The 67,533-nt window shown below is 62.0% G+C and overlaps 3 protein-coding genes across 9 annotated transcripts in view; all 3 read left to right on the top strand.

Annotated features, from left to right (window-relative positions):
- Nucleotides 1-12,346: 12,346 nt before the first annotated feature.
- ACSF3 (acyl-CoA synthetase family member 3) lies at nt 12,347-37,138 on the top strand. 5 transcript variants are annotated; one of them, XM_045533832.1, is made up of 11 exons: nt 12,347-12,450; nt 18,378-19,036; nt 19,985-20,140; nt 22,712-22,866; nt 25,573-25,721; nt 28,501-28,613; nt 30,898-31,081; nt 34,143-34,277; nt 34,734-34,845; nt 35,047-35,204; nt 35,584-35,965. In XM_045533832.1, the coding sequence occupies exons 2-10, from the start codon at nt 18,380-18,382 to the stop codon at nt 35,180-35,182; spliced, it is 1,797 nt and encodes a 598-aa protein (XP_045389788.1). In that variant the 5' UTR covers nt 12,347-12,450; nt 18,378-18,379; the 3' UTR covers nt 35,183-35,204; nt 35,584-35,965. The 5 variants fall into 5 exon arrangements, with proteins under 5 accessions (XP_045389788.1, XP_045389789.1, XP_045389787.1 ...); XM_045533833.1 differs by lacking the exons at nt 35,047-35,204; nt 35,584-35,965 and adding an exon at nt 35,974-37,138; XM_045533831.1 differs by having other exon boundaries at nt 35,047-35,965.
- A 7,243-nt stretch (nt 37,139-44,381) lies between these two features.
- CDH15 (cadherin 15) lies at nt 44,382-57,920 on the top strand. The gene is made up of 15 exons (XM_045533315.1): nt 44,382-44,445; nt 48,626-48,784; nt 49,169-49,324; nt 49,686-49,830; nt 51,154-51,314; nt 52,151-52,279; nt 52,733-52,918; nt 53,838-54,091; nt 54,727-54,869; nt 55,019-55,258; nt 55,504-55,743; nt 56,488-56,624; nt 56,721-56,945; nt 57,343-57,483; nt 57,708-57,920. Exons 1-15 carry the CDS (start codon nt 44,404-44,406, stop codon nt 57,918-57,920), a joined length of 2,571 nt encoding a protein of 856 aa, XP_045389271.1. The 5' UTR covers nt 44,382-44,403.
- A 7,760-nt stretch (nt 57,921-65,680) lies between these two features.
- ZNF778 (zinc finger protein 778) overlaps nt 65,681-67,533 on the top strand; it is an 8,422-nt gene continuing 6,569 nt past the window's right edge. For all 3 annotated transcript variants that reach the window (XM_045533840.1, XM_045533838.1, XM_045533839.1), the window contains exon 1: nt 65,681-66,444. The gene's annotated coding sequence lies outside the window, so the exon portion shown is untranslated. The remainder of the gene's footprint in view (nt 66,445-67,533) is intronic.

Consider the following 67,533-nt stretch of genomic DNA (forward strand, 5'->3'; position numbering starts at 1 on the left):
CGTGGGGGGGCTGGGCAGGGCGGGACGTGGAAACGCTTCCCGGGGGTCCCGGGCCCTCCAGGTAGAGCCCTCCAGCCTCCCGCCCTGCCGGCACCCTTGAGAGGAAACAGAGCGACATTCAAGGACGGTTTGGGGACTTTCCAAAAACGGGGCAACAGGGACCTAGGCACGGAGCCCACGGGGCGTCTGGCAGAGACAGTGCCACCCGAGACCCCAAGGGACGGCCCCGGCACTGCAGCCCCTGAGGGCCAGGCCACTGTCCCCAGTCACCCCGCTGGCCCGACCTGGCCGTCCTGCCAGTGCTCGCTGGGGGACGCAGGCAAAGCCCCGAAAGCAGCCCCAGGGCAGTGCCGGGGAGCAGGAGGCTGGGGGTCTACCGAGCCCGCCCAGACGCCCGCCGGACACGCCCTCCCCCCCACGACACTCTGCCACGACACCCACACCCAGCCCGGCCTCCGGCACCCGCGAGCCCCGCGCTGCCTACCTGTGTCGCCGCCGTCTGCCGCCCCAGCCCCGTCCTCCGTGGCACCTCTGCCAACCGGCTGCCGCCTCCCGGCATGGACTGCAGCGGTCTGCGGCGGGTTTTGTCCATGGCGTGTGGCCCCGTGCAGCCGCTGGCACGCGTCGGTGGCAGGCGTCCATCTTCCCGGCGTGTCGCCCCCGCCCCTCCCCCTCCTGGTGCCTCCAGAGCCCCCAGCGCCAGCCTGGGGGGGACTTGGCACGACCAAGCCCGGCCAGCCTCTCGCCACTGAGCATCGCTCGCTTCTCTCTTCCTGTGTCTTACATACATGCGTCCTCCCTCACACGCACACACCAAGCCCCCACCCAGCAACACGCATCCCTTCTGTCGGGAGCAGACCCAGCCAAGAGAGCCGGAGCGGGCGGGGTGCAGGGAAGGGGCTTCGCAGAGCCGGGAACCCCAGCCCTGTGGCTCTGTCCCTCCCGTCCCCGACCCTCCCTCTTACGTAAAGCGCCAGGAAGGAAAAAAGGAAACTCAAAGTCACGTCACGTTTCGGAGCCTCCTGGCTGGATGCACCTGTCCACTGGCCTGGTCCTTCCGGCGAGCTCTGGCCCCATCCCCCACCGCGGCCACGCCCAGCCCCCCGTGTCCCTTCCCTTACGGGGCATTTCCTCATCGAGGCCAGCCCTGGCTCACGCACTGCAGATATGTGGCCTGCCCAGGGGTGGGGGTTGCTGCTGTCGTGGGCACACGCCAGGGTCCCGGGCCGAGTCAGGGGGTCCCAAGTGGCCATGAGGGTCAAGGCCGACCTCCAGCTGAGTTCAGGGGGTGGCGGGACAGGCTGGGGACTGCAGCACCCACCCAGCACTGTCTCCCCAGCTGCCAGAGCCCCACTGCGGCCAGCGCTCGCCCCCCAGAGCCGCTGGGACCCCCGAGATGCAGGTCTTGCTGGGGTGGGAGATCCAGCAGTCACAGGGCACGGCCCCCTCGGTGGCATCTGCAGCCCCGAGGACGGGTGAATCGCTGAGCCAGATGCCCCCCACCCCATGACAGCAGCCTGTGATCACCTGTGCAGCCTGACCACAAGACAGTGCCGGTCACGTGTGGGGTTCTGCACGTTTAAGACATGACCTTTGCCCCGTGAGGGGTCCCCCCGCTCTGTGGGTGGGGTCTGCTCTCCGTCTCTGTCTCAGTAAACTTGCTGTCTCCAGTCGGCTGCTCTCAGGTTCCTTCCAGCGTGACGCCGAGAAATCACCGGTGAGTCCGAGGCACCCTCCCTTCCGTGGGACCCCCACACCCCGCATCGGCGGCTCAGACAAAACTAACACAGGTGTCTCCAGAATAGGCGAATCCGCGCACACAGACGCAGATTTGCGGCTGCCGGGGGCAAAATCTACGTATCGATACACAGGCCAGCAATGTGTGTTATCATTCCTGTCACCTCAGGGTGCTTGTTTTGCTCTGTATATGTGTACATGTGTGTATACATGTTCATGTATGTGTGCATACATGTATGTGTATATATGTATGTGTGTTTGTGTGTGCATGTATGTGTGTGAGTTTGTGGCTGTGTGCATGCATGTGTGTGCAGACATGTGTGCGTAGGTGTGTGCATGTGTGTGTAGGTATGTGGCATGTATGTGTGCAAGTTTGTGGCTGTGTGTGCGTGTAGATATGTGTGCATGTGTGTGTATGTTGTGTTTGCTATTTCCTTTGTAGTCTAACTCCTGGCAGGCATATTATATTTTACTTGATTTATTTTCACTGGTTTTTTGGAAGCTATTCATCCTGTTTTAATTTCCTAGTAGTCGCCTTATTGTTAAAAACACGTCTGACCCGTCATTTCTCTGGCTGCCGGCACCGGCGTGCGCCCTCCCCACGTGAGGGGACAGCCAGCTCCACACCTGCCCCCACCCCCGCTCTATGCGCCGTACAGAGAAAATGGAGACTCAGTCGGCCAATGTCACCTGCTCCAGCACGTGACGTTTGCTTTCAGGACTGTTCACGGCGTTGGTGACCTGCTTTGAAGCCTCACTGTAGTGATCGGCTGGATTGGCGTCTCTGTTTAAATTGAATTATTTGCTCTCAGGCCCCAGCACCGCCGCTTCCTCCTCCTCACGGTTTGCCCGCATCTGTCTCGGGCTGGCGCACGGTGGCCTCGCAGAAAGCCTGGGTCAGAGTCCTTTCCTCTCTGAACTCCAAAGTTCTGCTACTTTCAGAATTTATTGTTTTAAAGAAATCTGATGGTTTCCGTGTCACATTGAAGCTTTTTTCTGCCTAGATGTTAGTGGGATTATTTCTTTATCCTTAATGTTTTAAATATTTTCCCATTAATGTCACCAGGTTCCAGATGCCCCATTTTACCTTGAGATAGGAAAGTTCTCTGGCACGGGTGGCCCACGGGCTGGAGATGCCAGACGCTTCCAATTAGAGTGAAGCCCCAGCCATGACGCGGGCAAGGGGTGCGAGGGCTGGACCCACGTCTGCCGCTCTGGGCCCTGCCCGCTCCACCAGGCTGCGTCGTCCTCCTCCTCCCTGGCTCTGCCCGCTGGGCCTGGCGCCCTGGCCTGACCCTGGCTGCCCGAAGCCGGTCGCGGCCGGCTGCTCACCGGCTGTGGGGCTGGAGGAAGGTGTCCTCTGCACCCCGGTCTCAGTCTCGCCCTCTGTGCCATGACAACGCCGGCATCTCTGAGGCTTCTGTGCTGGGGAGCCCTCCTCGCGGGAGGAGACTACTGGCTCTTGGCCCTTTGTCTTGGGGTTCTGGGGCATCCACGGAGCCCCAGAGGGAGGCTGAGGAAGGGGAGCCACGTGGCAGGGCCACGGCCCCAGTGTGGTCCAGCCAGGCCAGGCGGGAGGAAGGAGGAAGCGGGCTGGGCGGGGAAGGCCTGGCCTGGGATTTCCCAGCCACACGGGCCGGAAACGTGCGCCCTGGCCCACCCGCCGCAGGCCACGCGACCCTTGGGGCTCTGCGGCCTCCGGAGGGCAGGTGCCCAAAGGCCCCGACTCCAACCCGGGATCCCTGTTGGCTCGGAGAGGGTGTGGAGGGGCTCGTGGGAGCCTCCCCGGGACCCAGCCGGGGGCAAGGCTCTGGGCCTGGCTGCCGGGCCGCAGGAGCAGGGAGAACTGGCCGCGGTCTGTGAAGGCAGCCGGGGCTCAGGCCATCCGCCCTGCCTCCTGCAGACGTCCAGGCTGCTCTGTGGGAAGGTGCCGCCCCGGCTGCCGGGGAGTCCTGCTGGATGGGGCCCCTAGCCGTCAAGGCACAGCGCTGGGGTCCAGGTGCTGCCCACTGGCTGCCTGTGTTCCTCTCTGAACCTCAGGCTCCTCGTCGGCCTGGTGGGAACAGCTGCTAGTTCCTGTTCCTCCCCTGACCCTGTGCCGCCCTCGCGTCAGGGTGGGCGGACCTCCCTCTCTCCCCCAGGTAAGCCCTTGCTGCGGCTGTGGGGGGTTCAAAGAGATGTTCGCTGAGCGAGTGTGTCCCATGTCACCCCCACCTCCCAGCTTCACGAACCTTCACATGTGAGCAGAACGCGGGTCGTGACCTCGCTGCTAAGCACAGGCCCGTCCAGGACAGGCCACCCCACAAATCCATGGCCTCGCACCATGGAAGGCTTAGGGCCCTCCTTCCAGCACCACAGAGGGCTCAGAGGCCACAAGAATTTGCCGGAAGACCCCAGGGACAGCCAGGGCCCCTCCTGCAAAGAGCTCAGCCTCAGCCAGGCAGCTGCTTCTAGAAGTCTCCTGCCCTCCCCACCCCAGGGGCTTAAAGGTTTGCTCTGCCAGTCACCAGCCCACTGTGGCCCATGTCACAGCCCCTGGCCTGGTTCGGAGCCCCCGGGCCGGCCCCACCACCCGGCATGTCAGCACGGAGCCCACCGGCTGCTCTGAAGCTGTCCCCTGCCCCAGGGGTTGGACCCTCCGGGCTCAGCAGCAGCCCAGGCCCACAAGAACAGGGGAGCTGTCCCCAGCCGTCCCCACGTGCTGGCAGGCTGGGTCCTCTTCCGGCTCCGTGGGCTCCGAGGGGCTCAGGGTCCCAGAGGCCAGCCCAGCGCAGCTGCTTGGAGCTGAAGCATGCAGCGCGTGGGCGTCGGAATGTTCCGCCCGCAGGGCCCGGCGCCACCCAGCCCCAGGGACTGGGAAGTGAAATCAGGGGTCCGTGCCGGGTGTGGCCGTGAGGGGCAGTTGGGTCCACCGGGCAGATGGTTCACGGCCAGCCTGGGGGCTGGTCTCCGAGGCCGCCCGGGCACCTGGGCCCACGCCGCTGTCCTCAGTGGAGGAGAGAACCCACGGTCCGGCCGGAGGGGCCGGACCCCGGGGTGGGCAGAGACCCCCCCGCTGCCCGGGGCTGCCCCAGCACAGGAGGAAGCGAGTCCCTGGCCGGTGGCGGACGGGGAGGAGCCTCAAGCTCGTCCCACAGGGCGCCCGCCCACGAGCACGGCTTCCGCGTCACGGTGCCCTGAGTCCCACGTGGCGAGAGCCCCTGCTCTCAGGCCCCCGCAAGACAGCATCGTTGTTAGCCCCTCCCCCTTTCGCAGCAGAGGAAACTGAGGCGCAGAGACGGGACCTGCTAGGTGGCCAGCAGGGCCATGGAAAACGGAACCCTGAGCAGTCTGGGGAGGGCGGTGGCTGCGTCCCAGGTGGGAGGGTGACGTGGCGCAGCTGGCAGGGAGGGATGGGGGGGGGCCCTGGGCCCAGAGCTCGGCCATGTCCCCACAGCGGCCGGCGTGCTCTGCACACACAGCTCCGCGGGCCCCCCGGGGTCTCGGTGAGGCACAGAGACGGGTTTCCAGCCACGGGACTCGTCCACACGCATCTGAGCCCCGAGGTGGTGGGGGGGGCACAGCTAGTGTTTCCCAAACTGTTCCACACACAACCCTGTTTCTCGTGGACTCCCCACGGAGCTGGCAAAGTGGACGCACTTGGGGAGCGAGCGCTGGGCCAGGCCTGGGATGCCGCCAGTGGCTCACGGCTGTGCTGCCCCTGACCACAGGGGACACACAGTGTACCCAGGACACCCGTGCTGACCGGCAGGTCCCCAGCCCGCCCTCTGTCAGCCTCTGTCTGCCCACCACCAGGTGGCTGGGAGGGGACCCGGTCGGCCAGATCTGGGCCCCACCAGGCCGGAGCGGGTGAGCCCAGGCCCCGGTCTCCGAGCTGTGGCTCTGTGGCCGCCTCTCGAGGGAGCTCAGAGCTCCACGTGGACCCAGCCGGGCTTTCCCAAACTGGGTTCCCTGGGAATCCAGGGTTCTGTGGGCCCTTCTGAGGCTGCCTTGGGGGGCAGCCAGGCAGCACCCCCATCCCTCCGCCCTCCTGGGCCGCGCCCGCTGCTAGGGTCACGTGCTCCTGGCCGGTGTTTGGAACAAGTGAACACTGGCTTCCGTTTTAAAAAGACTAGGGGGAGGGAAGGATGGTTACAGAGATAGATGTGTTAAAAAATGTAAACCATGAATTTCATCCAGCCCCGTATGTCAACGTAAGGGAGACTGAGTCCCCAAGAGCAGCCGTGAGCTGCTGCACCCTGTGGAGCCTGGCTAGGTGGGTGTGAGCGGGCCTCCCCGGCAGGGTGGGGGCTCCTGTCAGCCTGGAGCTCCTCGGGTCACCCCCACACAGGGCTCCCAGCCGCGCCCTGTCTGACAGCCACATCTGCAGGTGTGTCTGCCCTGCTGAGCCCGGCACGGACCCGCCGTTTTCTCTGGGACGTTCCTCACATGGGGGCCAGCAGGGAAGGTCTGCAGACCCCCGCTGAGCCGGGGCGGGGAGGTGACGGACAGGCCAGCAGTGCCTCATCACTGCTGTCCCCAGCCCCGCTGGCCTGAGGCCAGGGGAGCAGCCAGGTGTGGACCCAGCGGTAAGAGGCCACACCCTGTGCAGAGAAAGTCACACTTTAAAAACCTAGTGGTCGTGATGGCCAAATAAAACCACCTCCACAGCCGAGTCTGGCCGGATTTGGGACTCAGGAGCCCGTGGAGACCGAGCTTCCGCTGCACGGGGGCCGCGTGCACGGCCCACCCACCAAGTCACTGCCACCGGCAAACACTTGCACAGCAGCAGTAGGCGCCTGCCCCGTGCTCTGGACAGACGCGCCAGCCCCGCCCTGCCATAGGCTTGCTGTGCGGCCTGGGAAGGCCACTCGACCTCTCTGAGCCTCAGTGTTGCCACGTGTCTAATGGGGGTAACACCGAGTGGGGAAAAGTGAGGACAGGCTGGCCCGGGGGAGGCTCATTCAGTGGGAGGCTCCCAGGAGTCTCGTGGCCGAAGCAAGACGAAGGGCAGGGAGGGGAGGGCCACAGGGGAGCCACGGGGGGCTGGGCAGGCCACACCAACAACGCCACAGCCATGCCCAAGAAACTGCAGCTGCTGTGGAGGGTACCCAACCCCCTGGGTCACATCTGTGCACAGCACACATGTCCTTGTTCTCAAGGGTCTTGTCAGGTGTGTTGCCTGAGCAGCCAGGACTCAAAACCGCAGCCATGCCCCGACCTCCCACCCAGGGCTACCGAGGGAGCTGCCCCTCCCCTGGGGCTGGAGGCTGAAGGTCAGATGGCCACTGCAGCCCTGACCCCGCTCTCCCCTAGTGGGACTGCCAGGACCCCTGCCCACGCAGACGTCCCCGGCCACACACACTGCCCAAGTGCTGGCCAGCCGCAGTGATAACCCGGTACCAGGCACCACGGAGACGCGGCGAGGGTTGAGGCTCTACTTGAGAACCGAGGTGGCTGGGGAAATCCTGGTGCCAGCACAGCCAGACCAGCCCCATCAGCACCTGGCCGAGCTCCCCAGGGACGCTGACATTCTCAGAACTGAGAGTCACCGGTGGGGACAGTTCTCACGAGCAGCCAGGCAGGGAAGGGATGTACAGCCTAGCTACAGCCCAGCCCCCTGGAGTTCTCCCAGCTCCACCACCTGCTAGCTCTGACACCTCGGCAGGATCCCTGCCTTCCCCAAGCCTCAGTTTCCCCAGCTGTGAAATAGAAATAGGACTACTTCCACCCTCCCAGGTCCTCGACAAGATCAAATGAGGTGACACTCTGTGCATACTCCTGGCACAGGGAAGGTGCCCACCCATGTGCACTGTCGTGTGATAGGCACAGGTTAGCCACTGTGACCCTCGCAGGCCCCTGGGAATGGAGGTACTGTCACCTCCGCTTACAGGAGAGACACTGAGGTGCTAAGAGGTTCAGCAGCCCCTCTGAGGCCACGAAGCCAGCAGAGACGGAGCTGGAAACCCAGCTGGGATGGGGGTGATGGTGATGTTGGTGATGAGGATGATGGTTGTGATTTCTAACACTTACAGCACTGACTGTCCCAGCCATTGTTCTTAGCAGTTTACACATACTAACTCGTTTAATTCTCACAGTAGGCCAAGGGCTACATCCATTTTGCAGACGAGGACAGTGAAGCAGAGAGAGGGAGAGAGACGAGAGAAAGAAAGACTCGTCCAAGGCTGCACGGCCAGGAAGCTGCGGAGCAGGGACTCAGAGCCGGCAGGGGCTGCACCGTCCTGGCCCACGACGAGGTGCTGCTCTCATGAAGGAAACTTGCGAAACGGGGCGCGGGGTGCTGAGTCCGGAGGAGAGAGTGTGGGACCCCTCTGTGAGCAGCGGGGTCACACCGGAGGTGCAATGGACTCAACGCTGTGTCCTCTCAACATTCATATGTTGAAATCTTGACTCCCCCGGTGACGGTGTTGGGTGGGGCCTCTGATAGGTGATTAGGTCATGACGGTGGAGCCCTCATGCCTGGGATACTGACTTGTAACAGGGACCCCAGGAGCCGGCCAGCCCTCTTCTTGACGCGTGTGGACACAGGGAGAAGCTGGCCGTCCCCAGAACCCAACCACGCGGCACCCTGGCCTTGGACTTCCAGCCTCCAGAACTGCGAGATGCAAATTTCTGCTGTTTTAAGCCACCCAGTCTGTGGTCCGTTGTGGCAGCAGCCCACGTCCTCGTACGCACCCTGTCGCCACGAGCAGGGTCCACTCACACTCCGCGAGGGACACCGTGGGCCCTGCCTTCTGGGAGGGGACAGTGTGGCAAGATGTAGAAAAGCAGTGAACATTGTCACACACTTCAGTCTGGCAGCTCCACTGTTGGGAATTCATTTATCCTGAGGAAATATTAATGTCGTAGTTGAGTGACGTTGTGCGAATATGACTTACAATACTGAGACCGGGAAGCACCTCACTTGCCCACGTCTGGGGTCGGCAGGAGGCTGGAGACTCTACTCGGCCTTAAAAATGTGGCTGTAGGTGCCATATTGGAACATCCAGATTTCACGATATACCAAGCAGGAAGGTGAGTTATAACACGAATTGCTCTACGACTCAAGTTACGTTTATAAAAGGCGCATGTGGCTGTAGAAAAACAGCATAGACACACTTCAAAATGTTAACAGATTCCTGGCTAGTGTCACGCACGGCTGCCCATGCCAGCGCTCTGTCCTGCTGGGCCTGCCCCATGTCGTGCCAGCATCCACCACGGGGCCCCAGCACTCAGCTCTGCTCGCTTGAGCCTTCTGGGGGAAGTCGGCCACAAGGCTGGGTGCCCAAGGCTCGTGCCCATGGCTCTAGGAACCTGCAGAAGCGTGTGGTCAGGCCCCTGCAGGCCCCTGCAAACCCCGAGGCCGTGCCCAGGACTGTCAGAACTCCTCTGCAGGGTTGGCTGGGGCTGCAGGAGCTGCTTGGATGGCGGCTCCCCACACGGCGGTGGGCAGGACCCTCCTCGGGGCTGCCAGAGCGTCCTCAGGACAAGGTGCTGGCTTCCCCCCGGGTGTGACCTGAGAGAGAGTGGGTCTGCGCTCACGGGCACGGACCCAGAGGCAGGGCCCAGTGGGGCCACCTCAGAGGTCAGCAGGGCCAGAACCCTGGTCTTCCCTGACTCCATTGCCGGCCCCAAACCTCTGCCCTGAGTCGCTGCTGAGCAAATCGGACCCAAGCGCTGGCGGGGCTGACCCCTTCCTAGCAAACAGCCCTGAGAGCTTAGCAGCTGCCACGAGAAGGGGTGATGTGTTCACAGTTGGCAGAGGTTCCCCTTGTGCGCAAACGGCTGCCAGCCAGATCTGTGTGGCTTTAATCGAGTGAAAAGGTGTGACCCAGACACCCCAGCAGTTTGGGCCCATTGAGTGGCGGTGAGAGGGAGCTGGCAGCGGTTCCCCCTCCCCACATTCCCAGACACTCCAGCCGGGAGAATTTCCTCTGGGAAAGGCTGGGCAGGTGCGGGGACACCTCGGGGGGCCTGAGCCCAACGTGGGGACAAAGACTGCCCTGAGCTACACCCAAATTGTAGAGTGAGGAGACGCGGCAGGTGGCTCAGCGGCAGCAAACGCTGTTGTCAGGCTACCGGAGGGACCACCCGGTGACTCCCCATCTGCTTGCTGACCACCTGTTCTGGGTCTCTGGGCAGCTGGCGATAAAGATGCTATGACAACAGGGAAAGGTAGCAGCAGTCGTGTTTATTAACAGCCTTACCTGGCCGGGCTCCTTAATCTTCACAGCAGCCCTTGGAGGTAGAACGGTTACACACTTGGACTTGAGGGCCGTCCGGGGCTCATCCCACTCAAGTTTGCAAGGAGCTCCTGGCTGGAGGCGCCCGCGGAGTTTCACCCCATGTGGCCCCGGCCACCCGAGAGACAGCTTATCAAGGCCCCTCTCCTCGGAGAGTCACAGCCCGAGTGCACTCGGGCTCGGGACACGCTGGGGACAGGCGGGAGGGGCCTGTGGAGCTCTAGGAGCAGCAGAGCTCGGCCTCCCCGGGACACAGACCTCAGCTCTGAGCCACTGAGGCACAGCCCTTCACGACCAGGGCCAGTTCCCGCGAAAGCAGCCAGGGTGCAAGGCTGGGCACAGGGCAGGAGTTCTCCCTGGGGGGTAGCCCCGTCCAGCCATGCGTCTTGCAGACCTCGTCCTGCACGGTTGGGAATCCTAGTGTACAACTTTGTGCTCTGATTTTCAAATTTCTTTTTAAGAAGCTATTTTTATGCTTTGGGTTTTTTTTTTTTTTTTTTTTGAGACAGAGTCTCACTCTGTTGACTGGGCTAGAGTGCACTGGCGTCAGCCTAGCTCACAGCAACCTCAAACTCCTGGGCTCAAGCAATCCTCCTGCCTCAGCCTCCCGAGTAGCTGGGACCACAGGTGCACGCCACCACACCCGGTTACTTTTTCTATTTTTAGTAGAGACAGGGGTCTCGCTCTTGCTCAGGCTGGTCTCAAACTCCTGACCTCAAGTGATCCTCCCACCTTGGCCTCCCAGAGTGCTAGGATTACAGGCGTGAGCCACCGCGCTGGCCAATCCTCACAGTCTAAAGAGCCCTGTCCCCTTTCTGCTCACCAGAGGTGACAACTGTGGCCTGATTCTCCCAGCGTTTACCTCCACGGCCATCACTGGGCTTCCCGTTGGCCACACCCCACACCTTGCCACCCCACATCCCTCCCCACAGAGCCAGTGGGAAACTTGCTTAGGTCAACCTCAGTGTTTGCACGTTAGTTAATGTTTAGGTTATAAATGTTTACATTATTGTAGTTTTGCAAATGCTACTGACAACCAAGCCCCCTAGTACAACACAACAACTTGGCTTTTGCTAGGAAACACGTCTTTCTGTTTTCCCAGTGTTTAATCATTGCCTTATTTTCTTGATTAGTTTTCTATCCCTCATCTATCCCCAAACTGTCCTTGCACTGCTCCAGCCTCCTCAGTGTCGCCAACACACAAGGCCCCTTATCAGTCTGGTCTTCCTGGAGATGACCTGCCCGACCTGCCAGGCTGGGGTCCCCCGGGTCGGAAACAAGGCCAGAGAGGAGGGAGCTGGCCCACGGCAGGGCCCTGTGGGCGGCTGCAGGGCTTTGGCAGGACCCGTGACGGTGCTGAGCAGGTTCTGACTGGGCCACTGCAGCTGCCTTGGGGACCACCAAGGGGCCGGTGCAGCAGGGGGTACCAGGAGGAGGCCCGGCAGGAGTCCAGGTGGGAGCAAGGGGCCCCTGGGTCTGGGTGGTCACAGTGGAGATGATGGACCTGGTGGGGTCAGTTTTCGGAAGAATCTGCAGAAGCCAATAGGACTGGACGTGGGGCGGGAAGGAAGGACGCAAGGGGAGGACTGAGCCCCAGGAACAAAGGGACATGGGAAGTCTGGGGTGTGGCAGCTGCTGGGCAGGGCTGGGTGTCCCCGGGCACCCCAGTGCGATGCCAGCGGGCACTTAGGGCCCTCTCTGCCCGGGTTCTGACATGTCTCGACGACGTCTGCCTGGCTGCTGTGGCCTCACCTCACTCCCTGCGCTGGGCACTCTGGCCCTAAGTGCCGCTAATTTTCCTGAATTTCTCTGATGCTTGACTCTTCCCCTCCCCTCTGCTCTCCCTTCCTGAAAATCCGGTATTTTGCACATTGGACCTCCTGATCCGGCCCACTGACTTTCTTATCTTTCCTCTCCTGCTCTGCATCTCTTGGTCTTTTTGTTCCACTGCTGGGAGATCTCCCGAACTGTATTTTCCAGCACTTCCACCGAGGTTTGTACTTGGACTGACGTAGTCGTAATCCCCACGACGTCCTGTGTTACTGGAATGTTCTTTCTTGGGGTGTGTTGTTGTTACTCGAGGGGCGAGGCTGTTCCCTGCTGCGGGAGGACGTTAGCGGGCTGTTTCCGAGTCCTCGCTCCGACAGGCCCGGCCCTGCGCTTGCTCTGCTGGTCGTTTCGGCCACATCTCGTGTGACAGGCTGCTCGCGACGCGGAGCTCGGGTCTGGAGCCGGAGCCAGCGCGCCCGGCCAGGTTAGCGCGGCCACAACGGCGCGGTCGCCGCGGGACCGAGGGCCCGGCCGGCCCGGAACCCGCCGCCGCGGCGCCGCGCCCGGAGGGACGCACTTGGGCGCCGGACGCTTCGCGCGGGGGACGCTGTTGGGCGCCGGACGCAGTTCCGGCCCGACCCGGCCTGACCCCGGCCTGACCCCTGCCCGACCCCGGTGAGCGCGCAGCGGCGGCGGAGGACGAGAAGCACCAGCCGGCGAGGTAGAGCGCGCGCCCGGCCTCCACGCGCGCCCCCGGCCCCACGCGCGCCCCCGCCCGCAGGCGCCCCGGCCCCACGCGCGCCCCCGGCCTCCACGCGCGCCCCCGGCCTCCACGCGCGCCCCCGCCCGCAGGCGCCCCCGGCCCCACGCGCGCCCCCGGCCTCCACGCGCGCCCCCGCCCGCAGGCGCCCCCGGCCTCCACGCGCGCCCCCCGGCCCCACGCGCGCCCCCGGCCCCACGCGCGCCCCCGCCCGCAGGCGCCCGGCCCGGCCCGGGCCGTCGGGGGCGGCGCCTCCTGATCCCCCACCCAGGCCGGGCACGCGGGGTCTGGGCCGCGGTCGTCGCTACGTCCCGCGGGGGCCCCCCTGGCGGGGACGCTGGCCCAGGCAGCCTCCAGAGGAAACGTTTTCTGTTGTGTCTAAACTAAGCTCCTTCCGTTTCCCGCGGGGCCCGCCCCGCGCCGCCTGCTCCCCCCGGGGCCCCGCGGCGGGCCGAGGTTCGCAGCCCCGGGGCGGGTCTCCTGGGGACGAGCAGTGGCGAACGTCAGAGCCGGGTGGTCCGGAGCCCGGGCCGCAGCCGCTCCCTGGACAGGGGGTGGCCTCAAAGAGGAGGTGGCATTTAGGCTGGGCCTGGAGGGATGATGGGGAATTTGCCAGAAAGGGAGAGAGTGAGTGTCAGCGGAGGAACAAGAACTGTGTGTTGGGGGCATTGGTGATTTCTCCGCCCAGGAGCGGGGACGTTTGCGACAGGGGCCCAAGGCCGAGACCTGGTGTGTGGGGCGGGAGCTCAGTGCCGGGCGCTGGGAGGGCTGTGGCAGGGGAGCGACCCGGTTGGGGTGACACGTGGCAGAGCCCAGCGTTCTGTGACGGCCGTAGGGCCAGGCCTCCCTTCTCTTCAAGACAGAACTGGTGGATGAAACTGTGGCTTTGGGATAGCTGTGGCACCCTTCTGGATTATATTTTTAAAATAGTACTTTTTTTCCTAAAGTGGACAAGTTTTTCAAGTGTGTTTTTCCTCCCCTTTTTTTTTTTTTACTTGAAGGCGCTGCTCAGAAATGCAATGTGAATGTCTGTTACTTAAAACTATGATTTTGGAAACAACCCCCCAAACCACCATGTTGAGCTGCGGACCCTGCACGGCAGGGAGAGGCCACTGCCCCTCACCCCGGTCAAGGTCGCAGGCAAGAGGAAGTGCTGGCGTCCTCTTTGCTCACAGATTCTGAGGGTGGCTGGGTCAGGTGTGGGGGGTAGACCAGGTGCCATTTTATTCATTTCGAAACCAGCCCCCTTCATTTGAATGCAAGTATCGTTCTTATCAAGCAATTTTCGTCTCAGGCTCAGTGGTGAGCGCCCTGCAGTGATGGCGGCCGTTTGTTTTCCACTCGGCGTGCGCCCCGGCATCATTCCCTGTGAACTCTGTGAGGCAGGTCTCGTGCTCATCCCGCCTTGTAGACGGGAAGTCAAGGCTTAGGTGAAAAAACTAGATGAAAAGAATGACCGTTCAGGTCCAGGTCTGCGTTGACTCTAAACTCTGCTCTTAGCAGTGTCCTGGCTGAGACAGAAAAGACGCACTGCTCTGGGGTGGGACGTGTGATCCGGAGAGGTCCCATGTCTTGCTCTGCTCTGAGAATCTGGTGGTTACAGCACTCAGGGGCCTCTGCCCATGGCTCCGACTGGGGTCTTGCCTCCCTCCGGGGGGAATCGGAGAGCAGCTGTGTTCCCAAATCCTAGAGGACATCATGTCTTTAAAGACCAAGAAGAGGCCGTCCAGGCTCACACACTCAGGGGGCTCAGCGTGCTAAGTGACAGGTGCATGAAGCCGGTTGATTAAGGAGGAGCCCCCTGACTGCATTGCCTTTGGTGGGCAGTGCCACTCCAAGCTGTGCTGCTGGTGGTGAGGGGAGCCCCGCGATCGAAGGGGGGGGTCTCTGCGGGAGCTGTGGGTCTCTCTGGACCTGAGGTGTTCACAGCCGTCTGCCCTGGGTAGATTTTTTTGCTTGTTCAAGGCAGGGCTCTGATCCAGATGACCTTGAAGACTTGAGCTCCGTACTGAAAGGATTTATGATTGGGTGGCTCAGGGTCTCATACCTGAGAGATTAAAGGCTGGTTTCATGGGGCTGCCCGTTTCCCACACGCTTGGTGGGAGAGTAAATCAGGGCCTCTTTGGAAGGGACTTTGGCAACATTTACCAAAACTGATGGGGGCCCAGCAACGCCACTTCCTGGCATCTGTCCCACACACACCCCCGTGTGAGCACAGCGTTAGACGGGAGGACTTTCCTCATCCCTGTCATCGGTGCCAAGATGACGCTGGCTTGCCTGCTCCTCACCCCTCTGGTCCAGGCTTTACTGTCCCTCCCGCCCCGGGTGTCTCCTGGCACCACGTGGGCTCCCTGGGAACCGGGACTGTCTCACACAGAGCCCACACGTCGCGCCACCTCGAGGATGCCCAGCAATTCAGGGCTCGGGATTCTGCCCAGGGGACCTGCACTTTGAGGGCTTTGCCCGGCCCGGCCTGGCCCGTCACTTGGGCAGGTCCACTGAGCTCTGAGCTTGTGGACAGTCCACTCCTGCTCTTCTGCCACCAGCAACCGGTCAGCCACGTTGGCTCTGGCCCCACGTCGCAGGGCGAGGGGGGGACCCGTGTCTTGGCAGCGAGCTGGGCGTGCACTTGAACTCACCTTGTCAGAACTTGGTTCCTCGTGGTCTGCGTGGCTCCGCCGAGCCCTTTAACTAGAGGAAGCTGGTGTCTCACCTGCATTTGTCTGTCGTTTTGAGAGCAACAGCTGTAGATAATTATTAATACAAACACCTTGTACATCCACTTTCCATAACAAATAGTTTCTTGGTCTTTTTTGTGTGAAAGAAATACTAATGTTGGAGTTGGAGCATCTTCATTTTTTAAAAATAAATGACATTTGTTATACTTTCTTTTTCTGATTACAAAAGTCATCCATGCTTATGGTGGAGAGATTGGACAAAATTGGGAAGTGCTAAGAAGAAAACAAAAATTACCCAGCATTCTTGTTATGTTGTGAATTTGGGTGCTCCCCCCCCAAGTCTTTTTTTTTTTTAATTATGAGTATATCTTCCCTCAGTAATGTTGCAAGAAGCCTTTCCCATCAATACAGTACATGCCGCTCCGCAGTTGGGGTTAGTGGCTGCCTGACACCCCGTGCGTGTGCGTGTGCACGAGTGTGCGTGTACCAGCGTGTGCACAGCGTGATTTCCCTGGGCTTCTCCAGGGCCGCTTGGTTTAGTTCCGGTTTTTCAATATCGTAAGGAAGTGAATTCACTGGACTGAACATCCGCATGTGTGTCTGTATGTGCATCTCTGTTTCCTTAGCGTGAGTTTTTTAAATACAGCCATAGGAACAAAGGGTTTACGTTGCCCATTTTCAGAGTTTTTGCCCCATTTCGAGGTGGGGAAGCGGCCTCCCCCATTGCTGAGCGAGGTCTAGGGGCCTGCGATGTGGCCCTGGGGCCGCCAGGTGCCTCTTGTGTTTTGTGGCCTTGGGCAAGTTTCTTAACCTCTCCCAGGTGGGCTCACCATGTCCTTCCCCAGTCTTGTTGTGAATTTAGGGTTTATGACAACACTGTTAATTTTGGGGTTGTGCTAAAGACACAAGCAAGGTTTCCTGTCTCTGAATTTGCTGGTGTCAAGTCAGGCGGTGAGTCGCCATCCCGGGTCGTGCGAAGTCCCTCTGAGGCCGACAAGCCCTCTCCCCCCTTAGCAGAAGCCCTGGCGGGGGAGGGAGGGTCCTCCCTGTGCTCCTTTTCCCTCTGCTGACTGTCCCCTTCCCACTTCGTAATGTACGGCTCCCTGTGGTGGCCGGAGCTCCCGAAGCCTGGGCGGGAGGCGGCAGGTGCCTGTTCCCTGGGACCCCAGAGGTGCCCGGGCCCCTGCCTGGGTGATCCGGGGCCTGTGTGGTCGGGGGCGGCTGAGTTGTGGCTGCGTTCAGTCAGCCCTCCTCCCGCGCCTCCCAGGGAGTCTCCGCACAAGACGTAATTTGGTTCTGACAGTCTTCATTGTTGTGGAGTTTGTTTGTTTTGTTAGATAATTATAAAGTGTTGTGTATAATCTGTTTTTTAAATTAAGAGCAGAGAGCAAAACTGTTTAGTATGTACAACAAACAATAACACGTTAGTTTTCCCCTGGCAAGTTAACAAAAGAAGGAAAAGTGAGGATTTCTCAGGGAAAGAACATTCTGAACGTGGAGCAGCAGTCCTGCACAGAGACTCAGCGTGGGGCTGGGGCTGGGGCTGGGGGTCGTCCCTGCCCTGTGGTGTTGCAGGAGAGATTCTCAGCCTTGTCACAATGTTGTCCTTAGTTTGCAGTCGAACATCCTCCCCTCCCCTGTGTAACACTATTCAGAATTTACCTGAAGTATATTGAATCTATTTGGTTCCCCTTGGTTTTACCTAGTTTATTTCATTGTTTTTAGACCTTGTGTGGTTTTGAAATCCTTCAACTAATGAGGTTAAATAAAAAGCTGGGATGTTGGACATTTGGATTTCAAAGGTATTACGTTATGTAAGTGTAAGCATCTCACGTGTGAGGATGTCACCTTACGGCTGACGCTTGGGCAGACGCCATCTGTTTGGGAATTTGGGGTGTTAAGTATGAAATGTCCGATTTCCTTAACTACCGAGGCAGTTGATGTATCCGACATTTCACTTTGACACTTCTTGGTTTATTTTAATTGTGAGGGTACATCAGTCTTTCAGATGCACAGTTTGGCTTGTGATTATCTTTCAAATTTTTGTAAAACCACAGATAAGTCAAAAATTCGTGTTATTTTTGAATATAAGTTCCGTTGTGGAACCAGTGCAGCGCAGACAGTTCGAAATATCAGAGAAGTGTTTGGTAAGGAGGTGGCTGATGAACACACAGTGCATCGATGGTTTGAGAAGTTCCATTCTGGTGATTTTAATCTTGAAAATGAGCCACGTGGGTGACCTGAGACCAAGGTGGATAATGATGAGCTGAAGGCTGGAGTGGAAGCGAATCCATCTCAACCTACACGTGAATTAACAGCAAGTTTGACATCACTATTCCAACAATATTGGACCATTTGAAACACATGGGCAAGGTATGGAAGCTGAATAGATGGTTCCACATGAATTAAACCAGCATCAGAAGAGAAATCATCTGGAAGCTTGCCTTTCTTTGCTGTCACGCCATAAAGGCGAGCCATTTCTACACTGTTATGTGTAGATGAAAGCCATTGTTATGTGTGATGAAAAACGGATTCTTTTTGACAATTGCAGGTGTTTGGTGCAATGGTTGGATAAAGATTAAGTGCCAAAACACAGTCCAAAATTGAATATTTATCAAAAAAAGGCTAATGGTGTCTGCTTGGTGGTCCAGCGCTGGTGTTACCCACTGCAGCGTCATGAAACCTGGTCAGTTGATGACAGCAGACGTCTCCTGCAACCAGCTGGACGAAATAATGAGGACACTTGCAATCAAGCAGCTAAGATTGGTCAATAGAGACAGGCCAGTCCTCTTGCAAGACGATGCTTGACCACATGTCGTACAAACAACGCTGCTCAAACTGCAGAGGCTGCACTTGGACACTCTGTCATCCACCGTATTCACCAGACCTTGCACCAACTGACTCCCACTTCTTCCGGGCTCTGGACCACTTCTTGTAAGGAAAAATATTCAGTTCTGAACAAGCTGTGGGAAACGCCTTTCACGATTTCATCCCCACTTACGCTCCAGGCTTTGCTGCTGGCACAAACAAGCTGCTGTTAAGATGGCCAGGCTGTGTCAATAGTTAGTGCAGACTTTGATTCATTGTACTGCTTCTTGTTTGAGATAGTAAACCACACTTTCGATTTGAACTCGGACATTTCATATTTAACGACCTGACATGAGGGACGGGCTCAGGTGGGTGCTAACGTGTGTGCTCTCTCTTCTCCAGCCATGGCCCCCCACGTGGCGCTGTCCCTCCGGCGCCTGGCGTGTGCCTTGGCCTCCTGCCGGGCTCCAGTGAGACACGGGGGACAGGTGCACACAGCCCCGGCGCTCTGCACAGACAGGGCTGCGCCGGTGTTCGCCCGAGCACTGGCCTTTGGGGACAGAGTCGCCGTTGTTGACCAGCATGGCAGCCACACGTACAGGGACCTGTACCACCGCAGCCTGCACCTGTCCCGGGAGATCTGCAGGCTCCGCGGCTGTGCCGGCGGGGACCTCGGCGAGGAGAGGGTGGCCTTCCTGTGCTCCAACGACGTCTCCTACGTGGTCGCCCAGTGGGCCTCGTGGATGAGCGGCGGCATAGCGGTTCCCCTCTACAGGAAGCACCCCGAGCCCCAGCTGGAGTACTTCATCCAGGACTCCCAGAGCTCCGTGGTCCTGGCCGGCCCGGAGCACGTGGGGCGTCTGAGCCCAGTGGTCAGGAGGCTGGGGGTCCCGCTGCTGCCCCTCACACCCGCCGTCTACCAGGGGGTGGCAGGGGAGCCGGCGGAGGGGCAGGTGCAGGAGCAGGAGTGGAGCGACCGCGGCGCCATGCTCGTCTACACCAGCGGGAGCACCGGCAGGCCCAAGGGCGTGCTGACCACCCACCGCAACATCCGGGCCGTGGTGAGTGTCGGGCGGGCGGGGTCTGCTGTGTCCCCCACACACCGCGATGGCGTCAGTCTGGGCTGGGTCTCAAGGCCAGAAGCGCTTTCCTGTTCATCTTTCTCTGCAGGGCTGTTTGCGGCGGTCACCGCCCTACAACCCTGTGTGGGTTGCCTGGCAACAGCTGGTTGTAGGGCGTGGCCACCAGCCGGACACAGGAAGCAGGGGTCGGGGTGGGCACCAGGTATAGAGGGACGCGGGGTCCCCTGGGTGGCGTGTTCAGGTCAGAAGGGACGGCTGTGTTTGATGGGGGTACTCAGCATATGGGATTAGGACCCAAAACCAGGATTTATTTGGGCAGCCTGAAAGCAGATCATGTTTGTGAACAGCCGCGCTCCCGTGTCCTCCCTTCCCGGAGGGGCTTGTCTGGAGAGACGGACTCCTCCCTCCCGCGGAGAGTGGGGATCCCACTTGCTGCCCCAGGGGGTGTCCTCAGTCTGACTGCACAGGGGACTCAGACGGGCCGTCTCACACGCTCCTCAGTAGAGCCGAGGGGGTGCCCAGGCCCTGCCTCCAGGGCAGAGTCAGCGGGAGCCCCGCAGGGTCAGATGCTGGGCCCCTCGGGGTGGCTGGGGCTGGGCCCCGAGCCCCAGGGCCTGGGCAGTGCAGAAATCACACCTCTGCCCGCCTGGGTGCTTGCAACGTCCATTCTGCCGCCCCCTGAGCTCGCGGGAGCCTCAACGTGTGGCTCTGTTGGGCGTCCCTGGGGCACACAGGCCGCCCGGCAGGTCTTGGGCATCCACCGTCGTCCCCCTTCAGACTCTGGCAGGAGGAACAGCAAAGAGCCGCTGTCTGCTCTTCCTCCCCTCGGCTGGGAGCGAGCAGCACCCACGTGTGAGGCGGGTCTGCGTGGGGTGCGGCGGCAGCGGCCTCGCGCTCCTGCTCCAGTCTGTGCTGTTGTCCCCGCAGGTGACCGGGCTGGTCCACAAGTGGGCGTGGACGAAGGACGACGTGATCCTCCACGTGCTCCCACTGCACCACGTCCACGGTGTGGTCAACAAGCTGCTCTGCCCGCTCTGGGTGGGCGCGACCTGCGTGATGCTGCCCGAGTTCAGTGCCCAGCGGGTGAGTCAGGGACGGGCCCCCCACGTCCCCTCGGGCCAGACGCCTTGTCCCCCTTATCCACAGGGGAGACCTTCCGGGACCCCCGGTGGGTGCTTGGAGCCAGGGATGGTACTGAGCCCTGTCACACTGCTTTCTCCTGTACCTACCTAGGGTGAGGTTTAGTTTATAAACAGGCACGGTAAGCGACTGACAACTGATAATACAACAGAGCAATTGTAACAGGGTGAGAGTTGTGACCCCACCATGCGCAGACGGAGGGCCGCCCTTCCCGGCCCTGAGCCCCAGGAAATCCGGATCAGGAGCCCAGACAGGCCAGCCTGAGGGATCTGCCCCCTTCCAACCCAGACCCCTCCCGCCAGGCCCACCGCCAGCACGGGGTCAGTTTGCATATGAGCTTTGAGGGGCCAAGTGTCCGAGCCACTGCATGCAGGGTTCCGAGCTTACAGTCCCCGCAGGCCCGACGGTGTGGGGTGTCACGGAGGGAGATGGCTGCTCTCGGCTCTCAGCGCTTCGCGTTTGGGCAGCAGGTGCCCTCGGTGGTCACTGAGGTCCATTCCAGGAATGGCAAGATCCTCTCAGCTGGGACTGGTTCCCGGAGCAGCAGCTGGGAGTCAGGTGTTGTGTGTGACGATGGGGACAGGTCAGCGTCCTTCATCCGCCAGTGCGTGTGCTCTCTGTCACTGCGCTGTGACTGCGTGTGCTCTGACCCTCCGTAGCTCCAGGGGACTCGCGGGGCCACGTGAGTGCTTGCTCGAGGAGGCCTGGCTGAGACGCCCAGTCCTCGGGTGCAGGGACGGCTTCCTGGGCCGTCCTCCCTTGTGTGCTACCTGCAAGGCCTGTGAGGAAAGGAGCCTCCGCTCTCGGGCCTGGGACTGGTCCGGTCCGTGCCTGCGCCGCTCTGCTTCCCTCTTGCGAGTGCTCGTGCTAGAACGAGCCCTTGGTGGGCAGAAGGAAGAACCAGCGAGTGAAAGTGCCCCTGACCCGGGAGCCGCCCCTCCCCAGCGGGCCCTGCTGTGTGCGGATGGCGGCACTGCACCACGGGCTGTTGCGAGGGGCCCAGGCGCTGGGGGGTGACGCTGAGCTTGGGAGATGGTGTCACTGTCACGTGTGATGGTGCCAGGCCATGCAGGGTGCCACCAGGACCCCTAAGGAAGCAGTTTCATCCCGCAGCTCTGCAAGCAGGGTCAGCCGCACCGGACACACAGACCGGACGCTGCTCAGCGTTGAGGCTCTGGGCGAGGGGCCGGCGCTGCGCTCTGCAAGGCTGCTGGCTGGAGTGGCCAGAGCTCCCAGCGTGGTGCATGTTCCATGTTCCCGCCAGCACAGTGTGGGGTCCCGGCTACCCCGTCCTGACCCACACGCCGTGTTGCCCCTCGTGCTGCCTTGGCCTCGGTGGCGGGTGTGTCTGGGGTGTGTGTTTTCATTTCCCTTTACTCGGGCGTTGTGACGTGGAGTCCCTGGAGCTGACGCGCCGCTGGAGTGTGTTGGTGGCTCGGCTGTGCCAGCCCTGCCAGGGCATGACACTGTCCTCGCCCGCGACGCTCCTTTGCGGCTGCCCCAGTCAGCGACCCCGCCATGACGGCCCGGCCTTCTGACGTTTGTTGCCTTATTACCGTGAGCTGGTTTCCTCTCTTGGCCTTCGTTTAAACAGAATCGTAGAGTTTGCATCTCACTTGTTTCTCTGACATGTTTTTACGATTTATCCAAAATCTCAAAATTTATCCAGAACTGTACCAAATGCACGTGTCAGAGGTCAGTCCCTTCTCTTCCCGAGTCCCGCGGTGGCGCCTCTGCTCCACTGTCGGTGGAGGTTTGGACGTTTCCAGCTCGTGGGTTTCCGGATAAAGCTGCTGGAACATTCTCACACAAGTCTCTTTGCAGACGGGCGGTTTCGTGTCGTCTGGGTAAACACCAGGGTCACGTCGCGGGGTCATGGTCAGCGTCGTCTAACTTTGTGGGGAGCAGCCAAACCAGGTGCCGTCCCTGTCTCAGTCCCGTGGGCAGCGTGTGAGAGCAGCTGTCGCTGCACACGTGTGTCTGAGCGTGGTCCCGCTGGTGGGTGCATGACGCTGTCTCACTGTCGTTGTAAAATCTGCGTTTCTCTGACGAGCGATGATGTCGGACGCTTCATGTGCTCATTGGTCATTATGTGTCCTTTCATGACGTGCCTCTTCAAGGCTTGTGCCCACGTTTCGGTTGGATTGCCCATTGCTAACCCGTAGGTGTCCTTCAGGGACTCCGAGCAAGGCTCTTGTCAGAAACACACACGTGAGTCTCCCCCCAGGCTCGGCTTGCCGTTTCACTTTTCTGTGACGGTCTTGACAAAGGGAGTTTTAGCTTGAATCACTCTAATCTGGGACCATCAAGTTGCTGCCCCTCCCCACGGGCCAGGCATGGTGTCCCTCACAGGATGGGCCCCGGGGACGGGTCCGTGGCCTGGGGCAGCCCTTTCAGCTGGGGCCGTGTGGACTTGTCAATGTCACGGTTAAGAACATGGCCAGGGACCGGGAAACACCTGGCACCGCGTTGGCTTCCTCTTCTCTGACTGGACACTTCCTTTTTTCGCTTTAGGTTTGGGAAAAGTTCTTAAGTTCTGAAACTCCACGGATCAATGTATTTATGGCAGTGCCTACGATATACGCCAAGCTGATGGATTACTATGACAAACATTTCACCCAGCCACACGTCCAAGATTTCGTGCGTGCAGTTTGTGAAGAAAAAATTAGGTAAATAAAAAGAGCTCACTTTCCCGCTCAGAAAGTCTTGAGGATCAGCTTGTACAACTTACTTCTAGTGTCTCAGTTCTCGGTTTTAGGAAGCTGTTTTTCATCCCCTCTAAATGATGTATCCATACACCTCTCTCTGTCCATCGCTGTGTGTGTCTATATTCTGTCTGTATTCTGTCTCTACCTCCGTCTGTCTGTATTCTGTCTCTACCTCCGTCTGTCCGTATTCTCTCTCTACCTCCGTCTGTCCGTATTCTCTCTCTACCCCCGTCTGTCCGTATTCTCTCTCTACCCCCGTCTGTCCGTATTCTCTCTCTACCCCCGTCTGTCCGTATTCTGCCTCTACCCCCGTCTGTCCGTATTCTGTCTCTACCCCCGTCTGTCCGTATTCTGTCTCTACCCCCGTCTGTCCGTATTCTGTCTCTACCCCCGTCTGGCCGTATTCTGTCTCTACCCCCGTCTGGCCGTATTCTGTCTCTACCCCCGTCTGTCCGTATTCTGTCTCTACCCCCGTCTGTCCGTATTCTCTCTCTACCCCCGTCTGTCCGTATTCTGTCTCTACCCCCGTCTGGCCGTATTCTGTCTCTACCCCCGTCTGTCCGTATTCTCTCTCTACCCCCGTCTGTCCGTATTCTCTCTCTACCCCCGTCTGGCTGTATTCTGTCTCTACCCCCGTCTGGCCGTATTCTGTCTCTACCCCCGTCTGGCCGTATTCTGTCTCTACCCCCGTCTGGCCGTATTCTCTCTCTACCCCCGTCTGTCCATATTCTGTCTCTACCCCCGTCTGTCCGTATTCTCTCTCTACCCCCGTCTGGCTGTATTCTGTCTCTACCCCGTCTGGCCGTATTCTGTCTCTACCCCCGTCTGTCCGTATTCTCTCTCTACCCCCGTCTGTCCGTATTCTCTCTCTACCCCCGTCTGGCCGTATTCTCTCTCTACCCCCGTCTGTCCATATTCTGTCTCTACCTCCGTCTGTCTGTATTCTGTCTCTAACCCCGTCTGTCTGTATTCTGTCTCTGCCTCCCTGTCTGTATTCTGTCTCTACCTCCGTCTGTCCATGTTCTGTCTGTATCTCTCTCCCTCCGTCTGTCTTGTTTGTCTGCATCTGTCTGTGTCTCTCCCTCTCCATCCACCTCCTGTCTGTCTCTCTGGCTTCCATGTCTCTGTCTCTCTACCTTGCCATCTGTCTGTGTCTCTGTCTGTCTCTGCCTCTACCTGCACTATGGTAGGACCAGGGTAGGGACAGGGAACGACTGACCAACCCGCCCTCGTCCCTGGCTCCCGCCTGCTGTGTGTCCCTCTCCCCGACGGGCACGTGCCGCTCCTGCCCTGGCTCCTGGGTAGACACCTGTCCTCGCGGAGCTGAGCCGGGTCTCTGGGGTCACTCGGTGGCGCAGTTTGCTCTGCGTCCCCGATGAACCTGCAGACTCGGTGGGTTTCTCCTCCCTCTCTTAACCGACGTGCGACTCGCTAACTGGGAAGCGCAGGCGTGAGCGTGTAGCTCGCTGAATCCCCACACACCTGACGGACCCATGTTACCAGCAGAGGCCCGGGTGGGATGTTCTTCCTCTTCTGCAAGCGGGACAGGTGACGGGGCAGCGCCCAGCAGGAAGTGAACAGGCTCCTGCTGGACGGCAGGGACCTTGAGTCCAGTTCAGATGCGCTTTGTGCGTCGCTCTGCTCCCTGTCTGCAGAGACGTCCCGCGGGCACTCGGCCCATGCTCTGCCCTGGCCGCTCTGGCCACCCCCCGAGAGTCCAGGGAGGGACCCACCCCCTGTGGATACGCCAGGGGCCGGGCAGGGCCGACAGGGCATCCAGGGCTCAGTAGTACGTTTTGCCACATCTAAGAACCAAAGCAGGAGCGAGGCAGTGAGGGAGCGTCGGGGGGTTCCGGTGACAGGTGAGGAGACCGGTCAGCTGGTCTGGCTGTCGGGGGGGCACCCCACAGAGAGACACAGTGGCGGCCACCACTCGGCTCAGACTGCAGAGAAGGGGGTCTTCCCTTCTGCACGTGGCAGCTCAGTGAGGTGCTGATGGAGAGGAGGCAGGAGCTCGCAGACGCGACATGAACGTCCTGTCCTCGCTGTGGCCCGCAAGCGTCCCCAAGCGTCGTCTGGCTCTGTGGCACTCAGCTCCTTGGGGTGCATCTGGCTCCCGGCTCCTCAACGTGGGAGCATTTTACCCACAAACTGAGGGCATTGTCGTCTTCGTTAGTGCCATTATCACTGTTTTTTAGGATTGTTTGTGAACAGCATATTAATTATTTGCAAAGAGTGCTACCAAAGACACTCAAAATATTTTTTTGTCTTGATTAACCATTCATCCTTTTTGAAGACCTATTTTCATTCTAAAATATACATAACAAATTAGTTTCCCAAAAATGAAGTTAAGTTTTAGTACACTACAGTTTTTATCAAGAATTTAAAAATATATTGGCCGGGCGCGGTGGCTCACGCATGTAATCCCAGCACTCTGGGAGGCTGAGGCGGGAGGATCGCTTGAGCTCAGCAGTTCAAGACCAGCCTGGGCAAGAGCGAGACCTCTGTCTCCAGTTTAAAAAAAAGTAAAAGCGTAGTGATGCTGAGTGAAGGACGCTTCACGTGGGGTGTGTTTTATTGTATCGATACATGCACAGAAGCGTCGTCTTTGCATGCGAGGGCCCTGCCCTCCCGGAAGCTGAGGCTGCCTGTGGTTGTGCCGCGTAGGTTGATGGTCTCGGGCTCGGCCGCCCTGCCCCTCCCCGTGCTGGAGAAGTGGAAGGACATCACAGGGCACACCCTGCTGGAGAGGTACGGGATGACAGAGGTCGGCATGGCCCTGTCTGGTCCCCTGAGCGCCGCCAGTCGCCTGCCAGGTAGGAGCCCTGCCCGCAGCGGTGCCCCTCCCCCACTTTGCCCTGAGCCCTCAGGTGGGCCAGTCTCGGCCCCCGGGACAGGCCAGCAGGCCAGGAGAGCCCTCTGGGGCCCTCGCCACCTGCTACGACCCGTCCCCTCTGGGCAGGTGTCCAGGGCAGGGTGGCAGGGACGGTGCCCTTCATACAGGCGCCCGCGTGCATTACCTGGGGGGCCCCCCGGGACACAGGTGCGGGCCCGTGTTCTCAGGCAGAATGTTTCCAGGGCCACTGCCCACTCCAGACACAGCTGTGGCGGGGCCTCCTCCCGTGGGCATCGAGTCCAGGTGCCACGCTGTGCCCGTGGTGGGGGGAGACATGGTGGGTGTGGTGGGCAGGGGCGTTGAGTCCACTCCGGTTAGTCCAGGGCAGAGGCAGTGTGGTTGCGAAGTGAGAGTGAAGGGAGCCCGAGCCTGTCTCCGCGTCCACATGGCCACCTGCTCACACGCAGCGCGGCGCCCGGCCCTGGGGGAGCAGCTCGGTGGGACTAAAAAGCTCCGTCACACCCAGGCAGCGAGGCAGAGCGCCCCTCAGAGGCCTGTTAGCAGCCTCCCGAGCAGCGTTTCTGGAGCAGTAGGGTCGAAGCGGGGTTTTCCCCACCTTCCGGGCTCTGGTCTAGTTCCCAGTCCCTGCTGGCTCTGCCTGGGACGGTCTTGACCTCTGAGTCTGCAGGTTTGTTTCCAGCTGAAGGCGCTGGGCTGGCAGTAGGGCCAGAGAGAGAGAGAGAAGCCGCGTGAGGGTGAACGGTGCGTGGGTTGCCGTGTCTGCCTCCCTGCGTCCCCGAGACGAGGGGGCGTGCGTGTGCTCCCCCTGCCCGGAGCTGAGGTCAGAGGCAGAGCGTGGCAGGGACTCCTGGCCTGTCGGCTGCTTCCCTCCTCTGGGACCAGACGCCAGGGCGGAGGCCGCGGCCAGTTAGCTGTCTGGGGAGAGCTCACAGCCCAGCTAAGAGTGACGGCTGTCACGAGAATGACGGTGCCGTCCCCACTGCGGCGACAGGCGGCCGCTCCCTCCGGCTCTCGCGGCAGCATCGCTGCGCCTGCTTCTTGCTGCGTCCAGACACTGTCCAGAACCTTCTCAGCCGCGGCAGAGGGTCCGGGCAGTGTGGGATGGCCACGTGCCTTCCCCACCCGAGGCTCCCGTTGGTCCCACGTCCCCCTTGTGTTCCAGGGCCAAGGGGCAGCTTGCGGCCAGTGGCCCGGCCTGCTGGGGCGGGAGCCCGGGCACAGCTCGAGGCCTGAGTAGGTCTCTCGCTGCTGACAGGGGCTCGGAGGGAGCAGGAGCCGGGGCAGGTGTCCGTGTCTGAGGGACGGTGCATCCCGCCTGAGATTCTGAACTCCGGTTGGAGAGGAGCTCCCTGGTGGAGCCATGGCGTCTGCTCGTCGGCGGGAGTCACGCTCAGGGAGCTCTCTGTCTCGGGGCGCTTCAGGAAGCCCTGCCGCAGTCTCGCGGGTGATCAGTCGGTTGTCGTGTGTGGGTGTTTCCTAGAGCTCAGGCTGCGTGCCTCCCAGCACTGCACCCCGACCTCGTGCCCACGGCGGGAGCAGAGCGACCCAGGCCCTGGCCGGCTCGCGGTCAGCTCTCCCACCCGCCCACGCAGCCTCGCTCCTCCTCCCACTTACGTGCTCCGCTAACGCTGTGTCCTGGGCCGTTCACACACAGGCAGGTTGTAGGTGACCACAGGCTGCGGTCACAGGAGCTGAAGCCACGGTCTGCCTGCCACAGCCGGGCCATGAGACGGGGCAGCAGGAAGCCCATGGACCGCGCCCTGGTGTCCAGCCGTCAGAGCGGCGGCCCTGGCCGGGGCTGTGGGCAAGTCGGCGCCACATTCTCACCAGCCGGGCGGGAGCGGCGAGCCGAGGCGTCTGGGGAACAGGAGCGAAGCCGCAGCACGAGGGAGGGCTCCGAAAGGAGGGGCCGTTTAACCGAGAAAGACAGGCCCCTGCGGTGGGGACGCCGAGCACCACACTCGGGATGCTCCGCGCGCAGCCGGGAAGCCGCTCGAGGTCGGAGGACTGGACTGGGCTGCCCCGCTCACGGGCGGCTGCGTGTTCCTCACCCCGCCAGAGCTGGGGCCCCCGCTCAGCCGCGCTGCGTGTCCCACAACATGTGTGTCCAATGCCACGCGTGTCCCGTAACATGTGTGTCCAGTGCCACGCATGTCCCCTGCCATGTGTGTCCCCTGCCATGTGTCTCTCGCAATAGCTGGGTGACAGTGAGTCCTGCCCCAGCACCTGGTGTCACACGACCAGGTCACTGCCTGAAAGCAGCCTCCACTGTCCCACCAGGGGCCCAGGCCCCGGCCCTCATGTGTGCCGGGCAGGGCCTCACCTTTCCAGGTGTGAGGTGTGACTGTGGCCACACTGGGACGGCCCAGGTGGGTGGATGCACTGAGCAGACCCCGGCTGCCTGGTAAGTGAGGCCCAGTGCAGGACAAGGTCCCCCTGCCACGTGGAGTTGGGCCGTGGGCAGGTGCTGCTCCAGCCTGCTCCGTCCCTGGCCCCCGTCAGTCCCTCACAGATGGCCCTGGGCTCATCCGGGTGCGGTGCCGGCGCCCCCCGGCCAGGCAGGTGTAGCAAACACGGAGCTGACACTAGAGGCTTCTGGAATCACTTGGGAAGTGATGTGTGAAGCGTTCGGAGCCTGCCCGGCGCACGGCGAACACACAGGAGCCCACCAGGGTGCACGTGCCGTGTGCGGGTCTATCCTCCAAACCCCTTTAGCCCCACCTTCTTCCTTCCTGCAGGTTCTGTGGGGACCCCGCTGCCCGGGGTGGAGGTGCGCATCGTCTCTGAGACCCCACAGAAGGAAGGCTGCCCCTATGCCATCCATGCTGAGGGGAACGAGCGGGAGACCAAGGTAGGCCACTCCTGTCTCAGCTGGCGGGGTGGGCGGCCCCCTGCTGCAGGGCTAGAAGCCCACCCGGTGCGGTCGCACACGCCGTCTCTTTCCCGAGTCCTCACCAGCAGGCCCGGCCCTCCCGGGTGGCGGAGACCCGGGCTGGTTGCTGAGGGCACTGGCTCCTGTCCCGTCCTTGCTCCGCCGTGTCCCCTGCCTGCTCACACCGTCCCCAGGCGTGGCCCACCCGGCCCCTCCCAGCAGCGCTGTCTGTTGGGGAAGCTCTGACATGGCCACTGCAGCCTTGGCCAAGGGGCAGCCCAGGACAGAAGAGCCGGGTCCTTGGGGACGGGCGTCCCGCTGACAGTACTGACCTAGCACAGCCACACCCAGCCCCAGCAGGCACTGACCCCTGACCCCCAGGGCAGCTGTGGCGGATTCGCCGAGCTGCAGGAGCTCCCAGACACACTTCTGTAGACATCGGTGGTGGCTCCGAGCTGTGCGTCCGTCACTGAGGGTGATGCTGGTGTGAGACGGTGTCTTGTCTCGGCGAGGGTTCCGGCAGCCGAGGGGTCTGCTCGTTGGGAGTGAACGCAAGCCACGGAGAAAAGTTTAGGGATTATTGGGAAATGGAATTTTGATTTAAAAGGAAATTATTGGCCGGGCGCGGTGGCTCATGCCTGTTATCCCAGCACTCTGGGAGGCCGAGGCGGGCGGATCGTTTGAGCTCAGGAGTTTGAGACCAGCCTGAGCAAGAGCGAGACCCCGTCTCTACTAAAAGTAGAAAGAAATTATATGGAGAGTTAAAAATATATAGAGGAAAAATTAGCCGGACCTGATGGCGCATGCCTGTAGTCTCAGCTACTCGGGAGGCTGAGGCAGGAGGATCGCTTGAGCCCAGGAATTTGAGGTTGCTGTGAGCTAGGCTGATGCCACGGCACTCTAGCCTGGGCAACAGAGCGAGACTCTGTCTCACAAAAAAAAAAAAAAAAGGAAATTATTCTCTCTGAAGCCACCATCCACAGTAGACACCACATATACTCGATGACATCACCCTGAGAAGGTTTTGGAAGATCAAGGAGTCGCGAGTCCTCATCTCAGCTGCTCCTTGTATGTGGCTGGCTCGGCCGCCAGTCTCTCCCGAGGATTCCGAGGCCCCACTGTCAGTGCGGGCCCCTCGGGCAGCACTGGACGCCGTGGCTGGAGGGACGGCTGTGGCTGGACGCCGTGGCTGGAGCACACCAGCGGGCTGTGCAGCTCTGAAAGGCTGGGGTGGCGTCGGGAAGCAGGCGTTTTGTTCACCCACGGAAACGTCAGTCCCGGGCCCCACAGCTGGCCGCACCCCGTGTGGAGGTGCCTCCTTCAGGAAGTCCCTGGTTTTTCAAAATGAGGACAAGTCCTCCCTCTGAGGCAGGACATTCCAGATGGCGGGCGATGGGCCTCAGTGAGCTCATGGGTACCAGCCTCCCGGGTCACCGTCAGCCGCTGTCGCAGTTGAGCACAGCGGCCCCACCCCCCTTACCTGTGGGCAGAGGGCTCAGCTGGTGTCTTTGCAGGACCTGCCCCATCAGGCCTCCCCTGGCTCACGGTCCCCTCCTGGGATGGCAGGAAGCCCCAGCTCCGTGTCACGTAAGGCCTCGCTCCCACGCGCCGTGGTCACAGTGGAGGAGTCCTGGGATTCCGTGTCTCCTGCGACCATGTCAGGTCCCGGGTGTTGAACAGGAACCTCTGGTCATTCTTGAACACTCGGGCCTCACCTGGCCTCACCACGGAACGTTCCCTCTTTTCCATGACGCCACGCCAAGCAGTAAGTGGCAGACGGCCCTGGGCCGATGCTGCCAGCCGTGAGCTGCCGCAGTCCCTGTGGGCAAGGCCGTGGGCAGCTGCTCTCTGTGCTCTGTGGTCTGAGAAACGCCCTGAAGATGGGCCTTGGGCACAGCGTTTAGAAGGGGCCAATGGCTTATGTCCAGCCCGGGGCCCTGAGCTCCGAGGCCTGGGCCAGTGACATCTTTGGGTCTGGAGGACACAGTGAAAGGACCTGCTTTTCACGGCTGCTTTCAGAGCAGTGAGGTGACAGACAGCTCCCAGCGCCAAGGACAGCGGGGGGACCCGAGCCCTGGTGTGACCGGGTTCTGCCTGGGGAAGGCTGCGTTTCTGAGCCGTTTCCAGTGTCGACTTCAGAAAGCGTGTGGCCCTCGTGGGCGGACAGCGGCCTGCGCGGGCCCGTGTGGGGCACGGGGTGCAGGTGGAGACCCGGCCGTGGGAGGCGGGCGGCCAGCTCTGACGGCTCGTCTCTCTCCCACAGGTGACCCCAGGGTTCGAGGAGAAGGAAGGGGAGCTGCTGGTCAGGGGCCCCTCCGTGTTCCGAGAGTACTGGGATAAACCGGAAGAAACTAGATCCGCGTTCACCTCGGACGGCTGGTTCAAAACAGGTTGGATCCAGCTCCACGGAGGTGGAGGGGGCAGAGCAAGAGTGACTCGGATCCCAGGTTAAGTCTGTGCTGGTGTCCCCGAGCTGCAGGGGGCGGGGGGTGGGGACCAAGCCCAGTCCCCGCTGAGCGCCCGGCCTCCCGCCAGCCGCTGGAAGGAGGCTCCGCAGGCCCACGTCCCTCCGGAGCCAGGAGCCCCCCTGCCTGCAAGGAGGCTCCCACGCACCTGGCTGCCCAGGGGACAGGGCCCCCACCTCCTAGGTGCACCCCGACTAGACCAAAGCCCCTCGTCTCACCCCCCCACCACCTGGCCCGCCTCGCTTTGTAAACCTTCCCCTCCCCCCACCCGGGGTCAGAAGTCATCTTGCTGTGACATGAGCCGTTGTGGTCGGTCACCCCCAGGTTCGTGCGCTGTCTCTGCGTGGCACCCCAAACGGGCCAGTGGGGAGTGAGCCTGTGGGCCAGACCCAGGGAGCCCGGCCGTGTTGGGGTCAGGGAAGGCGCTGGCGTCCCTGAGCGCTGGCGGGACCCGCCTGCCGCCCTCGCGCTCCCTCCCCAGTCACGAGCCCAGGGCCTGCCCTGACCCACGTCCCCTGAAAAGCTGGCAGGACGCGGCCGTGCGGCAGAGACGGGAAACGTGTAGGTGCAGCTGCGCTTGCCGGCTGGGGGTGTGTCTGGAAGGACGCGCCCGGGACGCCGCTCCTGACGGGTGGGGTTCGGATGCTTCCTTTTCTTCTCCTCTCTCTGTTTTTTGGGGGTTTTTTTTGCCTTTCTGTAAATTTTTGTGTTGAACGTGCATTATTTTATAATAATCTTAAGGTAATATTTTGCAAAAAGAAAGGTCTGTTTCCACGTCTGAATACGCTCCAGCCCAGGGTGGGAAACGCGGCTGCTCCCTGCTCTCCTGTGGGGCACAGAGCTCAGGAGGCTGCGGCAGATGGGACGGCCCCGTGAGGGTCCCGAGCGCATCTGAGGAGAGGCCGTGCTCTGGGGAACGGGGCAGGGGCCTGTGGCCCCGAGAGGCTTCAAAGCTGTGCTGTGAGGCTGGTGCCCGTGGGCGTGTGGCCACCTGAGCCGCCTCCCCCAGGGAATCTGGGGCCGCGTGGAGACCCCTGCAGCCTTAGGGTCAGGGGGACCCAGATGCCCAGAACTTTGTGAGCCCCGTGGAGTGGGGGCCTTGGGGAGAAGGCCAGAGGGAGGGTCCTCTGCTGAGAGGTGGGGGCACCGAGCGGCTCCTTCTGCCTCCCCTGCCGGCCACACCCCACCTGCAACCCCAGAGCCCTCGTGGGAGTGCGTCTTCCTCCCACTCCCCGTCTGCAGCTGTGGTCAGCAGCGTGCAGTCCCGTGGGCGGCCGTGGTTGGCAGCATGCAGTCCCGTGGGTGGCTGTGGTCAGAAGCGTGCAGTCCCGTGGCAGGGGGGCAGAAGCATGAAGTCCCGTGGGCGGCCGTGGGCGGCAGTGCACAGTCCCGTGGGCAGCCGTGGTCAGAAGTACACAGTCCCGTGGGCAGCCGTGGTCAGAAGTGCGCAGTCCCGTGGGCAGCTGTGGTCAGAAGCGTGCAGTCCTGTGGGCAGGGGGGTGGAAGCAGTGGCAGGTGTGGCCTCCAAGGTGCCCTGGTCACTCTCACCAGGCAGGTGCGTGGGGCGTCCCGGAGGTTTGCAGGGCGAGCGATGCCTGAGCCCCCAGAACAGGCCAGTGCCCAGAAATGCACGTCTGTGGGGTGGGGGACGGGTGGGGATGGGTGGGGGCTTCAAGCCCAGGGGACCTGCTCCTGCCCCGTCTGCTGCCGGGTGTGGCCAGCGTGCAGCACACCTGCCCGGGGCCTCCTAGCATCCCACGAACGCAAGTGGATCCTGCCACGACCGTCCCAGGAACGCAGGATCGAGGGAATCCTGATTCCCGCGCTGGTCTTGCTCTCGCCCAGCCCCCGGCACCCTCAGGGTGGTCCTGCCGGGGAAGCCTGACCTGCTTTGCCACTCTCTTATTTTTAAACTCAGATGAAAAGCTGCAGGTTTTTTCTCTTTGCAAGCTCAGGAGCCAAAACCCCAGGGATCTTGCCGGCAGCAGGGCTCCCTGGGCCGCCGGGGGCCGCGGTGCGGAGTGTGGGGCAGTCGGCTGATGAATATTTCAGCTGCGAAGGAATAGCACGCATTAATTATTGTAAAGAGATGTCTTTAGGAGAAAGCGATTTTGAAATTCAGTTTAATTTCATTGTAATGTGCTGCGAACAGGAAGGGAGTGTGTGTGTTTAATTGGCTCTCGGGGGCAGGGCCTGGGAGCCGCACGCCTTTGTCACAGGCCATTAGCGACACAGGCTGCATAATGAGAGCCGCAATCAGCTCACAGCTGCCGGCTCCTGCGGGGAGAGCATGATATTAAATAGAAATCAGGATAAATTAAACTTAACCCTTCCCCGGCCAGCCCCTCCTGCCACGCGGATCCCGCCGTGAGCTGCCGGCGGGCACCGAGGAGGCCGAGTGCGGGCTGGGTGAGGCGAGGTCGCCGGCGGTGACAACGCCGCCCCCTCCGGCACGCTCTGCCTCCTTGCGGGGCCCATGGGGGCCCTCGCACCGCTCCCTGACAGGCAGAGTGACGTTTGCAGCCTCTGACCTCCCCGGCCCCGCTGGAGCGCCTGGCTCACCTGCTGCCCATGGTGGGTGGACGGCGCTTCCGGGGGCCCAGCGTCCTGGGGGTTCAGCGGACCCCGTGTTCCGGCCTCTGCTGGGCAGGTGCTGTGAGCAAACAGCGGCCCTTCTGGGGGCTGGCTTGGGGGCAGTGGGCCAGGAGAGGGGCTGGGGGCCTTAGAAAGCAGCAGGGAGGAAGCCCCACGACGTGGCCCCTCAGAGAGCAGCCCCGGGTCCCAGAGGACCCCGGGAGCCCACGGGCGTGGGCAGGAAAGGAGAACCCGCGGCTGAGAAGCCGCCCGGGGAGCGAGGACACTGCAGCCCGTCCCCAGCTGAGCGTCAGCCCTGCCGTCCCGAGGGCACATTGAGGACAAGACACAGGCCACCGGGCCCAGGCCTAGCCGGGGCTCCACGCCCAGTGGGCTGGACATCCTCACACCCCACACCCCTGCTGGGCCCATGGCTTCCCTTGTGATCACACGCGCACGGTTTCCTCAGGTGACACTGCCGTGTTCAGGGACGGCGTGTACTGGATCCGTGGCCGGACCTCGGTGGACATCATCAAGAGTGGGGGCTACAAAGTCAGCGCCCTGGAGGTCGAGCGGCACCTGCTGGGCCATCCCAGCATCACAGGTGAGCGGCCCAGCCGTCTGCTCGCTTGAGTCGGGGACAAGGCCACCCTTTCCTACCTGCCCAGGGACCCCCTGCCCTGGCCACAGCACGCGGGGCTCTGCCGGAACCGTGGGGGCGCCACTGCCACCATGCCCACAGCCGGATCCAGCCCTGAGCGGGACGCAAGTCCCGTCTGCACAATCCACTCGCCTGTGGCTGGCGGGCGTGTGCGAGGCGGCGTGGCCCGGCACAGACAGCTGAGTGGCGGGAAGGCTGAGCGCCAGAATGCCCAGCCCCCGAGGGGCGCTTGGGCACCGCCCTCACCCCTCCCTGCAGGACCCGCCAGCCCCACGCGGGGCGACGCAGCGGCCTGACCGCGGTTAGATGCCACCCACCGCTCCCGGCGCGGTCTGGGTGCTTCCAGCACGCAGCGGCCACCCAGGTCCCCAAGGCCCCGTCCTGTTCCTCTGTCCTCAGATGTGGCTGTGATCGGAGTTCCAGATATGACCTGGGGCCAGAGGGTCACGGCTGTGGTGACCCTCCGAGAAGGACACTCACTGTCCCACAGGGAGCTCAAGGAGTGGGCAAGGTAGGGCACCCACGGGGCACCCACGGGGCCAGGCGAGGGGCGTCCCGGCCGGGCAGCCCCTCCTGGAGGTGGAGGTGAGGAGGCGGGAAGGGTTGGCCACGTGGACCCCGGGGGACGCAGCCTCTGCCCCCACGAGGCGCAGCTCTGGAGACCCAGTCTCGTGCCGGGTGGGACGGAGCACGCTGGGCCTCCCCGCCCCAGAGTCCCCTCACAGGCGACCTCTGAGGTGGCAGAAGCTCGTGCCCCTGGGCTCTCTGTGGCCCGTGGGAAGGTCTGTCCCGGTGTCGAGAGAAATCCCCGCTCGGGGCAGGACACGCTGTGGTCGACCTGCAGCTGAGCCTGAGCCGCGGCGGCGCTGGGTGAGCAGGTGCAGGGCCCCCCTCCACCCCACCTGTGCACCCTCGTGCCTGCACGGCCTCTCCCCTCCCGCCCTCTGGGGGGACCGTCCCTGCCTCAGTCCTGGCTCTTCCTGTCCCAGAGCCCCTGGCGCTCGAGGCCAGCACCCTCCACTGTCCCTCCGCTCGGCCCCGCCAGGCCCCCCCTGCGAGACGCACCCCAAACCCCCCAGGGCCTTTCTCCACCTGCCCTGGTGGTGCCAGGTCGGGTCCCGGCTGAGCCTGAGCAAGTCCCGGGTCTGGCAAGACCCAGCTCGGAAAGGAAGCTTTTAGCGTCACCTGGAATTTTCTCCTCCTGTTCCCTCCCCCACCTCCCTGCCTCCCCCGCTTGCTGCCTCCTCAGCGCGAAGATATTTTTGGCTTGTCCGACATGATTTCGCAAACAGTAGGAATCCTTGTTTCATCAAGGGTAGCGCAGCTGGGTGATTACGGATCCCCGGGACTTGCAGAACCACAGTCGGTGTTAAACCCTGCGGTCTAACAAAGGCAGGGAGGAGTCTAGTCGGCCGGTCGCTGCTTTCATTAAACAATTACTTTGTCGAAAAAAAAAAAAATAGGTATCCCGTGCCGAGAGTTTCAGGGTCTGAGCGGCAGGAGCTGGAGTCCAGCTGCTCCGTGGCCTTAGCGTCCTCAGACGGGGACTGCTGTGCCCGGGACGCCCGGCCAGGTGCGCCCAGCTCTGTGCTCGCGGCAGCGGAGGTGAGACTCACTCGGGCCCCGCCTGTCTCCGCAGAGGCGTCCTGGCCCCCTACGCCGTGCCCGCCGAGCTCCTGCTGGTGGCGGAGATCCCCCGGAACCAGATGGGCAAGGTCAACAAGCGGGACCTGGCCCAGCAGCTCTACCCCGCCTGACGGCCGCAGGCCCAGCAAGGACCCGCTCACAGCAGACGCGCCCTTGGCACCCGGCGCCTGCGGGGGCCTGGCAGGGGCCAGAGCCCCCAGATCAAGAACTGCCCGCCTGGGCTGGAGTCCCGGCCCTAGGCTGACTGTCACATGGCGAGGTGGCCCCGGCCACCCCCACAGCTGCTTGGGCACCCCCCCTCCCCCGAGTGCCCTGAGGTTACCGGGTTCTCTCCACGGCAGGTCCCGGGAGGGTCCCAGAGGTGTCACCCAAGAAAGGGAATGAAATAAAGACTCCGTGGGCGGAAACACACACGTGTCCCGTGCTGTCTGCCCACCCGGAGCACACACCCTCCCTCAGCCGAGCGGCCCACGCTGCCCGGTCAGAGCAGGAGCAGGTGCCTGGGGCTGGGCCAGGCCCCCTGTGTGGCCTGGGGCAGGCGGGGTCGGTTTGTGGACAGAGCTGGCTCTGACCCCAGCCAGGCCTCTGGGAAGCCCAGCCTGTCACAGGCCTGAGGAATGGCAGCAGGAGCCCCGATGACCGGCTTGTCCCCAAGGCCACAGCTGCAGTGCAGCCCCTCGAATCTTGGCTGCCCCCTCGTTGGTGGCCAGGGTGAAGTCCCCTCTGCCTCCCCGTTACCTGCAGCTTCACGCTGTGGGGACGTTCCCGCCTGGCAGTGGTAGTCCAGCAACCACCTTTCTCCCAGGCGCCCAAGCCCAACACCCAGAAGGCCTGAGCCCTCTCTGCCTCAGTTTCCCTACCCTGTGAGCTGAGGCTCTCTTGGGGCAGCCGTCTGGGCCCTGACCAGACCCCCCACCCCAAACAGCGCGTCACCAGCAAGTCGCGGCCGGGACCCCGAGGACGCCTCGCAGACCCACGTTTCTGTGACGGCAGATCGACCTCCCTGGCCTGACCTCGGGCGCTGCTGGCCACGGACGGCTGTTTGAACACGTGACACGACCACTGCCCCAGGGTCCCCTCCTGCTCGGGGAAGGACCCTGCCCTGTCTGTGGGGCGGGATCTTTGTCTCCGACTCAATAAACTTCCTTCGCTAGTGGGCTGCGCCCGGATTCTTCCAGCGTGAAGCCAAGAACTCACCCGGTGAGTGCAGGGGTCCCTCCCTAACATGGACCCCCAGCTCCGTGTCACTTCCTCACAGGGGACAGGCACCCCAGGCCCCACCACACCCTCGGCCCTGCCTTGGCCTCTGAGGGCGCCCACCCCCCCAGCTCACTGCTCCCTGCCCCCACCTCCCCGCACTGGGACACGGGGGCATTTGTGTGTGAGACCGCGTGTCAGTGGGGTGCACGTGCAGGCCTGGGACTGTACGAGGGGCGCCTGCCTCCCTCTGCACGCGTGTGCGCTGGTGGCTGGCCCTGCCCCGCCCCGGGTCCTCTCCCTGGAGCTGGAGCTGGTGCCCACCCTGCATCCCTCTTGCGGGTGGCTTGCCGGGCACGTCCCCGTCAGCAGTCTGGTCACACGTGAGCATCCAGCCACTCCGCAGTGGCTCCAGGACGTTAAGGCGTCGGTCTGCTTCGTCACGGCCCCCACCCTCCCCCCGTGCAGAGAAGACGATTAACACAACACGAGGACAGGCAGCGCGTTTAACGCACCAGAGACATTCCCTTAGTACCGGCTCCGGTGGGGAACAGCCATTTCTCAGCTAGAAAAAGAGGACACGCCATACCCGCTGCCTGCTGCACACACATGCACACACAGACACGTTTACACAGACATGTATACACATGCACACAGACACATATGCACACGCACACACACACCCAAGTGTCTGCAGACAACACAGATCTGGTCTCAGAAACCACCTTCCAGCTGCCCCGGGACCAGCTGCCCCGGGACCCCCAGTGTCCAGCAATGACCCGAGCAGGACAGGGGAGGCCTGGCGACACTCCGGGGTGCGGCAGCCTCGGCTGCAGGGTGGCGAGGGAGGTGGGGTCCCGGGCCCCGCACTTCCCCATCAGCAGGGGTTCCACCCGGCACCCCTGCGCGGAAGCCCAGGTAGGCCCCCAACTCGAGCAGTCCTCGCCCAGAACAGGGATGCCTGGCAACATTTTAAACGATGAGGACAGGGATCGTGTGTGTCCTCACCAGAGTTTATCCGGCCTGAGCCTCCAGCCTCTTAAAGAAGTAAGGCCGTGCAGGCGCCGCGGCTCACACCCGTAATCCCAGCACTTGGGGAGGCCGAGGCAGGACCACTTGAGCCGAGGGGGTCAAGACCAGAACTGGGCAGCAGAGCAAGACCCCATTTCTACAAAGTTAAAAAGAAATTAGCTGGGCGTGGTGGTGCCTGTAGTCCCAGCTACTGGGCGGCTGAGGCGGAGGACGGCTTGAAGGCTGTGGTGAGCTGTGATGACGCCACTGCACTCAAGCCCAGGCCACAGTGAGACCCCGTCTCAAAAAAAAAAAACAAAAAAGACAGTTGGGCGTCCAGCGTCCTCAGCCCCGCAGGGACGCCCCCCTGGCTGCCTCAGTGATCTGTGGGTTCGGTTCTCAGTGCTGAGACGTGGAGCTCATATTATTCTGTAACTTGCTTTTGTGGCTCCTGCTCCCATCTGCTGTCTATCGGTTGACAGATTCGCTCTGACTGTGCCCCACGGAGGCCACGCCAGCCCTGCCCCACCTTCGTGGGCGAGGCCGCGTGCTGTGAACGCAGCTGCTTTTGCACAAGTGGAAGAATTTCTCCAGAAAATATACCTGGGAGTGGAATGACTGTGTGAACTAAAATAAAATCCCCAGCACCCCCCGCTGACTGAATGGACCCCTCTTGGCCCCGGGGACCCCAGAAATACCCCAACGCTGAGTTGCTGCCATGAGCAGGGAGGTCAGACAGCCTCGTCACGCCCCTCCCTTCCTGGAGAGTCCTCTGTGTTAACAACTCACTAACAGGCTAAGCCCGTTACGTGGGCAGAGCCCACCCCACACCTGCCGCCGCCACTCACTCCGCAGACGGCTGGAGTTTGGGCAAAGTCCGCGGCTGGTCTCTACTCACAGACTTCGGTATCTGCGCACTCCCAGCCTTGAGACAAGGCTCCGTGTCTTTGACCGATTCCAAACCGGAGAACTTTTCAATCCACCTGTAACCCGTAAGACCCGCTTTGGGATGTCCTGCCCTTTCCGGCAAAACCAATGTGCCCCTTCCTCGTGTTGACCCGGGGACTTATGCACGAATGTGTAAAACCAAACTGTGGCCCTGAGACCACCATCCTCTCAGGACCTCTTGGGGCCACGTGCCCCGGGCCAGTCACACATGTCCGGTTCAGAACGAACTTCTTTAAACTATGTGACAGAGTTCGGAGTTTTCCCGTTACCAGCCGGGGCGGAGGCTCAGGCGTGTTCACGTGACTGGAGATGGCCCGGTGCCGTCCAGAGAAGCCCGGAGACGCCTCCCCGCCTCCCGCTCTGCCCCTGCCCCGAGGCCCACGCACACTCACGCCCCAGCGCAGTCCAGGCCGTTGCTGCCCCGGTTCTCCCCCCTCAATTTCAAGAGCAGTTCAGTGTTCCTCTCAAAGAACCTCCTCGGAGTCCCTGTTGGAGTTGATCGAATTTATGGATCAGTTTGGTGAGAGGTGACATCTTCACAAGTCACGACCTCCAGGCCTTCGTGGTTTGCGCTTTCCTCTAATAACCACACGTGTCTTTTGGAAGGTTTAGTCCCAGACACTTAGCGCTTCTTGGAACCGTGAGTGGGGTTTTTAATTTTGTTTTCGGGTTGGTTTCCGCAAGGCTGTGGGTTTGTGTGGGTCTCCGTCCCGCGCTCCCTGGGGTGCAGCCCCTCCCCGGGGTCCCCTGGCCCAAGTCCTCCAGCTGGAGAAGGAGGAGGACGCTGTGGCCGTGGCCTCCGAGGCCCGAGGCCCCGCTGCCCGCAGGCGGGTGATGCCACAGAGCGCGGCCTGCCGGGGAGAGACCCTCACGGAGCCGGCGGCTGGGACTGCAGGAGGGTCTGCCCTGCAGCAACTCAATTGATTCTACGCGGCGACTGATTTAATCTGAACAGTCATTAATGTGATTTATGTGGCTGCTTGGGATTCTTTGCTCCCAAATCTGTCACCAGCCCATGGATAAGACTGAAAGACAGTGGGGGGGCAGGGAGGGGCGGGGCTGCTGGGCTTACTCAGGCCCCCCCAGCCCCCAGCGCGGCGGTGCCAGTGCAGCTGTGCAGTGAGCGCGGGGGGCACGGGAGGGGACCCGGCACCCACAGTGGCACCTGGCCTCTGCCCTGCCCCAGCCCCCAGCCAGGAAGGACCTGCCCCCACGGTATGACCCTCGACAGGTGAGCGACCGTGTGAAACAGACACCGAGTGGAGGAGCAAACGGACAGACGTCCCAGTCAGGGCAGAGGTGGCCCCAGCTCCTGGGTGTGGTTTGCCGGGAGTGGGGAATGTGGGGTGGGGACTCTCCCAGGCTCCCAGCTCTGTGGGCTGGGGCAGGATGGGCCACGCGTGTCCCCTGCCTTCCTGGGGCTCCGCCAAACACGCCCACGACTCACAGGTCGGCTTGGGGCTCAGGCGCTTCCCCAAGGGCAGCCTGGCCTCCCCATGCGGCCCTCCAGGGTCCCCGGCTGCCCGGGGTCTCGGGGTGTGGGGGCTGCTCCCGTCTCAGCCAAGTGTTTACTACAGTGGATTTTGCTTCAAAACCAAGCCTGGTGGTGGCTGTCAATGACTTCTAAATTGCTCTAAAGACTCAGCCATTTGGAGAGAACCTGGGCGAACTCTGCCCTCCAGCCCCCTGTGACCCCATGGTGCCCTCCCGTCCGTGGCCAGCTGCCCTCTGACCCTCACCCTGGCTGGGGGCCGGGCTGACCCAGGAGCCCCCACTGGCCGGGCCCCAGCCCACGTGAGTCAGCCTGGGGGAGACGTCGGGTGGGGCTGACCTGTGCTACCCCTTCTCCTCTGCCCGTCCGGGGGGTGCTGCGAGAGCGGGCGGGCGGCCAAGGGGACGGTCCCCACGCTGGGCTGTAGAGCTGGCCAGCCAGGCCAGGCGTGGGGGACCGTGTCTGCAGGGCGTGTTGGTGGCGGGTGTGGCCAGGCGGGGGAGGGCTGCAGGAAAGGACCCCCACCCACACCAAGCTCGGTCCTCAAGCCCCTCTGGCAAGTGGCCACCTCCCCCTCCCGCGCCCGCCGGGCGTCCCTGGAGCCACAGCGCCGCCTGCTGGCGCCAGGGGCTGTGACAGGCCGGGGCGTCCCTCCAGGCTGAGCACCCACCCGTGCCCCGGCCGCACAGGTCGAGTGATGATCTGGGAGACTGGCCCTGGCCGGGCCCAGCGAGGGGCACACAGGAAACCGGGTGGGCTCCCAGGGCTGGACCTGGGCCTGGCCAGATCCTCCGTCCCGTGGCTGGAGGGACATCAGGCCGCATCAGGGCGGCTGGGCAGGACAGGACCCCCCAGCATCTCAGGGGCAGCCCCGCCCAGACAGAGCCAGCTTCCCCGGGACCCCCCCCCCCGCCTCCCTGTAGGACTCTGTCTGGCTCAGGCCAGCCCCCACGCTCTGGAGGGGACAGAGGACGGCTTGCCAGACCCTTAGTGGCTGGTGTGTGTGTGTATTTGTGCGTAACTCTACATAAACCTGCACAATTTTATATCTAATCATTATTATGTCACCGTACGATTACCGTATTGTTCTAAAGCAGGTGGCATCACTCCTGTGCTGAAAGCCATCAGTCTCCCGCTCCCGTTTTTTCATGAGAAATTTGAAAATGCCCCAACACCCATGCTGAGCACAGCGCTGGTCCCTGCCCACCTGGGCCTCCCTCCCACAGAGCCTGCGGGTGCGGGGCAGGCGGGACCTCAAGTACATCCAGGGCTGCAGGGGTGCTGAGGGTCCCGGGCTCCTCCTTGTCCCCCAAGTCCTCATCTGCTGGGGAGAGGCAAGAGGCGGGCGGCCAAGGGGAGGGTCCCCACACTGGGCTGGAGTGGGGTGGGAGCGGCGGGGTGGGTGAGGGAGAGGGCGTGAGCAAGGGGGTGACCGCCCGGCATGGCCAAGGCTGCAGAGTTGGGAAAAAGGAGGGGAGGCCCAAAGTAGGGTGACTGCCAGAGGTTTGGGGTACAGGAGGGTCAGGTGTCCCCAAGTCAGCCGGGAAAGAGGGGGCTCTTCTGGAGGTGGTGGTCCTGCAGCCTGAAGTGGACCCTCACCCGACTGACCTCCAGACTCATGGAGCCCAGCTGCTGCCTGTCCCCTCCTTTGACATAAGAGGAAACTGAGGCCGGAGCTAGGACTGGCCTCAGGGCTTCCCCTCTGCCCTGGGCACCTTGTGGGGCACAGACCCTCACTGGAAGGCTGGCAGTCCAGCTGGGACCACCCCTCCCCCAGAGCCTGGGCACTTGGGGCTCACCCAGGACCCTGCCAGCTTATCCTGCCCCTTCAAGACCCCCACAGCCCTGGAGGAAGGGTTTCTCTCGCCCCCCAGGTGGGTGGGAGGCAGATGGTCAAAAGCAAGGTGGAGGCAGAGCGAAAAATGGGGAGGGGTCCCCAGGGTAGTTTCCCCCAAGCCTCTTTCTGGGCAGGGGGCACTCCCTTCTACCCCAGCCCTAATCCCTACACTAGCAGGGAGGTGAGGCAGAAACCCAAGAGCATTCAGAGGGCTTCTGCACCCCCAGTTTTGGGGTCCCTAGCCTCAGAGACAGGAGGGTGGTCTCCAAAGGGCTACTCCCCTAGCCCTGGGGGCCTCCAAGCCTGGAGATGGAGGGGCCCTCTGCCCTCCTGCATCTTGGAGCCACGAGTGCCAGGGACAGTCCTGGCTGGAGCCTCCTCTGGACAGCCTGGCTCCGTCCAAGCAGGCCAAGGGCACAGATGGCCCCGCACCTGCACAGCCACCCCCAGTCTGGAGCGGGGAGCAGAGCCTGAGCCTGCCACTGCTGCCGACCCCACACCCCCACACCACCTGCCCCAAAGAAAGCAGCACATCGGTCCACCCTCCCTCCAGGGCTCCCGTGCTGTGCACTGGCCCTGCGGGAGCAGGTGTTGAGGTGCACGCACATGCACACGCATGCACACACGTGTGCACACGCACTCCCAGGGTGCAGGGCCTTGAGGACAGCAGGTACAATATGTAACCAAATCACTGCCACACCCACCGGGAGGCCAGAGGAGGAGGGAGGGCGCTGGCTGCAGCGGGGAGGGGGCTCCGGGAGGGGGGGCGGCCTGAACCGGGCACCGAGGGGTGCGTCCAGCCCGTAGGCGACTGTGGGGAGGAGGGTGTTCCAGGCCGTGGGCGTCAGGGGACAAGGCGTCGGAGGAGGCGAGTGGACCAGGGGAGTTTGGGGAGCACTGGCAGTCGTGGGGGGGCCGGGAGGTGGCTGACCCATGGGGCGAGGAGGGTGAACGTCATGGAGGTGTCCAATGGCCTCAGCTGAGACACCAATTTTGGAGTCCCCAGTTCATGGTGGCATTTAAAGCTGTGGGACGGGTGGGAGCCCCGGGCCCTCCAGCATTCCCGGGCGGCTGCGGGCGCTCACCGTGCTTACTGCAGCCTGGGAGGGCCTGCACCTTGCCCTGCACCCACGGCCCGCGTCCGGGTGCCGCCCAGTGCAGGGGATAGCAAGCAGACCCGGAAGAGACAGGCTTCGGAGGAGCTCGCGAGACAAAACCCCGAAGGCACGAGGGAGCCGCCTCCGGGACAGCCCAGGCAGCGCCGGGAGGAGCAGCCCGTGCAAAGGCCCTGAGGTCAGAGCGGGCCGGGGAGTTCCGGGAACAGCGCAGCGAATGGGGAACGATTCCTCTCGCGTCCCCGGCCCGACCACCTTCACCCCCGCCTTCTCCAGCAGGCCTCGTCCCCGCTGTCGGCTCCGCTAGCCCCGCACCGCCGCCAGCCCGCGCACCTGTCCTGTCACTCAGCCCTCGGCCCCGCCCCACCAGAGGCCCCGCCCAGCTTGCGCACGTGCTGCCGCACGGCCCCGCCAGAGGCCTCCGACGTGTGTCACTCAGCCCCGGCCCCGCCCCACGCACAAGCCGTCCGGCCCCGCCCCAGCACTCGCGCTGTCACTCATCTCTAGGCCACGCCCATATCCCGCCCCCCGCCCCGCCAGAGGCCTCCCACTGGCTGTCACTCAGCCCCGGCCCCGCCCCGCACATAAGCCGTCCGGCCCCGCCCCAGCACTCGCGCTGTCACTCATCTCTCGGCCACGCCCATGTCCCGCCCCCCGCCCCGCCAGAGGCCTCCCACGGGCTGTCACTCAGCCCCGGCCCCGCCCCGCGCACATGCTGCCGGCCCCCGCCCGCGCACTCGCGCTGTCACTCAGCCGCTCGCCGGGTCCGCTCCGGGCGGGAGGTTGGAGCCGCTGCCCGCGCCCCGCACCGCCGCCGGCCGCATGGGCGCCGCGCTGCTCCTCGCCCTCGGGCTGCTGGCCCAGGTAAGGCATCGGCGCCCGCGGGGTCCCCGCCTTCGGCCCGCGTCTCCCCAGGACCGTCCCGAGCGCCCCGGGGCTGCGGGCTGAGGGTCCGGGTGGGAGCTGGACTGGGGCCCCAGGCACTGCGGGGCGGGGTGCCCGCGCCCAGGTGGGCTCCAAAGGGAGTGTAACCCGCCTCCGCCTGGACAGAGTTTGGGGGACTCGCCCCAGGACTGGGAAGTCCAGGCGGGGACAGCAGGAGACCACCTAACAGGCCGCCCTCCCTTGGGGGACGGGGCAGAGCCTCCCCCAACCCTGCCCGGCCTGGGGGTGGCCAGGCCTATGGTGGGGGCAGGGAGAGAGGGTGGCAGGGGACCCCCGAGCTGGGGGAGCTGGGGGGCTATTTAGAGAATCCTTGCCTGTGGCCCGAGTTCACTCTGACCCTTGTGGTTTTGGGTGGTTTCCGGGCCCCCGCCCCCACCGTGTCCCCGGCCAGCAGGGCAGCTGCGGGCTCTGCCGTCCACGAAGGCCCCACGCTCTGAAGTCTCCTCTGTGGGAGCGGCTGTGGGAGCCGGGGACCCCACGCACCCCGCAGTGGCACGTCCCAGCCTTTGTGTTCACCTGCAGACTGCAGCAGCCGCCCCCACAAATGTCTGGACCCCTGGTACCCTGGTCTTCGCAATGTGGGCACAGACACGGGGGGAGGAGGCACAGGCTCTGACCCCCACCCCCACCACGGGCACTCGCTGGATAGGGCCACGTCTCTTCAGGCCCTGGGGACCTGGGGGTGGAGGATGTGGCCTCCGTGGCCCCTGCCACAGGGTCTGGGCTGAGCCAAGGGCAGGGCCTGGCCGTGGCTGGGATTTCCTCACGTGTCACAGGACAGCCCCTGGCCTCCTGGTTTAACAGACAATGAGCTTAAACAGCCACCACTGGGCATCGTGGCTCTAGGGGGGTCAGGCAGCGCTGGACCCTGGCGAGGGGTTGAGTCCCTTCCCAGCTCCCACCGAAGCGGGCTCCTGAGCCCCCCTAATTCCCACGGGCCTCCCAGCTCTGCCAGCCAGACCCCCCCAGTAGCGGCCCCCCAGGGCACCCTCGGCTCCAGCCACTTCCACCCCTGGCTTTGGGCATCCACGGCCCCCGCTTGGCAACAGTGGCCCTGCCATCACGGCTGCCCACAGGCTGCACCCCTCCGGCCCTGTGCAGTGGGCAATCGCCACCCCCTGTGCAGGGCCCGGACCCCTCGCTCCCGGGACCCACTTGCCCCAGGGACAGCATGTCTTCCCTAGCCCTGCCCTGGGCCCGCCGGGGGCTGGCACTGTGGAAACATTCCTGGAGACCCTGCTTCTCTGGGTTTGGGGGTGTCTACCTCTCAACAGGCCCCGGGTGGACTCTCCTTGGGGGGGCCAGATCTCTCCCAGGTTCCCTTTCCTCCCAGAGGGCGCCCCTCCCCCGACTTCCCTCCCCAGGGCTGTCCCACAGTACCCCTCCCCCCAGACAGCTGGAGGCTGGGGGTCGGTCGGGGCTGCCGTGGCTCAAATTAGCTCGGACCACTGAAATATGTCAGTTAGAACCTTGCCACCCCTCCCCCACCTGTCCAGGCTGTCAGACTTTTGTCCCCTGTCCAGGCACACGGTTCTGTTGTCACCTGGGCACTCCTTCCTCACCTCCGAGGGCCCCCAGGCAGCGGCCTGGCCCAGCAGGGCTGTCTCGGGCGGCCCCAGGCGGGAGCTCTGTCCCCGTCCACGGCTTGCACCGCGGCCTTGGCTGAGGCTCCGGCCTCTCCTGCCCGCTCACCTCCGACGCCCACTGGGCCCCAGAACGTGGGCAGCGGGGTGAGGACTGTGCCTTCCCAGCGGGCCCCGGACAGCCCCACCACCCCTGGCCACTGGTCTGACCCCTGGGACCCACCCCAGCAGGGGGATGGCTCAGAGGGGCCCCCAGTGGGCTGGGAAGGGCCCCCACGCCTGCGTCTGGGCTTCGGGGAGCCACCTGGTCTCTGCGGAGAAGACAGGGCCTCCACAGCACCAGGGCCTTGCAGGCAAGGACATCCCATGGGGTGCGCCCGCTCCTCCAGGGCCGGGCCAGCGGGGTCTGTGACAGGAGGGCACAGCTGCCCCATCCCTCCCCTCCCCCACCCCTGCTCACCAGCCCCCCCCAGCCCACAGCAGCTGGAGAAGGCGGGGCCCGCAGGGGAGATGCTGGGGCCACACGGGGCCTGGCCGACAGCTGGGTCCATTCCTGACATGCCGTCCAGAGCGGTGGCCTCGGATTCCAGCCTAGGGAGGGGTTCAGGCCTGAGAAGCTTGGGGGGCGTCCAGGCTGAGGGCTTCTTGCCCCCTCCCAACCAAGCCCCTCCCACGCTCCCACCAGGCACGTTCCTGGATTCTGGAAATGTCTTTCTTTGGAAAGTGGGTGGAGCGCAAGTGCGAGGCAGCCCCAGGACCCCTCCCCAAGCCTGACACGCACATGGGGGAAAACTCTCCCTCCCTTGAGCCGGGCGGGGGCTGCACCAGGGGGTCGTTGGGGGGCAGGGGCGGGGGTGGGGGTGGTGGGGCAAGCTCTGGCACTCAGCCTCCACCGCGGGTTGGCGGAGCCCAGCGGAGCCACTAGCTCTGTCCACATCACAGAGAGGGACCAGGGCCTTGGTGCCAACGCGGGAGACCTGGTCTCAGTGTCAATCCCGCCACCCGGGAGACCCGCACTGCTACCCGGGCTCAGGCCCAGCCTGCGGTGGCAAAGCACCTGTCGCTGTGCAGGCTGCGGGGTGGGGAGTTCAGTCCCAGAGCTTGGCTTCCAGATGGTTCTCTCAGAGTCCCTGGTTAAGGGTGGGGGTCAAGGATGAACTTGGAGGTGTCATTGGGCCTCCCCTTTGGGGAGGGGGGTCGGTGGTCGGGCCTAGCTCGGGGGGCACAGGGAGGAGGTGTGCCCCCCAGAACCCACATCCACGAGGTCGACCCTCCAAGTCTTGTGCGGCAGCCCAGCGTGGGGGTCTGTGTGAGCTGGCAGTGTCGGGGTGGCCTTGTCCCGGGCACTGGATGTCCTGGCCTCCCCGGGGCGGCCCCCAGGCCTTCCCTCCAGCTGCCACGTCTTCTGGGAGGGGGAGGGCTGGGAGGACAGAGAACCAGCTTCGCAAACGCCCCCGAGAGCCGCTCGGCTGTGGCCCACCCCGCCCGCCCACATCCTCTGATGTGGGCGACGGGGCCCTGCCAAGGCTCTGTGGCCTCCACTGACCTCGTGAACTTGGGCTGTGGACAGGCCGGGGACCCAGATTCCCAGGGTCTGCCATGACGGCGTCGGCCCAGAGCCAACCCAGTGGGCGCCGTGCGAGACCCCTGGCAGGGGGCAGGGGAGAGGGGCCGGCCCAGGTTTGGCAGCAGCTGGACAGGGGAGAGGGTGGAAGCCTCTGCCCCGGCTGGGGTGGTCCGTTCTCCCTCGGCTACATGGGGTTCACAACGCCCGAGGTCCCCCGCCCTCCACCCAGGCCTGGCCCGGGGCAGGGGCGGGCTCTGCGTGTCTGGGGGTTCAGGGCCTGGCTTAGGGCGCAGACCCGGAGCCGACCCTGGCTCTGCCCGTGTGGCTCTGAGCAGACCCTCAGCCTGACCGACCCTCTCTCGGAGCTGTGCGAGGAGGACCCCGGGAGGCGGAGGGAGAGGGAGGCGGGCCCAGGCCCAGACAGAGCGGCCCGGCCGTGTGCTGGACGCGGACCCTGTGCTGCGGGCTGCATGCCGGGCAGGCAGGTTTCCACTTGGCAGGAGCTCGCCCTGCCCTGGACGTGGCTTCTGCTTCGCTGGTGCAGAGGCCAGCGCTGCCATCTGTCGCCGGTGGGGACACTGGCATGGGCGGCTGGGAGCCTGGGGACCCTGCCCCGTCCTCTCCCCACTTCCTGTCTACAAATGGTCTGCCGCTCTGCACCCTGGGGCTCTGGGGGAGAACAGGGGGTGCTTCGGGGGCAGACCCTTGGGACTGTGGCTTTGGGCCCCCTGGGGCCTCCAGCTCAGGGCTCTGACGGGGCTGGGCCCACGCGCCCTGGGTGCAGCGTGGTGGTGGGAACCGCGACTCCTGACTCCATGGTGTGCTAACCCATAGCCCAGGGCAAGGGCTTCACCCTCGGGAGGGCCTCAGGGGTCCACGGCTCCCAGCACCTGCCTGCACGCGGGGCTCTCGGACATCGTGCCTCTGACTGCGTTTCTCTCTGTTGCAGAGCCTGGGCCTGTCTGTGGGCAGCCCCGGGCCGAGGAGGCCCAGCACCCTGTACCCCTGGCGCCGGGTGCCAACGCTGGGCCGCGTGCGGAGGGCTTGGGTCATCCCCCCGATCAGCGTCTCCGAGAACCACAAGCGCCTCCCCTACCCGCTGGTGCAGGTGAGGGGCAGGCCCGAGTCACCCCAGGTCCCCATTCCCAGAAGGTCTCCCGGGAGCTGCAGGGCCAGAGCCCCGGTTTCTCGTCTGGGCCTGAAGTGTAGCCCCCGGGGCCACACGCACACCGAGCTCCCTCCAGGCTGCAAGCCCTGCGGCAGTGACTTTTCACTTTGATTTTATTCTCCGGACACGGAGCAGACGTTAGCTGGACCTGTGTGTACCAGCACAGGCTTTTGGCACACTTGAAATGTGTCCCAGGACACCCAGGAGCTGTGCCTGCGAGACACCCTCGGGGCTCCAGACTGGGGAAGGGCCTGAGGGGCTGCAGAGGGGCAGGGACGCCCCTCCCCTGGGACCCCTTCCCCAGCCCCGTCTCCTGCCCCACAGATCAAGTCCGACAAGCAGCCACTGGGCAGCGTCATCTACAGCATCCAGGGGCCGGGCGTGGACGAGGAGCCCCGGGGCATCTTCTCCATCGACCGGCTCACGGGGAAGGTGTTCCTCAACACCGTGCTGGACCGAGAGAGGACGGACCGCTTCAGGGTGGGGGCCTGCCCGGTCGGCCTTTCCCCCCGGGGGGCCCCTCCTCCACCCAGGCTTCCGCCCCAGGGTGGCGTCCTTCAGGCCAAACCGCTGCTCCTGCCAGATCCGGGCACCCCGGTGGGGGGTGGGGCCAGGGATTTGGGACCCAGGACCTGCAGCCGGAGGAGGCAGATGTCGGGGAGCACACGCCCATTTAACAGCCGGGCAGATGGAGGCGGGGCTTGGTTCTGCCTGGGGAGGAGCCGGTCTGCCGCAGGCTGGGGGGCTTAACCACACCCAGCTCTCCATGCCCTGGTCCCGTTTGGGGGTGGGGTGTCACACGGGGTCCCAAGGCAGAGCAACCCTCGCTCTGTTTGCACAGCTCCGAGCCTTCGCCCTGGACCTGGGAGGCTCTACCCTGGAGGACCCCACAGAGCTGGAGATCGTGGTCGTGGATCAGAACGACAACCGGCCGGCCTTCCTGCAGGAGGCGTTCGTGGGCCGCGTGCTGGAGGGCGCCGTCCCAGGTGAGGTGGGGCCAGCACCAGCCCGCTGTGGTGAGGGGTCAGGGGTCCTTGGTGCAACTGTCCCCTCTTTCCTCGTCCACTGGTGGTTCGTGGTTGCGACCAGTGGTTGTTATTAACACGGTGACAAAAGGTGGCGTTTGAGTTCCATCTTCCTCCTCCACCTGCTACGTGGCGGGACGTCCCTCTCCCCGCGTGGTGGGTCTGTGTGCGTTCCACACGTGCACGTCTGTGTGGGCCGGTGGCCGGTCCCCAGTGTCACTTCGTGGTACTCACGTTGGCCCACGTTAGACAGTGGAGCCACCCGGCCCGCTGCGGTCTGGGCCCTTTCAGCAGACACAGCCGGGGAATGTGCACGTGCAGACACGCGTGTGGGTGCGTGCTCATGTGTTTGTGTGAGTGCCCACGTGCACGTATGTGCATGTGTGTATGAACACGGCAGCGTGCACATTCATGTGTATACGTGTGCACACGTGCACCCCTGTGTTTACATGCATGTGCAGGTATGTTCAGACGTCTGTCTTCCTCACAACTCGCCCGTTCTCAGGGCCACCCCCACGTCCAAGCCCACTGCAGGGGGTCTCTCTCTCCCCCCCACATGGCTCTTCTCTGACGGGAGAAACCTGGCGTCTGGCCTCTGCGGAACAGAAGCCGGCTCACAGCTTTCCATCCCCCGCTGGCCTGGCGGATTCACCTGGTGGCAGCTCAATCTCGTGGGCCCTTAACCCTCCCAGCGCTGGGCCAGGGCTGACACTTTCAGTCCCTGATGCGCCGAGGCCCGAGACGCTCACGAAGGACCTGCTGGCCCAGAGCTGCTCCGCCGGGAGCCCCCGAAGCCCGTCCTCCCGCCCCGCCCGGTTCAATGTTCATACGCCGGAGCCAGGGGTGGGTCAGGCCTAAATCTCATCAGAGGGAAAGCGGGTGACAGGCAGGCAGCCCCTGCCCTCGTGTGTGGCCTCAGTGTACGTACACGCGTCCTCCGTCACCCTGGGGGCTGGGGCTGCCCTGCACTCCGGGTGGGTCCTGGCTGAACACAGTGTCGGATGCCCTGGCCTTGATGCCCCGGCCTCGATGCCCCGACAGCAGATGCCCAGCAAAGGCCTCCGCGTCCGAGTTCACACAGGACAAACGAGGTCGGGACACAGCGCAGCGGGCTGTGGCGGGCGGGGAGAAGCGTGTGGACCGAGGGGTTGGAGGGTGCTGGTGGCCTCAGGAGGGGGACGAGACCCGGCTGCCCCAGCCGTGCCGGGCGAGTCAGACCCCGGGGGCTTGTGCACACGGAGCACCCCCACCACAGTGGCCCACACGCCTCCCTGCCCTTCCCAGGCACCTTCGTGACCAGGGCCGAGGCCACGGATGCCGACGACCCGGAGACGGACAACGCGGCGCTCCGCTACTCCATCCTGCAGCAGGGCGGCCCCGAGCTCTTCAGCATCGACGAGCTCACCGGGGAGATCCGCACGGTGCAAGTCGGGCTGGACCGGGAGGTGAGGGGGTGCATGGGACGCCGGCCGGGCACCAGCTAATGCTGGGGTGTGCAGGGCCGGGCAGGGATGACTCACGTGGGGCGAAGCCACTGACCGGCAGAGACAATAACTGTACCCCCTGCGGGGCAGGGTGGGCTGGGTCGCAGCAGGGTGCCGGAGGCCTTGACCAGCCCTCAGTGTGGTTTCCCGTCCCACCACGCAGAGAACCTCCCAGCCCCCCAGCCTGCAGAGCGGAGTGCCCGGCTCTGGGCAGGGCCTTTCCAAGTGGCCCCCCGCCCTGGCCTCTGAGCAACTGCTCCGGCTGCTCCCTCGAGCCCTGGGGTCTCTGACTTCTGTCCGCCCTTGGCACGCAATTCCTGTGTCAGGCCCCGCTGCCCCACCGCCAGCCTCATGGCCCCTGAAGCCCCACCTTGCGTCAGCACCTCTGGGAAGCCCTCTCTGGTTTCCCCACAGCCACCTGCGCTGGGCTCTGTAGGCCACACGCTGTGTCACGTGGCCTTTGTCCGCTGTGTCTTCGTCCCTGCCTCTAACCATGGCCACCAGGCAGGGGTCCCCTTTTGTCCAGTATGCAGTAGGTGCTCTGCAAATGCTGATCCAACACCATCACTGACCTCTTGCCCGCTCACAGGCTGGGGCAGAGTCTGTGGTTAACAACGATGTCATCGGGCCCCGTGTGCTTGGAAGCAGGACAGGGTTCTCCGAGCTGCGTGTGGCCTCCTGACACCCAGTGGCACCCGCGGGGGCCAAGCCCACCAAAGGGGCCGGGCTCCCAGCCCTGCCCAGCCTCGCCCCACCTGGGCACCTCATCCTCTGCCCCCGTGTCCTGGTGTCCACAGGTGGTTGCCGTGTACAACCTGACCCTGCAGGTGGCCGACATGTCCGGAGACGGCCTCACTGCCACCGCCTCAGCCATCATCTCTGTGGACGACATCAATGACAACGCCCCGGAGTTCGCCAGGGACGAGGTGCCGCCTCTGCCCCCCGCACCAGCCCTGCTCAGGGCCACCCCCCTTGGGCTCCTGGTGAGGGTGGGGGCTCCATGTGGGGCCGGGGGCTCCATGTGGGGCCGGGGGCTGCTTGGGAAGGACCTTTGCATAGTAGCTACAAGCCCAAGCCGGCCACGCGTGAGCGTGTAATGAGTCGGGAGCTGGGGGAGGCCCAGGGCCCCCCAGGAGGACAAGACGGCACATGCCTCAGTGCCCGGCATGAACTGAGCCCACGGGGGGGGGGGAGCAGGGTCCCTGGGGGCAGCAACTCATGAAACAGACCAATCTGGAGGACCCCCGGTGGGGGGCAGCCACGCTGGGTGGGAGGGAGGGGTTGCCATGGTCAGGGCGCTGTGGTGAGGGCTGGGGCCGCGTGCCTCAGGGGCCCCCATGCTTCCCCACCCTGCTGCTGACGGGGGCTGGGCTCCCCAGTTCTTCATGGAGGCCCCAGAGGCTGTCAGCGGAGTGGACGTGGGGCGGCTCGAGGTGGAGGACAGGGACCTGCCGGGCTCCCCGAACTGGGTGGCCAGATTCAGCATCCTGGGAGGTGACCCCGACGGGCAGTTCACTATCCGCACGGACCCCAAGACCAACGAGGGCGTGCTGTCCGTGGTGAAGGTGAGCGGCTCCCTGGCGCACACCGCTCCCCTGCCCGGGTCTGGTGCACCCCACGCCAGCCGTGTCCCGCACCCCCTGGCTCCTTCCCCCAGGGCGGCCTCCCCTGACCTCGGGATGGCGAGAGGGCACAGAGGGGGGTGTGGGAGCCCCAGCCCCGGGACTGGGCAGGCTGGCACTGCAGGTCCCAGGCCACACTAGCCACAGGGCAAGAGAGCCAGCGGTGGGAGGGAGGGACACCCTACACAGTGGCCGAGATTTATAGCGCTTGACTTCTTTATATACGTAATTCACACGTAAAAATACGGCTGCACACTGGTGTCAGAGCCAGTGGGGATACGTGTGTGCATATATACGTAGATATTGACATATTAAGAGATTTATTGCCAGGGATTGGCTCGTGCAGTTGTGGGGTCTGGCTGGGCAGGTCTCAAATCCTGGGGGCAGCTGGAACCCCAGGCAGGACCCTGCTGCAGTCTGCAGGTGGAAGTGCTTCTTCCTCAGAGCACCACAGTTGCTCTTAAAGCCTTCACCTGAGTGCATGAGGCCCACCCACGTTACCCAGAATAATCTCCCTCATCTAAACCCTGCTGGCTACAGAGCCTGGCCACGCCTCCCCCGTGCCTCCTCAGCCACACCCGGGCGGGTTCTGCCCGACCCATGGGGCTGTCCCCAGCCACGGACACTTACCGCCGCCCACCACCCCTGCAAATTCATTGTGAGTGATGGGTACTTATTTTACTATCTCACATTATTCTTTGTGCCTTTTTGTCCTGCATAATTTTTATTTTTTTAAGGTTAAAAAGGGGAAGGAGGGAAGGAGGGCTCTCAGGACAGACCCGAGGCCTGGCTCCCCCACAGGGACTGTCTCTGGGCGCCCAGACCTAAGCCTGAGCGGTGACCAGCCCTGCCCCTCCCACAGCCCCTGGACTACGAGAGCCGTGAGCTCTACCAGCTCACAGTGTCGGTGCAGAACGAGGCCCCCCTGCAGGCGGCTGCCCCCAGGGCCAAGCGGGGCCAGGCCAGGGTCACCGTGCACGTGCGGGACGTCAACGAGGCCCCCGTGTTCCAGGAGAACCCGCTTCGGACCAGCCTGGCTGAGGGGGCACCCCCAGGAACCCCCGTGGCCACCTTCTCTGCCCAGGACCCCGACACGCAGCAGCTGCAGAGGCTCAGGTGGGGCAGAGGGCGGCCGGCAGCCCCACTCCTGCGGGGGTTACCCTGGGCTCTGGGGTTGGAGGGTGGAGGCGCTGTCTGTCTCTGGGTTTCTGAGGGTCTGGGGCTGTCAAGTCCCACACCTGCCTGTGCGTGCGTGTCAGGGTGGCTTTGCCCATAGGCGGGGCTGGGCAGCGGGTGCACACTGACACGCCCCCATCTGTCCCTCCGGCCTGAGTGTCCAGCCGTGTCCAGCAGGCCCTGGTCCCCGGGGGCTGGCTGCCATCGTCTTAATCTCACCCTCGTCTGGCCTGGGTCTGTCTCCGCGTCGCACACGTGGGCGCAGTGCCGACTGGGGGTCAATCTGGGCCGTCACCCAGTTGCCACAGCACCCTGGCAGCTCACCTACCCTCCCCGAGCCTCAGTTTCCTCATCTGTCAGTTGGGACAGGGGAGGTCTTGCCTCAAAGACTCAATAAAAGGTGCCGGGTGACTGCAGCAGAGCCACATGGGCTGTGTGTGGTGTGTGTGTGCATGTGCGTGTGAGGTGTATGTGTAGTGTGTGCAAGCGGTGTGGCTGTGCCCGTGTGGCCACACTTCTGGGGGACCCGGCCTGAGCTCAGGACGCCTGTCCCACCCCTCCGTTCCCCGCAACAGCTACTCCAAGGACTATGACCCCGAGGACTGGCTGCACGTGGATAGGGCCACGGGCCGCGTGCAGACGCAGCGGGTGCTCAGCCCTGTCTCCCCGTTCCTCAAGGATGGCTGGTACAGGGCCATCATCCTGGTCCTGGACGACGGTGAGCCGCCAGCCCACCCCTGGCTTCGGGGCTCTCTGACCTGGCCTCGCCCTGCCCACGCCCTGGGGCTCAGAGCTGTGCCCCCTCTGAGCAGACGGGCAGGGTGGGCCTGGGCGTGGACGCTGAGCCCACCGCCCCTCCGCCCGCAGCCTCCCCGCCCCGCACAGCCACGGGTACCCTGTCTGTGGAGATCCTGGAGGTGAACGACCACGCGCCCGTGCTGGCGCCGCCGCCACCAGGCAGCCTGTGCAGCGAGCCGCACCAGGGCGCCGGCCTCCTCCTGGGCGCCACGGACGAGGACCTGCCCCCCCACGGGGCCCCCTTCCACTTCCAGCTGAGCCCCCGGCTCCCCGAGCTTGGCCGGAACTGGAGCCTGAGCCCGGTCAACGGTGCGCTCCCCCCCTCCGCCTACGCCGGCTGGCCGGGGACCTGGGGGGTCGCGGCTCCGGGGTCCTGCCGCGTGTGCGCCCCCGGCTGCACCCTGGGCGGGGCGGGCTTGCTTACGTGCCCAGTGGACTGATGGGAAACTGAGGCCCGGGGTCTCCGGATGCCCACCCCGTCCAGGCGCGAGGGGGGCGGGCGAGGCGGGGGGCGGCCTGGGAAGGCCCTGGCTCACCGCGGGCGCCCTCCTCAGTGAGCCACGCGCGCCTGCGGCTGCGGCACCAGCTCCCCGAGGGCCTGCACCGGCTCAGCCTGCTGCTCCGGGACTCCGGGCAGCCGCCCCAGCAGCGCGAGCAGCCGCTGAACGTGACCGTGTGCCGCTGTGGCCAGGACGGCGCCTGCCTGCCGGGGGCCGCGGCGCTGCGCGCGGGTGGCGCGGGCGTCAGCTTGGGCGCCCTGGTCATCATGCTGGCCAGCGCCCTGCTGCTGCTGCGTGAGTGCCCCGCGCTCGGCCCCCGCACCGCCCGGCGCCCGGCGCCCTCGCCTCCCCGGCTCCGCCCCCGCCCCGCGCCCTCGGCCTCCCGGCCCCGCCCCCCGCACCGCCCCCTCGGCCTCCCGGCTCCGCCCTCCCACACCGCCCCCCGCCCTCGGCCTCCCGGCCCCGCCCTCCCACACCGCCCCCCGCCCTCGGCCTCCCGGCTCCGCCCCCGCACGGCCTCCCCGGCTCCGCCCTCCCACACCGCCCCCAGCCCTCGGCCTCCCGGCCCCGCCCCCCGCACCGCCCCCTCGGCTTCCCGGCCCCGCCCTCCGCACCGCCCCCTCGGCCTCCCCGGCTCCGCCCTCCCACACAGCCCCTCCGCCCTCGGCCTCCCGGCTCCGCCCCCTCGGCCTCCCCGGCTCCGCCCTCCCACACCGCCCCCCGCCCTCGGCCTCCCGGCTCCGCCCCCTCGGCCTCCCCGGCTCCGCCCTCCCACACCGCCCCCAGCCCTCGGCCTCCCGGCCCCGCCCCCCGCACCGCCCCCTCGGCCTCCCGGCCCCGCCCCCCGCACCGCCCCCTCGGCCTCCCCGGCTCCGCCCTCCCACACAGCCCCCCCGCCCTCGGCCTCCCGGCCCCGCCCCCCGCGCTCTCCAACCCCGCGGACCTCTCCCTGGACCTCGCCACGGGCCCCGCGGACGCCCACCGAACCCGGGACCCCCGCCACCCCCGCCGGCCCCAGCTTCTGTCCTGTGTCCCCAGTGCTGGTCCTGCCCGTGGCGCTCCGAGCGCGGATGCGGCGTCGTTCGCGGGGCAAGGGACTGCTGCTCGGGCCCCAGGACGACCTTCGGGACAACATCCTCAACTACGACGAGCAGGGAGGCGGGGAGGAGGACCAGGTGGGGGCGGGGCTCCTCCAGGTGGCCCGGGTGAGGAGGGGCAGTGGGGCGGCAACCCCAGCGGCCGGCGCTGAGCTCCACCTCACCTGCCCGCAGGACGCCTACGACATTGCCCAGCTGCGCCACCCTGCAGAGCTGAGCGCGCTGGGCGTCCCTCTGGGCCGGCCGCCGCTGCGCCGCGATGCCCCCTACGGCCGCGTGCCCCCCCAGGCCTCGAAAGCGATGCCCACCAGCCCCGCCGACATCGCGGACTTCATCCATGATGTGGGTGCTCCGGGGACAGACAAGTACACTCATGGGCACCGGTGCTCGCGCGTGCAAGCACAGACATGTGCATGTATACATGTGTGTACATGTAAACACGTGCACATACGAGCGTGGCACGTACATTCAGATGGCCACAAACATGCTAAGCTTTTCCAGAGACGCTGTGTTCTGTCAGGTTCTAGTGGGTGAGTTCACCAGAGGGACCCCTGAGGACAGGCAGGGCCCCCCAGCCTTGGGGGCGCGCAGGCTGGAGGCAGCTCTCTACCTGGCTTTGCAAGCAGGTGGCGTGTCCACCCCCACGGGAGCCATTGGGGTGTCCCCAGGGCTTTGTCGCTCTGTGTTAATGACACAGTAGATGCCAACGTGTGAAATCCACTGGGGAGGGGGCAGCAGGAGAGCGGCACACAGGTAACCTTCCACTACACCTGCCTGCAGCCCAGCACTCTTGTAGGAGAAAGCCCCCAGCACACGCACGGGCCACCTGGGGAGTGGCAGGCACAAGGTCTGGTTGGGAGCATGTGTCCCCACAGCTGAGAGAACAGAGGTGGAGACAAAACCCCGGAAGGCAGACCCGCTGGTCCGGTGGATGAGGGTGCCCAGGGGGCCTCATTTCTGAAGGAGACAAGGGCACAGTGGCAGGGACAGCACAGAGTCCCTGGGGGAAGGGCTGGTCCTAACCCCCAGGACGGAGAGCTCAGGCCTCCGCCTCCCTCCTGTGCAGGTGCCTCGGGCCACCGTGCCCTGGGCTGTGGCCGGGTGGGGGACGGTGCCTGCTGGCCCCTGTGTGGTCCTGAGCTCTCTGGAACCTCTTCACAGGGCTTGGAGGCTGCGGACAGCGACCCCAGCGTGCCGCCCTATGACACGGCTCTCATCTATGACTACGAGGGGGACGGCTCCGTGGCCGGGACTCTGAGCTCCATCCTGTCCAGCCTGGGCGACCAGGACCAAGATTATGACTACCTCAGGGACTGGGGCCCCCGCTTCGCCCGGCTGGCGGACATGTACGGACACCCGTGGGGGTCGGACTAACGGCCTGGGCTTGGGTCTCCATGTGGCCACTGGGCCAGGGAGGGAGGCCTTCTCCTGGGTGCACCTCCCTGACCGTGGGGGCCGTCTGGACACACCAGCCTCAGGCCAAGTGGCAGAGGTGGCCTCCGCCGGGCAGCCTGAGGGCACCTGGCCCTACCCCGTGCCCGGGCGGCCTCCTCCGGCAAGACCCAAGTCGAGGGCACAGGACTCAGGGTGCGGAAGGGGCGGCTGGGGGAGGCGCCCTCCTGCCTGTGTAGCAAGAGATGCCCTGAGTCGCCCGACTGGGGCCACAGCCCCCACTCCCACCTGTGCCTCCCGTGAGCGCGAAGGCGAGCAGCCCCTGGGTAAATCTGAATGGGAAACGCGCTGTCTCTGCGGGGCGGGGGCGCTGGGCGGTGGAGGGCTGCGGGGCGGGGCCTGGGCGCTCAGGTGCGCGGGGGCGGGGCCTGGGCGCTCAGGTGCGCACGTTGCGCCCGGTGCGCTGGGGTCCTGGCTGCGTCCTCCGTGGCGGCCTCCGCTGTGAGCTCCGGGACCCGGGGCCCGGCCTGGGGAGCCCGAGCAGCCCTGAGGCCGGGGCCGGAGCCGCTTCCACAGGTGAGCGGCACCGGGCGGTCGGGGCCTTGGGCGTCCCTGTCCCGGGCGGTGCCGGGGGGCCGGGAGGGCTGCAGGGGTCGGGGTCGGGGCCGCTGCGCCTTCCTCTGCGTCTCAGCACTTTGCAGGTTACCAGAGGATTCTTCTGCGACGTCCTCTTCCCGGTCGCTTTATCACGTTCTGAATCCGTCTCTGTGAATTTTCGGGCAATGGTATCGCATTCCTGCTTTCCGTAGGGAGAGCGGAGCCTCCGACGCCGGCGGAGTCTCCCATTCCGAGAACAAGGAAGGTCGGGTGGGATTTTTTTGTTTGTTTTGATTCTTTGATTTGGTTGGGTTTTTTTTTGTTTGTTTTTTTGTTTTTGAGACAGAGTCTCGCTCTTTTTGCCCGGGCTAGAGTGAGTGCCGTGGCGTCAGCCTAGCTCACAGCAACCTCAGACTCCTGGACTCAAGCGATCCTCCTGCCTCAGCCTCCCGAGTAGCTGGGACTACAGGCATGCGCCACCATGCAGCGCTAAGTTTTTTTCTATATATATTTTTAGCTGTCCAGATAATTTCTATTTTTAGTAGAGACGGGGTCTCGCTCTTGCTCAGGCTGGTCTCGAACTCCTGAGCTCAAGCAATCCGCCCGCCTCGGCCTCCCAGAGTGCTGGGATTACAGGCGTGAGCCACCGCGCCCGGCCGATTCTTTGTTTTTTGGTTTGGTTTTTGAGACAGAGTCTCACTCTGTCACCGGGGATGGAGCGCAGTGGCGTCATCACAGCTCACTGCAGCCTCCAACTCCTGGACTGCAGCAGTCCTCCCGCCTGGGCCTCCCACAGTGCAGGGACTGAGCCACCGCGCTGGGCCAAGGTCGCGTTTGCCCTCCACTCTGATTTCTCTGCGACAGCACAGGGAAGAAATCACACCGGACGCTATGCAATGCTCATAAAGTTTCCTATTAGTTGGCTTTCTTTTGCTTTGAGAATGGTCTCTGTATTTGCATTAAAATTCCTCATTGGCAATATTTTTGCATTTAAGAACGGTATTAGCTTCTTTTAAAGTGTCATTGAAGTTAAATTCACCTAACACCATTTTAAGGTGTACAAGTCAGTGTCACGGAGCACGTTCAAATGTGAGGATACCACGGTAGCACTGCACAGCGCCAGACTGCCCATCAGGTGGAAGTGGGGAAAAAAAAGAATAGAAAGAAAACAGTTCCAAAAATGCTCCATCACCATAAAAGAAGCCCGTACCCATTCGGCAGTCGCTGCATGTCCCCGCGGCCCGCGGCCCGGGCAGCCAGTAATCTGCTTCCTGTCTGGATTTGCCGATTCTGGGCATTTCATTAGGTGGAATCATAGACTACGTGGCCGTTTGTGCTTTCGCGTGGCACCGTGTTCCCGGGGTTCACCGCGCGTCTGTGACCACTTGTTTTTATTATCGAATTATAAGAGCTCTCTCTGTATTTTGTATAATGGTCCTTTATTAGATCAGTCTTTTGTACATATTTTCTCCTGGTCTGTGGCTTTGTTTTTATAATCTTGGCTATCTTTTTTTTCTTTTCTTTTTTAAGAGACAGGTCTTGCTGTGCTGCCCGGCTGGTCTCCACCAGGTCTGCCTCAGCCTCCCCAGTAGCTGGGAATGGAGGTGCAGCCACCATGCCCCGGCAGTGTCTTTCACAGAGCAAAAACTTTTAATTGTGATAAATGCCAGCCTATCGGTTCTTCCTGTCATAGATTGTGCCTTTGGTGTTGCATCTAAAAACTCAGCAGACCCAAGGTCATCTAGATTTTTTTCTGTGTTATCTTGTAGGAGTTTTATAGCTTTGTGTATTACATTTAGGTCTGATTTCCATTTCGAGTTAACTTTGTGAAGGGTGTAAAGTCTGTGTCTAGATGCCCTTTGTGGCATGTGGACGTCCAGTTGTCCCAGTGCCACTCGCTAAGATGAGTGTCTTCGCTCCATTGTGTTTCCTTTGCTCCTCCGTCCAAGACCAGTCGACTGTGTTCACGCAGGTCTCCTTCTGGGCTGTTCTGTTCCGTGGATCCTCTCCCTGGTACCACACTCTGAACTACTTTATAATCAGCCTTGAAGTCAGGCAGCGCCATCCTCCACCTTTGGTCTGCTTCAATCCTGAGTTGGCTATTCTGGGTGGTTTCTTTCTCCATAATAATTTTAGAATCACTTTGTCAGTATCCACAAAATAACTTCCTGGGGTTTTGGTTGGGATTGCCTGGAACATATGGATCAGGGTGGGAAGGACAGGCACCTTGACAACGTTGAGTCTTCCTGCCATGAACATGGAGCATCTCAACAATTGTTTAGTTCTTTGATTTCTTTGATCAGTTTTGTATATTTTGTATATTTTTTTGGATTTATACCTAAGCATTTTATTGTGGGGGATGCTAATGAAAACGGTACTGTATTTTTAATTTCAGATTCCTCTTGTTCATTCCTGGCATTTAGGAAAGTGATTGGCTTTTGTTTATTAACCTTGTACCCTGCAACTTTACTATACTTGTTTAATAGCTCAGAAGGCTTTTTGTCCATTCTTTCAGTTTTTTTACATAAGTGATCATGTCATCTGGGGAAGAGACAGTTATATTTCTTCCTTCTCAATTTACATATCCTTCATTAATAGTTCCTGTTCCTGTTTGTTGTGTTAGGCAGGACATCCGGTACCATGTTGGGAAGTGGAGTGTGGCCCTAGCAGTGTACCGCAAGTCCTCACCACCGTTGCTCATAGGTTCTCGGAAACTGTCACTTTGAGTGAAACGATGTACAACAGGCCCTCGGAAAACGTCGTTTTGTTCAATATCATTTTGTTACAATGTTGATGAGAAAAAACTTGGTTTAATTATATGTCATTTTGTTTAAAGTTGAAGTTTCCAAGAACCTATCGACGACAACATGAAATGAGGGCTTACTGGTGTGTGTGTGTGTGTGTGTGTGTAGAAATAGGGTGTGGGTCACTTTAATTTCACAGGCAAATGCCTGAATGGTCTGTTTTAAGGAAGTGGCGGGAAGCAGAGTGCCAGGCAGGACGCCTCTAAGTCCTCGTGTCTGGCCACGGCGTAGGCCGCTTGGGTGAGGTCTCGTGCCCGGCAGCAGCCTTTGCCATGTCCTTGCCTAACGGCTGGTTTCGTCGCCCATTTGATACGGAGTTCAGTTCGATTGGTCCTGTGCATATTACATTTTGGGTTGTCCCTCTGTCCTTGCTGATTTTTTTTTTTAAATTAAGTATGTGAAAGGTGGTCTTACTAATAACCTAACAGAGGAAAATAAACTATCAAACAGAAAGTAAGAGAAATGAACTCACAGCACATAATTGCCCCTTCGAGTTTCTCACAACTACCCCGTTTTAATGAAACTCCTGTGGCCTAACTTGGCATCTCTAAGACTTTGTTTTCTCACCGGACAATAGGGGTGTGAACTCACCACTTCAGTTCCTGCCAAAAACCAGATTCCGAGGACTCAGAGAAAATCAGAGGGGGGAAAAAAAGGCACCTGCAACTGCTTCAGTTGCTTCTGTTATCAGTCTGCTGAAGCAGAGTTTTAAAAAGCCATTTTTATCCTTTAAAACCACCCAGCTGCTTTTCCTCAACTGCCTGGCACTACCCTCTACCTGCTCTTCAGTGCCGTGGCCAGTCTCCCCCTCTCCCCTTCTCTCCCCCCACCCCTGCCCCTTGCTATCTCTCTCTCTTTTTTCCTTGGGAAAATAAATTAATATTGTACTTCTTTCTATCCTAAACTTTGCGAATTCTTTCCCACCCACACCGTGCGCACCTCGTGAATGCCCCCCCTTTCGGTACAGAATAATCGCTGGAACTGGATGGAACGGCACGCTCAAAGGGGTTCCCCTCTCCCTGTCTTTGGCACCCTGTCCTCACCCCACTGTCCTGTTCAACCTGTTCCCGTCCATCCTTTGCAGGTGCTGGATCTTATTACTCTGAACAATCCTATCTGAGTTTCCTGGTATTCACCATGAACAGATATATATTTTATTATTATTCATTTTTCTTAAAGAGAAAGTTTCATACTACCGATACTGTTTTGCAGTTTGCATTTCCACTTAACAGTGTACCTTGGACATGACTCCATATGAGTCCACAGTGCACTCGTTCAGTCATTGCTATGGCAGCATGGCACCCCACTGGCTAACATTCAGCTACTCCCCTACCGGCAGGCATTGAAGGCATTCAAAATTGCAGTTGCAAACAGTGCTGCAATTACCAATCTTAAGCATTTTTTAATTGTTAAAGGTTTGCATTCAGGGCACATTCTTACAAGTAGGATAGCTGGATTTCACCTGTAGTTGTGTTAGCTGTTGCCAAATCCCCTGTATACTAGGCAGCCTCCAAATTGGCCTCAATAATCCCTGCTCCCCAATATTTATACCTTTGTGTAATCCTCTCACATTTTACCAGTGTTGGGCTAGTGATCAGCAGAATACGGCAGAGGTGATGTTAGGTCGCTTCCAAAATTAGCTTATAAAAGACCAGGTGCTTACATAACCTCAGTGGAGTCCGAGAGTGAAAACAATCTTGAAAAAGAGCAATGTTGGAGGACTCACATCTGCTGATATCAAACGTTACTACAAAACTAAAGTAACCAAAGCACTATGGTACTGGCATATAGACAGACATTTCAACCAGTGTTACAGCATAGAGAGCCCAGAAATAACCCTCATCTATATAATCGAATGGGTTTTGGCAGTGGTGCCAAGACCAACGGGGAAAGGGTGCTGGGGCACAGCCGCTGTGGAAAACAGTGCAGAGGTTTTACTCAAAAAACATGAGAAATCATCATGGTCCCTAAGACCCAGCAATCCCACTTCTGGGTATATATCCAAAGGAAAGGACATCAGTATCTTGAAAAGACATCTGTAACTCATGTTCAGTGCAACACTATTCACAGTAGTCAAGATACGGAAACAGCCTAAGTGTCTCTCAACAGAGGAACTGATAAGAAAATGTGGTGGATGTGCTTGTGTGTATACTTACATGTGTGTACATACATACAATAGAGTATTTAGCCTTTGACAGAGAAGAGAAGCCTCCATATCTCACATATATGGGGAATCTAAAGCTGAACGCATCGCAACAGAGTAGACTGTTGGTGGCCAGAGAACGGGATTGGGGGAGGGAATGGGGAGATGTTGGTCAAAGGACACAAACTTTTAGTTAAAAGATGTATAAATTCTGAGACTTAATGTACAACATGGAGACTTTAATTAATAATACTGTATTGTATACTTGGAATTTGTTATGGCAGAAGATTTTAAGTTTTCTCACCACACAAAACAGGTAAGTAGGTGAGGCAATGGATGTGTGAATTGGTTTGACAGTAGTGAGCATTTCATGTCAAGTCATTACATTACACACCTTAAGTATATATTAACTTTATTTGTCAATGACACCTCAGTAAAGCTTCTGGGAGGGGAGAGGCGCGGTCCTGGAAGAACTGGCTCTCTACACACAGAAGAATGGAGCTGGACCCTTGCTTTATACCATGTATGAAAATTAACTCAAAATGGATCCAAAACTTAAATGTAAGAGGTAAAGCTATAAAATTCTTAGAAGAAAACATAGGGAAAAGGCTTCATGACCTTGGAACTGGAAATGGTTTCTTGGTTATGAAATCAACCACACAGGCAGCAGAAGAAAACTAGGTAAGAGGGGCCTCACCGATATTACAGATTTTGTGCCTCAAAGGACAATAATAAGAGAATGAAAAGACAACCCACGGGAGAAAATGTTTGGAAATCGTGTATCTGATTAAGGAGTAATATCCAGAGTTTGTAGAGAACTCCTACAACTCAAGAATAACAAAAGCCAATTCAAACATGGAAAAAGGAGTTGGATAATTTTACCGAAGATGTACAGGTGGCCGACAAATACACGAAAAGATGCTCGACGTCACTGAACACGAGGGGAAAGAAAATCAGCCGCACAGACACCAGTTTCCCTCAGGACGGCCAGGATGTGGGAAGAGCGAACCCTGTGCATCGCTTGTGGGAACGTGAATGGTGCGGCAGCTCTGGAAAACAAACAGTGGTTCCTCAAAACAACAGTCATAGGACCCAGCTGTTCCACTTTTGTATGTCTCTCCTGAAGGTTCAAAGACGTTCGTGCACCAGTGTTCGTAGAACCATTATGCACAACAGCCTGCTGGTGCCAAACTCAGATTTTAAGACATGCGGTTCCTTGCGACATCCCGGACAAGCACCGAGTGACCACGCCGCGTGCCCGCTCTGCAGACTCGGAGCGGCCGTGTCCACGCCCGGGCCACAGGGGAGACGACCCTGGGGCTGTGAGGGCCCTTCAGAGCGTCCTGACCCAGGGACGCCCCGGGGGCTGCTGGGAGCGTCACCTGGTCACATAAACCTCCTCTCTGATCCCTTCCTTTCGGGAGTTCTCGTCCCCTCCACCTTTTCCGAGCCCGGTGCCGCGAGCGAAGCGTGGGACCTGCCGCCACCTCGCGGTCACCTGAGAACGTGCCTAGTTTTGTTTCGCGCCCGCTCCCCGTTAGACCCCCGATCCGTTCGCAGTTCATCTCCCTACGCGGCTGCGGTCCAGCTTGACCGTCGGGACTTCCCAGACGGCCGGCGCTCCCGTCGTGCACCGCGCGTCCGCTCCCCCGCCCGAATCACCCACGGACGGGCGCGACTCCACGTCCCGGGGCGGCTTCCGACGTCCGGTCCGTCTGTCCCCGCCCGCGCTTTCCCGGTCCCCCGGCTCGTTCTTCCTCGCGAGCTGCGGCGAGCACGCGTCTACGCGCACAGAAACCTCCGAGTGTCGCCGTTGTCGGGTCCCACTCCGGAGTAGCCCCGGGGACGCCCGGGCTCGGGGCTGTGCCGCAGCGCAGCAGGGGGCCCCGGCCCGTGGACGATTAACCGCAGAAATGCTCATCGGGAGGAAGACACGACAATTCCCACAAGTCATCGCGTCCGAAACGCAAAGGAACCGGCGCTTCGGAGGGGCGGGGCGGGGAGTGCCGTAGCAGGCGCGGCCCCGCCCCCAGCCCGAGGCCGGAAGTGGAAGTGACGTCGGAGTGCCGCCGGCTCTTCCGGCGCTGTCTCCGCTGTCCGACGCCCATTTCCTTCCCGGTGGTGGCCGGCTCCGGCGTCCGGGGGTTCCGCTGCGGGGCCAGTGCGTGCCTGGGCGGCCCGCCCGCCCTCCCCGCCGCACCCCGGGCCCAGCCCCGCTCCGGAAGGACGAGTCGGCGCCGGGCCCGCCTGCCGCGCCGGTGACGGCGCCCGGAGAGGCCTCTGCTCTCCTCGCTCTGATGATTTCCGCTGAGAATTCGGCTTCGGCTGGGTCGTTTGTGTTTATTTTTGACACGTTATCCTCGGGCAGGAAGACGGCCGCTCGCAGGTGTCCGGGGCGTGCGTGTTTGCGTGAGCGGACGTAAGCCTGTGTGGACACGAACCTTCCTGGTAACGGCGAAGAAAGCCGAGAAGGCCCGGCCGTCCTCCGCGGCGGGACCCGCCGGCCGCAGCCCCGCGCGGCCTCAGCTCGGCCCGGGGAAGCGCTGCTCGGCCTGCCCGGGCCCGGCGGGGTCGGACTGGGGACCGTTCCTCATACTTTTCTTCAGAAAAATCCGAGTCTGATGAAAATTTTACCATACAGTGCAGTTGTAGTCGATTTACTCATTGTTAGCACGTGCGTGTTTCTGCCTCCCAGATAAATAAGTGCATTTTATGGTGAACTATTGTGTGAGTGTAAGTAGGTTGAGGATGGATTGCACACGTGACTCCCAGCCCTTAAATACTTAGTAAAGCATCTTCCAAAGGTAGACACTGAACTACTGAAACGACAATACTCGTATTTCAGCGTTTCACCTAAGAAAATGAAAAATAATGTCACCTAATGTCCGCCGTGATAACTAGAATTCTCCGCATTGTTCTAACACGGGCTCTTGGGTGATTTGGGATCTAAAACCCATTCAAGGTTTGTACATTGTTGTTGTTTGTCTTTTAGTGTAATTTGACCTAAAGCAGTTACTGTAGTTTCTCTGTCACATTGACTTTTGAAGAGTCACACTTCTCTTGAAAATCCATGCAATCAGATATTTCTGATTGTATTCCCAAGGTGCATTTAAATATTCGTTCATTTCTTGCTATTTCCGGTAAACTTGTAACTGGGTCCAGAGGAGAGGTTGGTAAAAGGCCAGTAGTAAGTACTTTGTGCTTTGGGGGCCGTAAGGTTTCTAACCACTCGGTTCTCCGTTACCTGCTTCTGGTCCCGCGGTTGGGTGTCCCTTCTCTACTGCGTGCGGCACGGGGGCCAGCCACGAGCTGTTCCTCAGAGGTAGGGCCCTTGCCCGCAGAGGGCTGTGCTCTGAGTCTGCTGTCGGTGCTTGCCAGCACCTGTTTTCCGTGGATACTCTCGTATCATTGGGTCTGCTGGATGATTTAGGCAACGTTGAGAAGTTTGTCCTCCAGCCTCTACTTACTCTGGTCCACATTTGCAACTAGGAAGCCTGGCAGGCCACCGTGTAGACCGTTAGAGCGCAGTCGAATGTTGTATATGCTGCTGCTAACATTCAGTAGGTCTGTGGAGCATTAGGCCTCTTTTTCGGTCGTAGGTGGCATGAGGTGCAGTAACGTGGAGGGACTGTCTTTACCCGATTCAAGCCACTAGCCCGCAGAAACCGAGGCCCCTGAATCTGTGGCCCTCAATTTTGCATGTTTATTATAAAGGAATCTAAAGTATTTTCTGTTTTGTGCCCTTGGATCCAATCACCGTAATGTCAGCATAGTGGACCAGTGCAGTGTTTCATTCGGTGACAAACCTCTGGAGACTGTGTTATGGCAGAGAACCAGACAAATGATTACATAGTATTTATATCTCATTTTTGAAAAGGGTAAAGAGTCTAAGTAGGTGCTACCAAACTAAACACATCTGTGGGCCGTTCACCAAGGAACCCCCAGTTGGAGACACCTGGTAGTAAGTACAGTTAGTACTGGGAATATAGTTACATTTTTATGATGCTGTGAAATTTCATGGTTTTAGTCCCCTCATTGTTAGAATGACAAT

This window comes from Lemur catta, chromosome 20, assembly GCF_020740605.2.
Source record: "Lemur catta isolate mLemCat1 chromosome 20, mLemCat1.pri, whole genome shotgun sequence".
NCBI classification, from domain to species: Eukaryota; Metazoa; Chordata; class Mammalia; order Primates; family Lemuridae; genus Lemur; species Lemur catta.

Coding starts and splice junctions, on each gene's coding strand:
- ACSF3 (XM_045533831.1), top strand. CDS start 18,380: ATGGCCCCCCACGTGGCGCTGTCCCTCCGGCGCCTGGCGTGTGCCTTG. Junction 31,082..34,142: donor AAGAGTGACTCGGATCCCAG/GTTAAGTCTGTG, acceptor CGGTTTCCTCAG/GTGACACTGCCGTGTTCAGG. Junction 34,278..34,733: donor GGGCCATCCCAGCATCACAG/GTGAGCGGCCCA, acceptor CTCTGTCCTCAG/ATGTGGCTGTGATCGGAGTT.
- CDH15 (XM_045533315.1), top strand. CDS start 44,404: ATGGGCGCCGCGCTGCTCCTCGCCCTCGGGCTGCTGGCCCAG. Junction 49,325..49,685: donor AGAGGACGGACCGCTTCAGG/GTGGGGGCCTGC, acceptor CTGTTTGCACAG/CTCCGAGCCTTCGCCCTGGA. Junction 51,315..52,150: donor AAGTCGGGCTGGACCGGGAG/GTGAGGGGGTGC, acceptor TGGTGTCCACAG/GTGGTTGCCGTGTACAACCT.